Source organism: Trachemys scripta, chromosome 1, assembly GCF_013100865.1.
Source record: "Trachemys scripta elegans isolate TJP31775 chromosome 1, CAS_Tse_1.0, whole genome shotgun sequence".
NCBI lineage: Eukaryota > Metazoa > Chordata > Testudines > Emydidae > Trachemys > Trachemys scripta.
The window spans coordinates 229,964,514-230,036,602 of NC_048298.1; the positions used below are offsets into that span (position 1 = coordinate 229,964,514).

At 43.4% G+C, this 72,089-nt stretch overlaps 1 protein-coding gene across 1 annotated transcript; it reads right to left on the reverse strand.

Annotated features, from left to right (window-relative positions):
• Window positions 1-14,752: 14,752 nt before the first annotated feature.
• On the reverse strand, window positions 14,753-52,719 carry CRACDL (CRACD like). The gene is made up of 10 exons (XM_034757956.1): window positions 52,643-52,719; window positions 51,365-51,533; window positions 48,915-49,050; window positions 48,083-48,247; window positions 47,362-47,430; window positions 43,513-43,743; window positions 39,423-41,040; window positions 18,914-19,116; window positions 16,809-16,956; window positions 14,753-16,274 (listed from the first exon to the last, which is right to left on the reverse strand). The coding sequence occupies exons 1-10, from the start codon at window positions 52,707-52,709 to the stop codon at window positions 16,132-16,134; spliced, it is 2,949 nt and encodes a 982-aa protein (XP_034613847.1). The 5' UTR covers window positions 52,710-52,719; the 3' UTR covers window positions 14,753-16,131.
• Between the last annotated feature and the right edge of the window lie 19,370 nt (window positions 52,720-72,089).

Sequence of the window (72,089 nt, forward strand, 5' to 3'; positions counted from 1 at the left end):
CATCTGACATCGGTTTGTGTCAGCTATGTAGAAGACCCTGAGGTACCGACAGTATGTATTAAGTTACGTTGATGACATCCTTGTGGCTACCCCTACTCGTCAGAAAAACCTGGAGGTCTTGGATGAAGTCTTAGGGAAGATCTAAGAGACAGGTTTTGTGGTAAACACAGCCAAGGCTCAGATGGCTTTAGACAATGTCACCTACCCGGGAATCCACCTGGGCCCAGAAGGATAGAGACCTAGGAGACCAGATCACTAATGGGTAGAATTGGTCTGCAAACTCCCTGCTCTTATTGTAGGCAGAGTGTGATTCTTTGTAGCCTTACCATCTCCAGAATATATTAAATGCCCCAAAACTTCATTAATGCAGTTTTAAGGTTGCCCACTGTTGCCTCATGCCCTTCCACAAAGTGGAGAGTGGCTGAACTTAAACCTGTGAAAACCAGGAATTGAAACTTAAAATTTCTGAAAACCAGGAAATAGAGAGTTAAGGTACGTCCCACCTGCTGGCTCCTTGGCAACGATTACTCTCGCCACAGAAGACACTGGCTATATGTTAGTCCCATCACTGCTCCAGCGTCATCTTTTCATCCGCTATCTTTCTGCTTGTCCAGCACAGCCCAGTTCTCTCACCTCAGGCCTTCTCCCCACAAAGAGGCAGGCATCAGGATGGAACCATAGGTTGAAGAGCCAGGGGGAGGATGAAGAAACAGTGCAGGGACTAGCATGGAGTCAGTGGGTATGTTTTTATGAAGAGGGGAACAGACATGGGGGGCATGGATGTGGCAGATGTTGGGAACAATGCTGATCCCCCCACTCCCACTATCCCCTACTGCAAATAGGGTGACCAGATGTCCCGATTTTATAGGGACAGTCCTGATTTTGGGGTCTTTTTCTTATATAGGCTCCTATTACCCCCAACCCCCGTCCCGATTTTTCACACTTGCTGTCTGGTCACCCTAACTGCAAAGCTGTGATCCCCTCCTTTCCTCAACACTTTTCCCTGCACTGCTCCAACACCCCCATATTCCCTTTCAGTGCTCAGACCTCCCTATACTCCCAACTGCTCCCACATTTCCTCCATCATGGACATTGCTCTGAAAAGAGCCGCACTGCTCCGATTACATGCACCCACACTGCTTCAAGCCCCCAGCTCCACCCTCTTCCTTGCCCTTCTATTTTGCTAGTAAGCTTGGAGGGGTCATGGGGACAGTGCTTAAAGTGATCTGGGATCATCACTCCTTTATCTGACAGTCCCCTGGCCCAGCAATTATTTCTGCCCTCCAACTCCCAAATCACTCCACTCACATCATTTCTGCTCCTCCTCGAGGGGGAAGGAGCAGAAGGGATGGGGAGCTGCTGGGTTCTTTATGCTCCCTCCTCCTCCCTCCCTGTCCCACATGGGAATGGTGTGGGGTTGCTGCTGAGGAGAGAAGGATGGAGCTCTGCCTGTTGCCTGCAGCACCATGATTGGCTTCTCTTCCCCAGGAAACAGGGCAGTAAAGAAAGCAGCCAATCAGAGTGGGGTTTTCCCCCTCAGGCAGTACTAAAAATGTAGGCCCTGGACTAGCCCCGCTTGCTTCTTAACAATTTTATTTCTCAGGTCTGAAATCTGTTGCAACCTGGCACACTTTAAGCCCTGCATGCGGAGGTGGGAATGTGGTGAGGATGCAAGTAGTACATGTGCCAGCTGGAGGCAGGGAGTGGCAAGGAAAGTGGAGATGCTACATCCTTGCCTCAAATCCAAGTGTATGGGAAGAGGCTCTACATATCCATCTGCATCAGGAGGCTCAAAGAGTCATGAAGTGGCCGACTGATCTCAGTGAGATGTTCTCAACTGAATGAGAGCCAGGGCCGGCTCTGGCTTTTTGGCCGCCCCAAGCAAAAAAAAAAAAAAAAAAAAAGGGCAGGGGGGTTGGGGGGGGGGGGGGGGGGGGGGGGGGGGGTGGGGGGGGGAGGGTGGGGGAGGGGGAGGGCGGGAGAGAGAGAGAGAGAGAGAAGGGGGTAGCCAGGGCTACAGCAGAGGGGCTGCCACGCGCCCCCTCCCGCTGCGCCGCCTCCTGCCGCCTGCTGCGAGGGCTCTACTCCGGTCGGTGGGGGGGGGGGGGGAAGGAAGAGGACTGCCCTGCAGGGCGCTCTGGTTCTCCACGCCACCGCCCCCTACAGCCGGAGCGGAACAAGAACAACAACAACAAAAAAGCGGCCGTGCCGCCCTAGGATTGGGCAGAATGCCGCCTCCAACAATCTGCCGCCCCAAGCACCAGCTTGCTTGGCTGGTTCCTGGAGCCGGCCCTGATGAGAACGTCCCATGGAGATTAATGCAACCTGAAACAATAGCTCAGACTTGGGAACTGCTCCATTCATCTCAGTGAGAGTCCCCTCCCCCCAAGTTTCAGCACTTGTGGGCCTGCGTTACATACCAGCCATGCCTCTTCTCAGCTCCTCACGCTAGTCTTTGCATTGCATGCCTGTGCCATGCACCAAGCATTTCTGTTCCCAGCTCCTCACCCCATCTCAGCACTTGTGCCTGTTCCATCCACTGAAGATGCTCACTTGCATCTCCCCATCCCAGTCTCATCACTGTGGCTGCTTGTTTTGAAGAAAGGACAGAAATGGGGGGCATGAATGGGGGGGGGCAGAGTGGAATCCCTTCCTACATCCCTCACTTCATAGCTCTGACGCCCCTTCTTTCCTCTCCACTCACTGATGACACTTTCTCTTTCTAGCTAGAAGCAGCAGCATTGGCATACAGGTGAGCCTAGTGTTCCTTCCCCACTGCTGGAGGCAGCATGGAGAAGGTGGGGAGTTCTAGGTTCCTTCCCCTGATCGAGAAGCAGTCTGGGGGAGCAGGGGAATACTAGGTACATTTTAGGAAATTTTAGACCAAGATTTTAGGCAAAAGGCAGACAAACCCCAAATAAATAGGAAGCCTACGGACTAATTATTAGTAAATCGAGAATAGTTTGTAGCTGTCAGACACCAACAAACATGCACCAAAAATCATAAACCTCAAACACCTGTGTAGCTTCTATCAGACACACACACAAAATTAGTGTTAACAAAAACCAACAACCCCAAAACCTGTCAGCACTGAAGTATATAGATTAAAATTAAGTAGGCTATTCCCTTTTCCACAGATCCAGTAGGAGCATTAGATGCCCGTATCCTGATGCCAGCCAGAGGCCCAAATCTGACCCTACCGTATACACATAACTTCCATTATAGTCGATGGTAGAACAGCAGTTTAAGTGAGACATGTCAACATTGTATCTAAAAGAAATACTGTTTGATATTAAAGCCCCTCCAGTGATACTAAAACCCAAATCCTCAAAGATATTTAGGCACCTAACTCTCTCTGAAGTCATCAGGAGTTCAGAGTGGTGTTAGTCTGTATCAGCAAAAAGAACGATGAGTACTTGTGGCACCTTAGAGACTAAAAAATTTATTTGAGCATAAGCTTTTTGTGGGCTAACACCCACTTCATCGGATGCATGTAGTGGAAAATACAGTAGGAAGATATATATCCACAGAGAACATGAAAAAATGGGTGTTGCCATTACCAACTCTAACGAGAGTAATTAATTAAGGTGAGCTATTATCAGCAGGATAAAAAAAACTTTTGTAGTTATAATCAGGATGGCCCATTTCCAACAGTTGACAAGAAGGTGTGAGTAACAGTAGGGGGGAAAATTAGCATGGGAAACAGTTTTACTTTGTGTAATGACCCATCCATTCCCAGTCTTTATTCAAGCCTAATTTAATGGTGTCTAGTTTGCAAATTAATTCCAATTCTGCAGTTTCTCGTTGGAGTCTGTTTTTGAAGTTTTTTTGTTGGAGTATTGCGACTTTGAGGTCTATAATTGAGTGACCAGGGAGGTTGAAGTGTTCTCTGACTGTTTTTTGAATGTTATAATTCTTGACGTCTGATTTGTGTCCATTTATTCTTTTGTGTAGAGACTGTCCGGTTTGGCCAATGTACATGGCAGAGGGGCATTGCTGGCACATGATGGCATATATCACATTGGTAGATGTGCAGGTGAACGAGCCTCTGATAGTGTGGCTGATGTGATTAAGTCCTATGATGGTGTCCCTTAAATAGATATGTGGACAAAGTTGGCAACGGGCTTTGTTGCAAGGATAGGTTCCTGGGTTAGTGTTTTTGTTGTGTGGTGTGTGGTTGCTGGTGAGTATTTGCTTCAGGTTGTGGGGCTTTCAGGAGTTAGACGCCTAAATAACTTGAAGGATCTGGGTCTAAGTACTGTGCGACCATGGAGGTGAATGCTGCTCCCACCCACCAACTACACAGGTGATTAGAATGAATGGGGACAGGACCAGGAATAAACACAAATCAAAGTCAGAAGTATTACTGGCAGCCAGAGTACACCAAGCAATTAAAAAACTGCTTCTGAGGCTGATAAACTGCCAGAGATCACAAGTTTGATAACTTCAAAAGCTGTATTGCTAGCATATGCATCTCATGAATAGTATTCTTGTGTTTCTATTATTCCTATCTCGAGAGAAACAAATCTACAACAAATTATAACATTTGACATGTTTTTAATAACGCAATGACACTCTTGCTGCAATAGACAGATGTGTAGAGTGTTTTCACTAATGTGCTAACCAATCATCAGACCTCAAGGTGCCTCATACTACACCATAATTTAACCATGTATATACATAACTAAACCTTAAAGCTATCCAGGGACAGATTGTGCCCCTAAAATACAGCATTGAGTAAGGGACTGCGGAGTCACACTACCTTAGGGGCGAGCTCCTGTGGCGAATGGTCACTGCACCTTTGGCTATGAGGCTGTCATGTGCACACACTTCCATATCTGGGCATGACCCTGCGTCTTCCCCATTCTTTTTGGAGAGGTTAGTGCCTCTAGGAATATTCCTGAGCTGCCCTGCCCTCAAGGGAGTATGTGGACTGTGATGTGATCAGCTCTTAAAGAGGAGATGCAAGGAAAGGGAGGGGGGAGCTCCTCTTTCCATCCCTATTATCTAGAGGCTAGCTACAATCTGGCCTTAAACCTATAACGTTATTCCTTCCATTTTGCCTAAGCCTGTGTTTAGATTAGGATAAAACTAATATCTGACGCTAACTACAGACCAGCATAAACAAATTCAGTGTACACACAGGGGTATCATCCAAGCATTGTTTCCTATATGTAACCCGAACACTGGGATTGTTGGCATTTGCATAATGTTTAATTATTTAGTCAGAACATAAAACGAGTCTCTCTTTTAAAAAACATTTTTATAAAATGTCTCAATAATTAAACACCACCACAGTTATTAGCAGTAGGGAAGTCTTTCAAAATATATTAGTCAAAGCAAATAAGTAACTACATCTAATTCCACTCATCAAAATATACCACTTGGAGAGAAATCCCCAAGCGGGGGCAGGGGAATCAATACAGACTACTGCATGTGAGTGAGCAAAAAACAACCCAAAATATAGCAGTTTAGCTACTATATCTGGCAATTTCAAGAAGACAGAATTCAGAGGCTTAACTTACTCATTAATCTGTATATCTGTTCCTTAAAAGACCAAATCTATAGTATAGATCTTGCTGAGAAGTTCATCTGTACTTACTGAGGTTAAATTCAGGGACAGCAGAAGGCCTGTATGAGCCTATTGCATTATCTGGAATGGGCGGACGTAGGCCCACCCAAAACTAAAGGCCCAACTTCTCAATCAACAGAGACAAAGAATGAAAAAACAAGAACAAGAGTGATGGTCATAGGGATAAAATGAGGGATCCAGTGGAGGACACCAAGCAGAGACTCCCGAGCAGCACTTGCTGCTCCTCAAAGGAGTCCAAGGAGCCAGTGGATGCTGCCCAGAGGAACTCTGACCAGAGACATGAGGCAACGAGGTGTCAGAAACATGCCCCACAGCTGTAGACCTCCCCCCCATGCCAATGAGTTGAGCTTTGTCCTCCTAGTCTGGGGACTGGCCATCTTGGTCAGTGACAGGTGGAGGTTGACAAAGAGATCTTGCAACTTTGTGGGGCCATGAATGGTGTGCACAAATACCAGAAGTGTGGGGAAACATGCTCAGCAGGAGGTTCTGGAGGAGCCGGAAAAGGGACTGCAGCCTGATGCATCTATTCTATATAGATGCTCCATGGTCTCCCTCTCGCTGCAAAAGGGGCAAGTTTTGGGAGACTCCATGAGCCATGCCAATTGCACAACTGTGCTCAGCGCTGCATGGAGGAGCCACCAAATGAGATTCCCAGTGGACCATGGGACTAAAGTGGAATACAGGCTGGCCTCCTGGGCCTCTGCAGATAGCAGCAGGTCCTACAACTTTGTGTCAGGACAGGACATGAGGGCCAGGAAGTAAATAGTATGGAGCATGAGCATGTATAGAGATTTGTGAGGCATGGTTCTGAGATGTGTTCAGCCTGCTTAGGTGATACGTCAGAGGCGGACAGGGGGGCCCATGGAGTGGGGACCTGATGGTAAGCTCTGGAGGGCCAAGCATGAGCAGATGTGGCCTCCCACGGGACTTGTTTAAAATAAGTGAGAGAAGCAGGGGGCAAGTCTGCCCTCACTTTCTGAAGCACACAGTGGGGTTGTGTGTGGGGTGGGATGTAGCCCAGGAGGTCCACGATTCTGGTGACTCCAGCCAGAACCAATCTCTGGTGCTCCAAATAGGACTCCACCACCTGCACACGAAGGTGTGGGTTGTGTACCAGTGGTTCAGCAAGGCAGTCTTCCTCCTCAGTGGCCACTACAGACCCGGTTGCTGAAAACAGATTCCAGGTCCTGAGGAAATCCTGGTTAAGACTGGCAGTTCAGAGAGATCTCTCAGATGGAGATAAAAGAACCACCGGGCATAGCGGAGCCCTCAGAGGAAGGTGTGCACCAGCACACTCAGTGCTGGATTATAAATAACAGAAAGGAGTCTCTGCAGGGCCTGAAGTCAGAATGCATAGACCTGGCTGTGAATGCAGACCTGGCCCAACCTGCTCTCTCCCAGGGCCTATGTGGGATATGATGGTCTGGGGTTTGAACCCAAGGTCTTTAGCTCTAAAAGCAAGAGCCTCTACTGCTTGAACTAAAAGAACCAATCCTGGCAGTTTAACATCTGTAAAACTCCTAAACCTCTACATGGACCAGCCACTACAGAAGGAAACTGGTGAATTTCACTGGATTAGAATCTGATTTCCAAACAAGACAAAATAAGGAAAATTAAATTAAAGAGTTAGCCAAGGACACAGAGTTTAAAAGCTACTGTGATTATCTGAGAAAGGTTTAATCCACAGAATTATTTACATAATTTGTCATTGATATAGATAATCAGATTCTAATCTAATTTATACCTGTGTAAATACTGAATAACTGTATTGAAATCAATCATCAGCATCTGGGCTGAAGCATAAAACTCAAAGGTTATCTTATTTATCAGCAATGGAGATTTTTTTTTTTTTTCTAAATTAGACTTCATGCTTTAGCAGCATTTCAGTACTCTTGCAAACAATCTCATGTCCTCCCACCTTCTTCTAAATTCACCTATTACCTTCAGCTCAGGGCTCTATCTTGTTAAAGGAGACTTATAAGACATCTTTATTTTTAGAGTAATTGCTGTTCTCATCAGGCTGCCCTGTATCCTTGGGGTAACTTCTAGGGGTCAATATGAGCGTTACTATTCCAGAGCACTCCAGCTGCAGTCATATCAAACAGGAACTGGGTGAGAGACTTATCTAGAAAGCCTGATCCAAGGAAATTATCCACCAGGCTAGAACAGGGAAAAACACCTGGAAAAACTAGGATAAATTTGCTTTTTCATATAACTGACCTTCTGATCTCCATTTTCTCATATAAAATCAAAATTTAACTCCACATAAATGAACTCAAACTGTGAATAGTACCATTCTGTAAAGAGAATAAAAGATTGAAGTGCCCCCCATAATGGTGCACAATCACCTCTCACGAGTGTCTCCTGTTGGGGGGTGCAAACGTGCACTCTCTCTGCTCATGGTGCCTCGTCAGCCATTAACCTCGTCAGTCGGCTCTTCAGTGGCTCAGCCTTCCAGCCCAGTTATGCACAGCCTAAACATGTGAAGGAACCCCTTCTGGGGAAAAGGTCCATCGTGGCCTGTCCCGGTGCCCTTGTTATCGGCTTTAGTCCTGTCTCTGGCCTCAGTCCTCAGTCCCTTCTGCACTAGCTTTAAGTCTGTGTCTGCCCTGGTATAGAGCAGTGGCCCCAGGGCTTTCTCCCTGGAGCCTCTAAGTCCTGCCCTTCACTTGGGCCCATAGATGATGACTCTGTGGGTGCTCCAGGGCTGGAGCACCCACAGAAAAAAAATAGTGGATGCTCAGCACCCACCGGCCACAGCTATTCCCAGCACCACTCATCAGTTGATGGGGGAGCCACCACTGCTGCCACCAACAGTTGATGGGTGTTACACCACTGCCTGACAGCTGATGCGTGGGGGCAGAAGCACTGCCCAAGAGCTGTTTGGCAGCTCAGGGAGGGACTTAGGGGAGGGCAGAAAGCAGAGGATGGAGGGCCTTGGGGAGGGGGCAGAATGGGGGTAGGGAGGGAGCAGAGCAAGGGCAGGGTCTTGGGGCAAAGTGGGGTTTGAGCACCCCTGGGAAAAAGGAAAAGTCAGTACCCATGCTTGGGTCTCTAAACAAGCCTTATCCCCTTCTCAGGGCTTAGGCTACCCTACTAGTGGCCTGTGGGGGGACCCAGGCCTGCCCACTACTCTGGATCCCAGGCCAGAGACCCTATAAATAGCAGCTATATGCTGCTTTCTGTAATAGTTGTTGCTACTATTCCCTGGGCCACTTCCCACATAGCCCCTTTGTTTTTACCCTTACTGCAGGGCTGAAAAAATCTCACCTCCTCTCTTTTCTCACCCTTCTGGTCCCAGCCAGCAACTGAGCTGCCCAGGCCCTGCAGCTCCTTTTAACTGGGCCTGCTGCGCTCTGATTGGCTGTTTCCCTGCAGCCTTTCGAGGCAGGCCTGGAGGACCCACCTTCACTACTCCTTTTCTGGGGTGTGGTAGGACCGAGAGGCCTCCAGGATACACTCCATCACACCCTGCTTTACTTCTTCTTCTTCTTCAGTAAAATAGATCAAAGCAAGGTCTATCTGCCCTGATCTGCTATCAGTGATCTCAAGATAACTTAAATTATATACCCCACTGTAATCAAATAGTCTACAGGGAAAATGTGGGGTCAAAAGTAAACTCAAAAACCAGGAATCTCTCTGGAGGTACTATTCACCACCAAGGGTGTTTTGAAACCAGTTGCCTCAGATAGTTATTGTCCTGTTTTCTTTCTTCCCTAATGGAACATGCTCAATGTCTGAATCAGACTTTAAAGAACTAAAGTTACTATTCAGCAACAGGCAACCTACTGCGGGACTGTGGCATCACATCAGGAAAATGGAAAAAGCAACACAGGACAATCTAGGGAGGAGCTCCTTGTAAACATCAGCAAATCCACTTCACCTCCCTCCTTAAAACTCTCCGTTGTTGTGATGCCTACAAAAACCTGGACAACGTTTAGGCTGCTGGTGTGCTTAGGCCACTGCCCATCATGCTGCCCAGTATTGTCTGATTGTGTCCTTGTTCTCCCCCTCTTGGTCTGTCTGTAACCATCTGTTGTCTCTGTCTACTTATACTGTAAGCTGTTTGGGGGACTGTCTTTTTGTTCAGTGTTTGCACAGTGCCTACCGCAGTGGGGCCTTGGTTCATGACTGGGGCTCCGAGGTGTTATAATAATACAAATAATAAATAAGTAATAACAACATAGGAAGGGAAAGAAGCCTGCAAGGAAGCTTTGCTGCACTGAGACGATGCTCTGTTAAGCCAGAAGCAATTGGCCATATCATCTCACGTTCTTTTCTTCTTTCTTTTTAAACTTATAGTGTTGTTTTTTCCCTCACTTCTGGGTATTGGAAAGAGGATGATGATGTTGCTTTGGATTTTCCATTGGTATTTTATTGGCTGGGAGGAATAAACTGTAGAAGACTGTGTATTCTCCTTTGCATCCATCTCATTAGCTTGTTTACACGTTGCCCTCCTGAACTATTACAGCTATCTACCTACTGCTTTCTTTGTGTTAGCCATTCTTACTTAAAAGTCAGAATGAACCACTGTAAATAAAGGCATGTTCCAAAGAAAGGGCCTAATCCTGCAAACATTTATGCACGTGAGTAACTTTACAAACTCAGGAAGACTGTAGTCGCATGTATAGAGTTACCCGTGTGTTTTTGCAGGGAAGGCTGAAGTGTGTCCTTCCAGTGCTATTCCAGTGCTATATGCAAAATGCTACAGGTGAATAAAAAAGAGTGAATAACTGTTCAAAGGAGGGGCCAAATTGGACATACTTGGGGCCCTATTCTTTACTCCTTTGTCTGTGCAGGCAACACGCCCACAGCAGTTCACTCCTGCACAGGGAGCATTGAATAAGGTCCAATGAGTTAATAAGGACCTCAAAGTTATTTTAGCTGAGAAAAGAATCATAGAATATCAGGGTTGGACGGGACCTCAGGAGGTCAACTAGTCCACCCCCCTGCTCAAAGCAGGACCAATCCCCAGACAGATTTTTGCCCCAGATCCCTAAATGGCCCCCTCAAGGATTGAACACACAACCCTGGGTTTAGCAGGCCAACTGAGCTATCCCTCCCCCAAAAGTGCAGAAGCCACCTCTCCATCCAGCACACCGAGTGGCCAGCATGTGTTTTTTTCTGAGCTGTGATTGGCTGAAATCCTTTTGTTATCACCATGGATGCTTTCCATTGCTCCTTTCAATACACGATACAAATTCCGGTTGGTTTATTGACATATGCTCATTTAGCTACTTTGGCCAAAGTTTTTGACATGCTTATTGATAGTGACTCTTGTTTAATGGGACTATCTATTTGGGTGGAAACAAAAGAAGTTGGAGGTGGCATTAGTCCAGGAGAGACACCTGCCAGAGCTTGGGTTGGGATGAACTTGGGTCTCCAATTCATTCACTTCTAAGGTGTGAAGAAATGCAAGTTTATTTGATGATTCTGAAACCCTTACTCACATTGGGCACTTACTCATGCAGATAGTCAATTGATTTAAAGGGGACCAATCACATGAGTAAACAATGTTGCTATATCTCAGTGTAGGCAAGTATCAATCATCTAGGACAGTGTTTCCCTAACTTGGGTCGCCGCTTGTTTAGGGAATGCCCCAGGAGGGCCGGGCCGGTTTGTTTACCTGCCATGTCTGCAGGTTCAGCCGATCGCGGCTCCCAGTGGCCACAGTTTGCTGCTCGAGGCCAATGGGAGCTGCTGGAAGCAGTGGCCAGTACGTCCCTATTTTGAGGACTTAAATAGTACACAGACCTTATTCTGGCTCACTAAATGGGTGAATTTCACCCTAGGATTCTATGGAAGGTACTGCACTGCCAAATCTTCTCAGAGTTGCTTGTTTTTTTCACAGTACAAACCTGTAAAGTTACAACCATAAAAACAGAGTCCTGTAATTAAACCCTTGTCTCCCACAATAGAGTGCTCATCATGTATATGAAGCAAACATGGTGGCAATTTTATTATACTCTTTGAGAATAACAGGCTATTAATGGTATCACAAAATAACAAGCTGTTTGCTCAACTACTGTTGAACATTTTTACTGATAAGACTTTAAATATCTATTTGTCTCTAAAAAAAAAAGAACAGATTTTGTAAAGGTTTTTTCTGTTAAACACAACAGACGGCACAACCCCATTTTGAAGTAAAGTCCAGAGAGATGTTTTAGCCTTAAAAATGTATTTATTACATTTTGCTATACAACATTAAAAGTTGTTTAGTTGTGATTTTTTACTTAAAATTCCTGAGCTAAAAGTTAAGATATATTATAGTATTACAATAAGCAAAATAGTAAACACTGTTTAAGTCACAAAAATCTACAGTTTTCTGCATTCAGAAACATACAGTACACAATTTCATTTACACTATATGCAGTACTTTCGCATTGGGGGTGATAGCACCTCCAAAACTTGAACTTGATCATTAAACAGTAAGCAGAGGAATTGGTTTTAAACAACATATGGTCCATCACTTTGGGGAGAGGAAAAAAGCTCTTAAGGATTTCTGGTCTTCACCTCCATATTTTTTTTCCTTTTGTTTGTTTGTTTTAAAGTAATACAGTTTTAGTTAAATTATGTGAAAAGGCCATGAATTAACCTTGGTTTTTCCAATATTATTTCAGTAGATTTGCTACTGTATTGTACTTGTTGCAGTTGAGCAAAATGGATCATGTTGAGTCAGTCATATTGCTTCTGGGCTGGAAAAGTACAATGGCATCTACAGAAAAATTGATCACAGTTCTTTCCACACAGTCAAGAATATAAACCATACATCAGTTTGCCTAAATACATTTGTATTACATCCTGGGATTGCCAAGTACAATCCATTTGTCTGAGAGAAAATATGCAAGATCTGAAATAGTTTTGCACTATTTCCCATGTTGGTGGACAATAGTGACTGTTCAGCAATTGGCTATTGCAGAGTCACATGACCTTTTGAGCTAAAATAAAGGAACTCCAGCACAGGATAATATTGATACAATAACCTATTTGAAGCAAAATCAGGCCCTACATTTGAGATACTTAAATTTATGCCATTCTGATGGACTAATCCTTTAAGGTCTGAGCACGTATCATATAGTACTGACCACCCTGTAAAACCAGAGCTCGCTCCCATGGAAATCACTGGAAGTTTTAGCTTGATTTCAGTGGATCCACAAGCAGGCCCATAGCAGCCAATTGTCACTGTTCCTGGCAAAGTCAAATTAGTGAGAGTGTTGAACATAAAGGATGCTATCAGGGCCACACTGAGGTCAATGGCAAAATTCACACAGACTTCAATGGGGCTAGGATTTCATCCTGGAGGTGGCAAGATCAGGCCCACATTAGAGTTAGGGCTGCACTTTGTGGGAAGGTATAAGACAGCTGCATTTGCTCATCTCTCAAAACTATGTATGGGGTCCATTCTTTGTATGTTTGTGAGGCCCAGAATATTGTGTAGGAAACCCTAGATCACTCTATTAATAATCTCCTTTATCTTGAACCTTTGTCTGTCAAACAGAGAATTTCCTTAAAGATATTTGGAATTGTCCCATGTAGTTGCATTGCTCACTCCCCAGAAATTCAGTTGAGATCAGATACATCTTAAATAATTTATAACAGCGAGAAAACGTTAAAGCAATATAACATACCATTAACTCTAACCATTAAGTTCAAGTTAATTACCAGAAAACATTCTACTCGTCAGTGAGGCTCTGAACAGGCAATAATCAAAGGATAAGATAGATTTTTTTAAATTTAATTTTATGTTTTGCATTTTCCCTTTAACGTGGAAGGGTTTATTTAAAGAATTATACAGATTGTAACGCAGTACCTTAAATAAACTTTGCATTGTGATTTCATGAGTTATTTCTTAGTTAGTTTTTGGGGCTTTTTAAGATTGTATTACGGTACCTAAAAAGTGTATCTGTTTATATTAGAGAGTGTTTTACAATACGTTTAAGAAATAACTGTAGAATAAACTGTGATTTTATATTCAATGATTTGAGAAATGAGTGATTATTATTCGTGATTAAAGACTATATTGTAAATGCACAAGCACAAAGGGCAGAGTGAAGGTTGCTCATGCAAACAATTTTGGGGCAGTTTGGATTTGAATCCGAATTTTGTGCTTGAATACATATCCACTTTTAACATGACCGATATACAGTTGATGAGGATGATTTTCACATTTTTTAAGATTACCCCCAAATCCACAGGCATCTGCCTTTAAGACTGAATAGCTAAACTTCTCCTTCTACTCCTGGTTTCTGAACATTTACAAAAACGATTGTCTTGAATTTTGTGATTCCAATGAGATTGGTGGGACTTTTGCCAGAATAAGAACTGCAAGACTAGGCACATTAACAGCAGATTCATATTTATGTTTTCAAAAGACTGACAAATATTTTAAATTCTGTGATACAAATGATGACATTTACCTTTTTAACAAAAGCTCTATTCTGTTTTTATTCTTTAAATACATGAGTTGTACTGTACTTACTAGAATCTCTAAAGAGCAACTAACGCCAAATTGAAAATCTTCAAAAACATACTTTTTACCCATATATGCTGTTTTATTTCCCTCATTTTCTAGTACTAAAGAGATATGATGAAAACAGCTTATTTATCTCACGTGTTTATATATGCCAGTGCCTTATTCTTTATCTAAATTGACTTACAAATGCTTCATTAAAGTTGATTAAAACACATATTGCCTTCTGCTCCCCAGACCCTTACGAAACATGAGATTTCAAAATCTCAGACTCATGGATTAGAAAACAAGGACATTCTAAGTTACGGTTTCCCTACATATCCCTTAAAAGAATATTAGTCTGGCAGGAAAAAACAAACCACAAATTTATAAAAACTAGGAAGTGAACATCAAGGTGCCGCTAAACACATACAGCACAACCACCCAGCCTTGCTCTATTGCAGGGGTTCTCAAACTTCATTGCACCACGACCCCCTTCTGAGAACAAAAATTACTACATGATCCCAAGAGGGAGGACTGAAGCCTGAGCCTACCTGAGTCCCACTGCCCCAGGTGTGTGTGTGTGTGTGGGGGGGGGGGGGCAGAGCCCAAACCCCACTGTCCTGGGTGTGGAGGGCCCAAGCCCAAGGGCTTCAGCCCCAGGCAGGGGGCCTGTAACCTGAGCCCACCACCCAGGGCTGAAGCTTCAGCTCTGGTGACCTCATTAAAATGGGGTCACCATTCACTTTGGGGTCCCAATCCACAGTCTGAGAACCGCTGCTCTAGTGTTTTTATGGGAGGAGAGACTGTTTCCCTTAACAGCAGGATACTAATTTTAGGAAATTTCCTAATGGATTGTTGTTAGGTTCTTTGTGATTGTACAGCAGGAAGAGAGGAAGTACAATAAGGTCAGCGTGATCTCTACCAACCAGCAGCAACCACTTCCCCGTGTCAATGTTGCTACACAACCAGCAGAGGTGCCCATGAAACTGCATAAACAGGGATCCTGATTTGAAGTAGCAGTGGGCACAATGAAAATAGTATTTTTACAGCTTGTAAACATACTGTGCTATTCCCACTCCCTTTTGCCATTCAGATGAGGGCAGAGTTAAGGCTGTGAGGTTGTATTGTATTTGAAGAAGCACCTTAACTGTTCTGTTCCTGGTTTTGTAACATTTGAGTTTGGGCTCAACAAGTCCCATACCCTGACTCGTTAATCTTTATCTGAATTCATAATCTTCATCTTTGATATCATAAACAGATCCATTGCCACTAAATATGGTGCCACAAACCAACATGATGAATTCCCATAAAAAACAGAACACCCGCATCTGGGTGAATTCTAGACACGAGCATTCATGAATACATACATGGGATTCCAATTCAATCCGAACACATTTGTTTCCTCTGCTTTTCTGTGCCCGTTTGTGCAGCCAGTTTTGTTCAGGCAAGTATTTCAGGAGGAATTTTTATTAATTTTCATGCACAAACAAGTTTATTTATGCCTCAGGAATTAAATCAGAAGACAGAAACCATACCATGTGACTCAGCTAACCAATCACACAGTTCAAACAGCAAATTCTGAATATCTGATAGAGTACTCAATAAAAACAAGTCATGAATACCTCATTGGCCCAAACATCTTTAAAGAGTGTCTGTCAGATAACACCAGTAAAACAGATTTATATTATCATGATCTGATAGTGGACAATACACAAATAGATAATGAGCGGTGTAACAATGTTTGCAACAAAAAGTTCAACAAGATTTAACAAAAATACTCATTTTATGCAAATTTAATTGGGGGGAATACACAATGTATATAGGCAGAATGTTTTTCTAAGTTGGTGGGTATGTCCTTAAAGTAGATTATTCTTAAACCATTTCTAGTACCATCCTGATTGCTACAGACGGTTTACGGTAAACTTGTTGACGGCACTTATTGCACTCTTTTTTCAAAGCTTTATAACAAAACCCTTCTGACGTACCATAGATTCTTCATTGTGATTAACTAATCTACAGAAGTTCAATTACGTGGACTACTGAATTATCCAAAATAGCATATACTATTGGTCTGAGATGTATCACCCTATTTTATAATCTGTGGCATATCACTCCAAGCTTGGGATTTCTTTTTGGCAAGTTCCATCCATGATGGCTGATCTGGAGCAGAGTGACTGACTTTCTTAAACTGGTTCATTTCTTCTTTCTCTGTCAGCACTGAGGATTGAGCTATTGTGAAAAAAATATATATACGTTATGTTAGCTTGATGCTCATCTATAGACCTCACCTATTTCTTTAAAACAGTACATTGTCCTACAAAATTAAAGCTTTACATTCCACACGGAAACTTATTCTACAGTGCATTAGCAAAGAATTAACATTGTACTATAGATCAAATGCATCATTTGAATGCACTTGACTTCCTCTAATGGGGGCAATGCATCTAGGTCCCAATCCTGTGAAGTGTCCAATGCCCTCAATTCGCATTGCTTTCAATGAGAATTGAGGTTGCTACAGAATTAGCCCATCATAAGCAGCATTCCTTGAAATAAAACTGTGGACACTAGTGTTAAAGAAACAACTACAATTCTTGCTCTCACTGCAGCCAGTGAGAAGTGGGAAAGAGACAAGTTACTGTGGCATGGATCCTGCAAACTCTTAAGCACATGGGTAATTTTGCTCATATGAGCAAAGTCATCCACATGCTTCAGAGCCTGCAGGATTGGAATCTACATCAGTATTTCAAGCATTTGTTTTCATACCAGGGACATGATGCGACAGCGAGTTGGCTCTTGGCAGTGGCTCGTTCACGTCAGACTTTGTCTCATTCCTCTGTTCTTCAGAAGAAGTTTTAGGTGCTAAATGTGAAGGTTTGCTCCTGATGAAGTCTGCTTGTTGCTTCATTGACCCCTAATTACATGGGGGGGGGGGAAAGCGGGTAGAAATGTTTTAAACAATTCAGCGAGAAAGAACAATAGTGGGAATTTAAAAGAACATGAACAACACAGGAGTGAACAAGATGCTCCTGCATAACAATGGAAAAGTCTTGTCACACACTTGTTCCATTTATTTCACTTAAGTTATTACCAGTTCATAAAGCTCTAACGTTTTGAGTTTTGTTTCCAGGACTCTAATTTTGCAATTTAAAAAAGTGCCTCTGTATTTTGTCTTATTTACAACAGTGATTGCAGAAGATTGTTATTTTCACTGCAAATTTATTCTCAGCCATATGCATCCCTCTGCTAATGTGAATAGAGAGGAGCCATGCCTGTCAGAAAATGGTTTGTGGCGCACACTGCGGGAGTTGTGGCTTCACAATATGTTTCCCTTTCTTCTCCCCAAATCTGAGAGTTCAGAGCTCTGTGGTGGTGGAGGAGGCTAGGGTTGGGGTTAGATGTTCTTTGAGGCACCATTTCTTTCAGATCCTCATCGATTTCCTTAAGGAAGGCAATGCTGACCATGTCAGCATACTCTTCCTTGGGTTCCCCTACTGTCCGGTGAAACTCCCCCATGGTGGGAATCCATGGTAAAGTAGTATGTTTCTGGAAGGAGCCCTGTTACCATGTGGGACAGAGATAATGGGAGCAGTGCAGTGGCACTGAGCCTCATGCCCTATGGTCACTAGAATCTTGGAGTACCTATGGGCTAGAAGGGTCACATCCCTTAGCTGTTGTATGGAACCAATCTACATGGCACAATCTGCAGGATACACTGCAACTTGAAATCAGGAGATTCCTGGCCCTTAGGAAGGAATTTCTCAAATAGGGGATGATTTGACCCTCTGTGTTTTAAGTGTCGTGAACGTGTACAAACTTTATTATGGTTTATAATCTCATCTGGACACATCATTAGGGAACATTTCTTGTTAATCTCACTGCCGTTATTTATCGTTTGTCATCCTGTAGAGAGGCCTCTTTTAAAACTTTAGAATACAATACACTAACCTCACTTTCTATCAGGAGAGCTTCATGTAAGGAATTATTTAGCATGAGTTTTCTAAGAGGCAATGCTAGCTAATATCCAGAGTCACCATCACATATAAATCTGATTTATCACAGTACAAAGAGCCAAAATCTAGATCATAAGAACATATATAAGAACATAAGAACGGCTATACTGGGTCAGACCAATGGTCCATCTAACCCAGTATCCTGTCTTCTGACAGCGGCCAATGCCAGGAGCCCAATAGGGAATGAGCAGAACAGGTACTCATCAAGTGATTCATCCCCTGTCGCCCATTCCCAGCTTCTGGTAAACAAAGGCTAGGGACACCATCCTGGCTAACAGCCATTGATGGACCTATCTTCCATGAACTTATCTACTTCTGTTTTGAACCCTGTTATAGATATGGTCTTCACAAGATTTTGGTATTGTCACTGAGTGTCAAACAGAAAAGTTATTTTTACCTTATTTCATTTCTCCAGACCCTGAAAATTGTTGGCGAGGCAGTTTTGAAACCAAGCTGTTCTGTCAGGCTTAAATCACTGAGATTTTGGATTACTATGAAATGTGTGTGGGGTTTTTAAATACACACAAAAAGAACAGATTCCCTCAGTAGGGATTGCACAAGTTACCACATCAGTCAATGTGTATATATACACAAAGCTAGGCCTGATCCTGCCAGCATTTAAGCAGATGAGTAATTTTACACTCAAGGAGCAATCCCACAATCACTCACGTGTAAAATTATTCATGAGAGTAGTCATGGGACTATGCACATGTACAAGTGTTTGCAGGATCAGAGCCTTTGTAATTAAGTATCAATAATAATTAGATTTTTACAGAATTATTTAATAGCAACTGATCCAAACCAAGAATGCAACAGCAATTTTACACAAAAGCATTAAACAAGTTTGCCTGTAAGCACCTCCATTCTTTTCTTCTCCTTATTTTGTTTTTCTGTGTCTGACTTAACATCCTGAGCCACAAGTTTCTCTTCTTTAGTAGGCTCTGGCTCCTGTTGAATGTCCCTGTGCTTCTGTCTTGCTATAGTAATCCAGGCTGGCTTTGACTGGCTGTCAGTTCCTCCTGCAGAGTCTGCTGTAATCACTGGGGAAGGCACAGTCTTCTCTGTTGACAGATTCATTTGGAAACAAGGTTATTGGAAAGAAAACTTTAATTCCTTTTAGCTCCTCCACTTTCTCATTTTACTGATTTGTTATTACAGGAAATGTGATTACAGAACATTTTATTTTGACCCCTTGAGGAGTTTTGATATTACTGTTCATTATTCACTTTGCTAAATTACAATTTTATTTGTAAGTAATGCTTCTGTATCTTTGTCCAGAGAGTGTCACCGTGTCACTCCTGTCATATGAGCGATATAAAGCAGCACCAGTCAAATTACATCAACACTGCAATTGTCAATTGCAAACTGTCAACAGCTGACCACTCTTGATCTTGCCCTCTCTCTCCTAAATACCAAGGCAATGCTTCCATAGCACTAAAAAAAGAGAGAAATGTTAAAATGGAAAGCCACAAAAATGAATGCAACAGGCCAGTTTCACTGCTGGGGTAAGTGGATGAGTGGAAATTCCATTGACTTAAATAGTTGCACCCACTTACACCAGTGGTGAATTTGATCCATCAAGCAGAAATAGCTCTTACTCCTAAGTAAACAACAAGTTAATCTCACAGTGCTTAAAAGGTACAAGAAAAATAACACTAACCCTAAAACACTAACTACCTGTGGGCCTGCTTCTCTATACTGGGAGTCTTGCCACTGATGTAGATGGCAGCAGGATCAAGTTTTAAAGTATCAGGCACTTGTGTATCACACGTAAGTGAAAAATCAACACTGCCAGAGAGTGTCATTTCAGACTGGTGAATGAAATACAAGAACAACATTTACAGAGGAAATCCTAACTTCTGAAGTGTCTGGTACTAACGTCTGGGATTCTTCGGAGCTGTCAGGAAGTCCTGTACAACTTGTCTTCACTAGAAAATTAGGTTGTGTTAGAACACAACCTTGCAGACATATTAACTAATGTGATGCTCAACATGCTGTTGCAGTGAGTGGAGACAGGGAGGACCATTGTGTTTTACATAGTTTTTTCTGGACATGAGTAAACTCTACTGGAACCAAAGCGTTAACCACAATCACTGGACAGGATGTTTACTATTACTTGTCCCTGTCTTCACTGCCTGCAAAGTCATGTTTAACACTGTATTAGTTAACCCAACGTCTCAGGGTCGTGTTCTAACACAACCCAGTTTTCAATTAAGACAAGCGTGACAAGAGAGAGGCAGTATGTGGGAAACAAAGCAATCAGACAGTAAAGTGTCAAGAAGAGTCACCCCTCTGATGTCAGCACTGTGGCCTGGTCTACATTAAAAAGTTAAGTCGACCCAGCTACATCGCTCAGGGGTGTGAAAAAGCCGCCCCTCAGAGTGATGTAGTTCAGCCGACCTCATCCCTGGTGTAGACAGCGCTAGGTCGATGGATGAATCCTTCTGTCGACCAAGCTACCGCCTCTCGGGGAGGAGGATTACTGATGCCAATGCGCCACTGTAGCATTGCAAGTGCAGGCAAGCCCTGTGTGGTGAAAACCTGCATCTGCCAATGCAAACATTTCAGCCCCGTAATGCCTGGTGGGAAAGTGCAGAAATGGTTAAAGAGAATTAGAAAGTCAAAGTTTGACTAAGGCTTCCATGCAGTGCTCATGGCCCAAATACCAGTCACTGTCTTTGAGATCATACCCAGGGCCTTCAGCCAACTACGACTCCAAAATACAAGCTCCATGAGCCGAGGCATAAGTAAACTTAGAGGCTTTTGTACTCCTCCTAGAACCCTACCATGAAAAATGCAATTGGTTGAAAGACTGAAAATCCTTGGTTCTTTTAGGATAAAATTTTGCAGGCTGACACCAAGTGTGTGCCAGAAGCACTCCTGGTTGTTAGAAAGGGAAGAACAAAGCCTGAGTAATATTACATCCTTCCAAAGACCTACCCAGCCCCTACTCATGGCCCTCAGCTGATTCTGCTGATGAACATGGCCTCCTGATTGCCTGAAGACTTCAGCAGGCACAGTTTTAAACTGTGCAACAGGCCTGGGTCCCCGGCTGCTCCATAACATTCCATGGTCGCAGCTGTGATTCTGGTCCTGTTCTCAGCTCCCCCTTGCTCCTAGCCCTTTCTCCAGACTCCTCCTGCTCCTAGTGCCCGATTCCTGCTCCCAGTTCCCATTCCTGGCTCCTGTTCCTGCTCCTGCTTGGGTTGATACTTCAGCTCCGACTTCTGACTCCTGAATTTTGGCTCTTGCTCGCTCCCTGGACTTGGCATTCAATTTCTGAACACGGCTCTGACCCTTGGCTCCTGGTTTCTGGCTCTCGGCTCCGGCTCGCTCCCCAGGTTTGATAACTTGGCTCCTGACTCAGGCCACTAGGCCTGGCTGTCCCTGTTCCAACCATTAGGCTTCCCTCCTGCCCTGACCACTAGGCAAGGCTGCCCATAGCTGGGCATCACACCTCCTGGAAGAGGTGAAAGTAGATGATTTGTCTTGGATAGGAATGAAGAAAAGGGCAATTCTTAAAAAAAATTGTCATCACTGTCTAAAATAAGAAGGAAAAGATGAAAACACAGAGCTACAGAACTGTTACTGTCTCTTCTCACGGGAACCACAGCAACAAAGAAAAATACTGTAAGAAGTTGTCATTTTCTGGTGTACAGAGTACAGGGACTCCAAGGGAGTGAAGGAATAATCCAGACAACGAGGATGAGGTGTCTAACCCGAGGGCTTGTTAAAAGACACTACCTGAAGGCAGCTGATCACTAAGGGACACGAGTCAACTGGATGCCCAGACACCCTTACTCAGATAGCTCTGAGGGATTCTGACAGAAAAGCAATCTTAAACTAAATCCAGAATCTCAGAATGCGAGCAGGAGGTAATGGTAATGGCTTTGGAGTGACACCAAGAAAAATATTTCCCATACTCTCCAACAAACAGTGGTGATACTTGAACTCTTAAGACAGAGTGTCAACTAATTGAGAGGGAAAAGCTCTCACGCACAAGGATTAATCTCTCCAACTCCAGGCCAGCAGTAGTAGTGTAGCAAGAAGCTCTGTGGAGAGAATTGCAATACAGCTCAGATCATCAATCAGGTGACTGGATTCCCCTACAAAATTAGACTCCTCCCACAAGAAAATACTGCAGGTGCCTGTTTTATTCAAATAATGCAGCACTGGTTGCTTATCTGCCCGGGATACCACTGGTTTCACTATGCAGGACTCCCTGAAAGCTAATAGTGCTTGCCTCTTGAACCCCATGTTCTAAAACATTGATACATTCTTTTCTCCCAAAATAACCATTTCCTCTGAATCATCCTGCATCCCACAGAGCCCCACAGCCCAGATGACTGGTATCTGTGACCACTACTGTGGTTTTGACAGAAAGATTCCTTTTAACAGGCAGTTTGCCACTAACCACCAAGTGAGGAAGATTTCACAGGGAAGTTCAGCAGAGCAAAATTTGTCTAATGCTTCTTAAGAATAAGTGCTAGAAAGGTTTGGAAACCGCTGGGTAACTTTGGACAGTGCTACTGCAACTGGAACCAGATGGTTCTCTCATTGATTCTCACTACTCTCTAGAGACGAAAGCCCAGATTCACAAACAGACTGCATAACTTTTAGGTACCTAGAAAAATCACTGGAATCAACAAAATCTGAGTTAGGCACCCAGGCTCCCTATACAACGAATAGGGAGAGAGAGGTGCCTAAGAAGGGGATCCACAAAAGCCAGCATGCTAGGTGGCTCCCCGCCAAAGCCAGCCAACAGCAGATGCCAATGAGAAGGTGTATTCTAAGCTCCACCCCTCTTTGGGACTTGAATGCCTAAATTCAGGCTGGAGGGAGGCACCTATCTCTGCTTGGAATCCATAGCTGTGAACCTTCTCCTGGAGTCAGGTGTCTAAGATGTGTTGTTTTTGTTTTGCAAGAAACACCAGACAACGAGGAGAAAGAGGTGATGATGGCACCTCCCTATTAACTTTTAGCCCAGTGGCTAGAGCACTTGCCCGGGATATGGGAGACCTGGGTTCAGTTCTGAAGTGTTTCTCTCAGTCTCTCTGGTTGAAGCTGTTCCACTTTGTATAAACACTTACATAGTCATTGAAGCAGCCAAAGCAGGGGCATTTGGGCATTCAGAGATCTTTCTACAGTTCTGACTGGACGTTCTCTGCCCTTCGCTGACTGGCTCCAACCCTCTCCCTCCCTCACAGTTGCTTCACCTCAGCTTCACTTCATACCTGCCCCTGTTACTCTCTTCTTCACTATCCTGCCCCCCTCATCTCCTTCAATGTCCCCTTTCTCTTTCGCTCATCCCTCCGAACTAAAAAAAAAAAAAAAAAAAAATCATGGCACCAACATGGTGTTTGCTGCCATTACATTGTTCACTATGCTTTCACGCCTTTCCCGACTCTGTGTCTGTCTTGTCTGTTTTGACTGTAAACTCTTTAGGGCAGGGATTGTGTGATTCTTTGTGTTGGTATGGTGCCTAGCACAATGGGCAGGGCTGGCCTTACCATGAGATGAACCGAGGCAGTCGCCTCAGGTGCTAGACTGGAGGGGAGGGAGAGGGAGGACGGCGCCACTAGGACCCAGAGTGTAGAATATTGTGTCTGCTGCTGGTGCATATGTATTCTCTCTGCTCTAGATGCACAGAATGGTGGGGTGCTGTGCTGGAGGAAGGACGGCACAAGAGACATAACAGGCAGGCAGGCGAAAAGGTGAGAGGGAATAACAGAAAGCAGCAGGAGCTGCAGGGAGAGAGAGGAGGAGCAGCCTCTTATGTACCTCTCTAGCACCCCCAGGAGCCTGGAATGATTAACACCAGCTTCTCAGGGAGCTTCCAGTTTCCTGCTGCTTCCCTGAACCCACTTGAGGAGAACAGGCAGTCAACTGAAGTAGTAGGAGCCAGTTAGGCCGTTAAGTCGCTGATATCTTCCCTCCATCAGGACCTGCTACCAGCCTGCTTATTTGTCCCCTTCAATTGAGTGTTGAGAGCCACTATAGCTGGCACAGAACAGCAGTCATGAGTGAAAGAAGAAAACGCCCCTCTGAGGCAGCATTCAGAAAAAGAAAGAAAGCAAAGGAAGCTTTTCTATCTAAGCAGGAAGGAGCTCTCCTGTGATACACAGACACAAATGTCAGGGTGAGCCTTCCGGCCCCAGTGAGGATTTGAGTGATGAGGAGATGCCTGATCTTAGAGTTAGTTAGAGTGCAGGTGATCTGGCAGCTACTGCAGCATCCGTATTTCCATCTCAAATGGATGTAACCATGCACATTCCTGAAGAAAAGTGTAGATCAGAGAAGTGTGTGGTGGAGGCACAAGAAACAGCTGCTGCTGAGTTTAGTTCCTTAAGTCTAGATGATCCAGGACTATGGACCCACTTGAGCAGTAGCCTGAAGAACTTCCTTGTACTGCATGGGCCACAGCAAGTGAATAACTTCATGTTCCCCAAAGACAAAGAAAATAGAAGTTTCCATCCAACACATTACTGGTGTGAAATCTCCAATGGTGACAAAGTGGAGAGGCCATGGCTTATTTACCCAAAAACCCAGAATGCTGCACACTGTTTTTGTTGCAAACTCTTCCAGTCTAATGTTCCAGCCACATTGGGTTCTACAGGAACAAAGGACTGGAAAAATCTGGCTAGAAATCTGGCATGCCATGAGAAGGCAGCAAATCACCAGAGAACATTCCAGGGGTGGAAAGAGCTTGAGATGAGACTAAGGTTAAAGGCCACCATAAATGATCAGCATCAAGAGAAGATTGCATCAGAGTCTCTTTACTGGAAAAATGTTCTGAAAAGGCTCATTGCCATTGTGAGAATGCTTGCTACCCAAAACCTAGCACTGCATGGCACTTCAGATCAGCTGTATGCGCTAAAGAATGGAAACTTCCTTAAAACTGTGAAGCTGACGGCCGAGTTTGATGCTGTATTCCAGGAGCATCTGAGAAGAGTCACCACCCAAGAAATGTACACACACCACTACCTTGGAAAAACAATTCAAAATGAGATCATACAGTTACTGGCAACAAAAGTCAAACAGAAGATTGTGGCAGATCTGAAGTCAGCAAGATATTACTCTGTTATTCTGGACTGCACACCTGACATCAGCCACACGGAACAAATGACTTGAATGGTGCGTTTTGTAACAACAGAACCTAGTGAAACTGTCTCTGCAATCAGAGGCGCCAACTTTCTCCAGCACCGGTGGGTGCCCGCGCCCCCCACCCCTTTCCCCGTCCCTGGCCCCACCCTGACCCCACCCATCCCCGCCCCATTCCATCCCCATCCCCAAAGTCCCCGCCCTAACTCCGCCCCCTCCCAGCCCCTATTGGATCCCTTCACCAAATCCCGGCCCTGGCCCTGTCTCTTGCCCCAGTACACGGCGTTCCCTCTCCTCTACCCTCTCCCCCCCATTAATCAGCTGTGTCATGGCGCAAGGGCTGGGAGGGAGGAGAAGCAGGACGTGGCGGCGCGCTCGCAGCGGAGGTGAGTTGGAGCAGCGGGGTGGGGCGGGGCCATGGGGAGCTGCCGGTGGGTGCTCAGCACCCACCAATTTTTTTCCATGGTTGCTCTGGCCCCATGGAGTCGGCGCCTATGCCTGCAATGGTGACTGTCAGAGAGCATTTTCTAGAATTTATTAACATTGATGATATTACAGGAGCTGGTATGACAAATGTGCTTCTTAAAAAGCTGGAAGATACAGGAATTGCGATAGCTGACATGAGAGGTCAGGGCTATGATAATGATGCCAACATGAGAGGAAAGAACAGAGGAGTGCAGACACGGATCCCAGAGTTAAACCCTCAAGCTTTTTTTGTCCTATGCAATTCTAATTCATTGAACTTGGTGGTCAGTGATGCAGCGTCAGCTTCTAGTGAGGCTGCTGAATTTTTTAATGTAATTCAAAGCATCTATGTATTTTTCTCTGCATCAACTCATCAATGGCAAATTTTGAAGCAACATCTGGGAACATCCTCTCTGACACTGAAACCACTGAGTGCCACATGATGGGAAATATTCGAGTGGAGGCGATAAAACTTATCAAACATCAAATTGGGAAGATGGATGATACCGTATTTGCCATTATGGAGGATAATGCTATGACAGGAACTGTTCATGGGAGAACAGTGGCAGAGGGAAATGGAATCACCAGAAACATACATAACTTCAAATTTCTGTGTGGCTTAGTGTTCTGGCATGACATATTGTTTGAAATAAATGTTGTAAGCAAGAGACTCCAGGTGTTGACCTTGACCTTGACCAATTGAACAACTGGACAAAGCAAAGTCATACCTACAGTCTTACCGGTCAGATGAGGGATTTCAAAACAGTCTGAAGAGTGCACAGAAGTTGGCAGAGGAACTTCACAATGAAGCTATTTTCCCACCCATTCAAGAATACAAGAGTCACCGAAGAAGACGACATTTTGATTACAAGACATGGGATAATCCCATAAGAGACCCCAAACAACAATTCAAAGTTGAATTCTTTAACCAGGTGCTAGATTGTGCAATATAGTCAGTTGAAGAACGTTTCATGCAGCTCAAGGAACACAGCAGTATATCTGGGATGTTGTATGATATTCCCAAACTCCTTGGTGAAGAAGACCTACACCAGCAATGCAGGGTACTAGAAACAGTGTTGACATATGACAGCATGTGCGATATTGATGCGAGTGATTTAGGTGATGAACTGAAAGCCCTTTCAAGATACATTTCAGCAGGATCAACTCCAAAGGCTGTTCTGGACTATATGTGCACAAATAAGATGACCACCCTCTTTCCAAATGCTTTTGCTGCTCTGCACATACTTCTAACACTTTCTGTAACAGTTGCCAGTGGAGAATGCAGCTTCTCCCAGCTGAAATTAATAAAAACACATCTATGCTCCACAATTACACAGGAGAGGCTAGTCAGCCTTGCAACCATCTCAATAGGGCATGAGCTGGCCCAGACTGTGGACCTTCAGGAAGCAGTTCAAATCTTTGCAACCAAGAAAGCACGGTAAGCACCACTTTGATTATTCAAACAGATAAAAATGCCAGTGTTTACTGTGCAGACAAGAAAAGTTACATTTGCTGTTCAGGGGTTTGAAAGTTAAGTGTTACTTAACATTTTTGAACAAGGCATTTTAAGTTGTTAGTTCTCCTTTACTGGGGTAGGTAGCAGAGCAGTACTATGAGAGGAGTAGAACAGGAAGAAGGTAGAATTGAGACCTTTCAAAGTTTTGGCCCAAGCGAGGGAGCATGGGGGCGTCATTTCAGCTCCCCGCCTCAGGTACCAAAATGCTGTGGGCTGGCCCTAACAATGGGGCCTGTTCTTGGCTGGCCCTTAGACACTAACATCAGAAACATGATTAATAATAAACAATTAACATCTGGGGTTGCCCAGATGAGAGAAATTTACCAGCACATGGAGGGGAACCATCCATTCCTGCCCTCTCCCACCCCCCCAGTAATAAATTGAGGGCACCCCCATGGTAATGGACAAGGTGGCAAGTTTAATCCTAAATCAAGTAGTCATATACCCTTACATCCCCTGTTTCTTCAGCATTTCCTGTTGGATGTCCATCCATCAACTTATGCTCAATATGGCCAAAACTGAGCTCTTAAGGTTTCCACCCGAGCCCTCTCCCTTCCCCTACTTCAGTAATCATGCACACTGCCACCATCCTCTCTCTCACTCAGGTGCATAAACTGGGCAGCTGTCTTTCTAGACACATATGACTAAGCCATGTCTCAATCCTACTGCTCCTTCCTGCCAAGCGCCTCTAAGATCAGCGCTCTTCCTCTCTGTCCACACAACTAAAACACTAATTTAGGTCCTCATCTCACTCCTCGCTACTGTTTCCTCCTCTTTTATGACCTTGAAAAATGCCATCTTAAATCCATTCAAAACTCTGATACAAAGATCATTCCTAGCTCATCGCTCTAACCATGTCACCCCCCGCCCTTTGTATCCCTCCACTGACTCTCACTGCATCAAACAAAAACTACTTGTCTTCCCTTTGAAGGTCCTCGTGACTTGTCTCTGATCTAACATCTCTTATAGGATATTGAGCATTTGACTTCTCCCTCAATGCTGCCAGTGATGCCAGAATTCCCTCAAACACCTTTGTACTTTCTCCTGGACTGTTCCTTATGGGTGCTAGAAACTCTCTGTAAAAACCACAACATTACCTTATTGTCCTTCTTCAACTGCCCTCAAAACTCACCTCTAAAGTGATGCCTACAAAACACTGTACAATGACTAGGCAGCTGACATGTTGTGACCACTGCTTACTGTGCTAAACATAATAGTCTCATTGTTACCTTGTTCTCCTGTTAGTTTGTCTGTAGGCATCTACTGTCTCTCATCATATATACTTGGACCATGTTTTTTGTTATTAGTGTAAACAGTGCCTAGCACAACAGTAATGCATTGGTGTCTTTGGGTGTGTAATGTGGTGGTACCCATCTCTTATGAGCACCCCCTTCTGGTCAGGTGTGTCTGCAATCGTTTAGTTTACAGTGACCCCTGTCAGTGGTTTCTCAGGTGGTTTTTCAGTGACTCAGTCCTCCAGCCAAGTCTCTCACACGGTCTGTTTTTTGAGCCAGAACAAACCCCTTCCGGGGTATATAGTCTTTACCTTGTCCTGGCCCTGGTATGGGGCCGTACTCCCAGGGCTTCCTCCCTAAAGTCACTGTCTTCTTGTGGCCCTCCCTGGACTCAGTCCTTACTCAGTCCCAGCAGCCAGCCAGGAGCTCCTTCACAGCTCCCCTGGTCCCTGCCAGCAGACTGTCTTAGGCTCCTCACTGGGACAGGGTTTCGCAGGACCCTGAGGCCTCTACCAGAGGGCCTCTGGGTCTATTCCACCCCATCACAGGGTGCTACCATAATAATAATGTTTATAAATAAATAGGAGAAGATGACATCAAGTAGTTATGTTCTTCTTATAATACTTCTTCAAGGTTGAAAAACTCAACGTCCCTGTCAGCCATGTTAGAGGGGCAGCTATCACCTCAAAAGATGGAAAGAGAGCACTCTTGTACTAATGGCAAGCAGCTTTTTGTAATTATTTTCAAAGAAATTATCTGAATCTGTATGGACCTGACCCTGGATGGCAAAGTTGTGACAGTTGCATTCTTAGGAGCAATAGCTGATCTGTTTATCCTTTGGGAAGGAGGCTGTTTTAACGAACCAGTCTGTACATTTGCTTTTATGATAGTCTTTGCTATGACAGAAACCAAGTCTGGCAGGAAAGAGAGAGGTAGAATAGTACTGTCATCTCAGAAATGAGACACAGCCGGGCAGGATTTACTACCTCTTCCACAAACAGGTTTGGCAGAACTACTGCAGGCAGCATAACACATGTATCTGATTATTTATTATTTCTGTTTCCCAAAGGCTTCCGTGAAGGATGGAGGCCCCATTGGAGGGAGGGATGGCTAGACAGGCTACACACATAATAAAAGAGTCTCTGTCCCAGACAGCTTACAGTCTATGCAAGTGATAAAAGACAATGGGTGGATACAACAAAGAATGGAAACTGGGAGAAGGAAGGACAAGGAAGCAGTCTAAAGAGTATTTGAGACTCTCCTTTAAAAGCGTGGGATTCTGAGGGGCAGTGGAGGCCCAGTAGCCATGGCATGGAGCGGCTATCCACAAAATAAATATTTCTCTCACCTTTTTCCTCAGTTCATTGGCCTTCTAATTCACCTTGAATAACTCTTTTCTTTCTTATCTCTTTCAGTCACTGGGCTGTCAATGTGCTTTTCTGACTTGTGATATGGCAAGTCAAAGGATTGGGGAATACAGATAGTCAGGGTGGAACCAAGAGTCCTTGTTAATAATTTTTTTAAAATTAAGGCCAAGTTACAGTAAAACTTGGTAGCAAGTCTTAAGCACAATTCAATTGTTGTTTCTGCTTATTACTCACAGGAAGAACACCAAGGAGTTCTAAGACTTGTGTATTCTGCTTTTTAGAGAGACGGGGTGTCCAGTGAGCAGGATACAGGATTGGAAGTCAGAAGATTTGTTTTTTTCCCTAGATCTTCCATGGGCTGTGTGCCATTGGGCATACCACGAAACCTCCCTGTGCCTTGGTTTCCCCATCTGTAAAATAGGGCTAAAGATACCCAACTTTGGACTACATTTTGAGATCTATGGATTAAAAACATTATATTAATGCTAAGTACTATTCTTTTGCTTTTTGCTTCACTGGGTAGAAAAAATAATTTAAGATATTTAAAAATAATTAGTTATTGAATAGCTTTGTCAAGTAATAAAGGGTACTGGGCAGTGATTCAGAATCATATTCAGTCATTCAGAATATGTTCACACTCATGGCTGCATCTTTTATTTGTTTCTTTAAAACTAATTTGATATAAGGTTTTTGAAAGAACTATGGTATTTCCTTCCTCCTCTTGAATGAAGTTTGCCCTCATTTTGGAAATGTGGCAATAAATGGAAAAGTACTGCCAGCCGCATGTATATTGAGGTGAGAATCCCTTAATTCTGCTAGTGCTTTACAAGAGCACACTTAGAAGGGGGCATTTTATCTGCCAAAATTGCAGGTCTTAGTCTGCTTTCAAACTTTTCTCAAACAGAATTTCTCTTCCTTCAAGACCAGGGGCTTGATCTGGCAATGGGAATTTTGCCTGCATAAAGACTGCAGGATCAGACTGCATACCATTGTGTGAAGGTTATTCTTTAATGTATTTCTCTCTAGTTGTTTGAACAATAAGATTAAACCTGTAGAACTAATCTTTAGATACAAAAGGAACTTTTGTTGTTGACATATTTGCGCTTCGGTGATTTTGCACATACGTAAGAGGTGGAAAAGGAAAATGATTAAATAATCATTGGCCACTGTTATCTATGTGCAGTCCTATATCACTTGCCATATATTTGAAAATTATTTTCTCTAACACTAAAAGTTAAAGTAACTGAAGCTGTAAGGCTTAATTTTTCAGAGATAGCCTCAGATATTACTCCCACATTTTTGTGTCCACAAATATTTGCAGGCACAAAAAAAATTACAGATGTATTTTATAGCACTGAGATGTCTAAGTATCTGAAAATGAGGTGCTTACTTATCTAAGGGCTGTAAAATATGTCTATAGTTATTCATCACCACAACAACATGCAGGTGCAAAGTCAGACTAAATTTGAGACCTTTTTGAAAGTCATGACCTTAATATGCAAGCAAAGTCATGTATTCCAAGCATATTTTTAAAAGCAAATATTTTCAGAACTAATGCAAATGGGTTTTTTTTGGGGGGGGGGAGCGGGAGAAGGGAAAACCACATATACCGTACTGTATCATTGTTTTATAACATACTATTTGTGGATGCGTATTTCATTCCACGTTACTTTCTCTTTGTTAATTCATAAATAAGCAAGTTATTTTAAGAAAGGCTTTATAACGTATATGACATTTAGGATATTTCAGCCTACATATTTTCCTTTGTTTTTTAACATACCATATGTTTCTCTCAGTGTACACACCCTATGCTTTCATATCAGACTAAGCATCTCTGAAAGGTTTTGCTAAGCAGCTCTGACATCTTTTTTCTCTAAGCTGCTGTGCAACATGAGCTGTAAGTTTTGGTTGGATCCATACTAGATCGCCAAGAGAGTTTATTACAGAGAAAACTGCTACCTTTACATCAAAAAGTCTACTGCTTTCTTGGAAAACAGCCCTACCAAAAAATTGTCTGAGACAACTAGAAAGACAACTTCTTTTGAAGAATAGTAAGCTTCCTACATATATTGCTTTAATGCAATCCTAGTTAGATATAAAAAAAATTGTCTTTTTTATGCAGAAAGACAGAAAGAAGTACTTTTCTTGTAATTTCAAAGCCTGGATTTTCTGGACAATATATTATTTTGCTCTCCTTCCTAGAATTCCTTTCTAGAATGTCACTCCTACTACAATTTCTCAATACAAAAGTCAATTACTTTTATTTTTATAACTTTTCAGTGGATCCAAAAGGCACACACAATGTTCTCCTACAGCGATGGGTTGTTTTTAAGGTTTGTGCACAGTGATTTACCCCAAAAGACAAAAGGGAATACATTGTATGTTTATATCATGCCAGCCATTCTGAAGGATCCCTCATCACTTTACAAATGATGGCCCAGACCTTGCAAATATTGAGGCATGTGCATAACTTCCCTCATGCAAGTTTAGATTTTAAAGACCTGGTGGGTTAATACTCATACATGTAAAGCGATATACATGCTTAAGTGTTTTTGCAAGCTTGTGTGAAGTCATAGGCCACTAACAAGGCTTGTGTGTGTGGAACTCCATTAATGGGAGTTATTTGAGCGATGTTCCTGCAGTATTGGGTCTCCTATAGATAAAATTAAAAAAAAAAAATCACTGAAATGAAGCTAGTTCAGGATTTGAGGTTGGCAACCGAGACACTGAACACTCCAGTGCCAAAGAAGGAAATAGCACATTTAAAACAAATCACATATTTGAGGTAACACATTTGCAAGCCTTTTCTCCTGAGGGAATTCTGCACCACTGAGCAATCCAGAATTTTGCAGAAATTAACATTGTGCGTGCAGAATTTCCTTTCTCCCACAGAAATGGGCTGCGATGCTGCTGGCCGCCACTAGGGGCCGCTGGACCTGGCAGAGCCCAGCTTGTACATAGAAGACACTGCTGGGAGGGAGGGGCTCCAGGCCAATGGGGGCTGCGAGAAGCTGCGGCCAGCACATCCCTCGGCCCGCGCCACTTCCTGCTGCCCCCATTGGCCTGGAGCGGCGAACCGCGGCCAGTGGGAGCCGCGATCGGCCGAACCTGTGGACGCGGCAGCTAAACAAACCAGCCCGGCCCGCCAGGGCGCTTACCCTGGTGAGCCGTGTGCCAAAGGTTGCCGATCCCTGAGTTAGACTTTGAGCATGTGAGCAAGAACCAGCCAACAAAGCACCTGAGAGATTATTTCCTACCGCAAAGAAAAGAAATGTCACAACAAACGCAAGTAATTTTTGGATCTAGACTCCCTTAAAATGAACATATAAACAAAAAGTTTATTTAGATTTGATTCAATTCATGTGAGATAGAGAAAAAATAAACTACAGTACTTCTTTTAAGTGTGCTTGGTGGGTGATAGAAAAGGTGTTAAGATGTTAAAAATGGTTGAAGATCCTAAATGAGAGTCTAATGGAAAACACATCCTGACTTAATAATGACAAGCCAATAGATTTGAAACCCAAACATTTCAAAATCTCTTTGCCCTGGCTGCCAAAATCAACTGAGGATTCTGTGTTCCCTTTGCAATAACTGATGTCATCACAGTAGAGAACTTGGATTCTTAACTCTGATTTGACTCTGGCAGAGGAAATCAGAACCTTGAACTCAGGTCTTGGAAGGTAAGTGAAGACGGGTGATGAATTTTCAACTATGTATTTTCAAAATGTATTGGTAATTTTTAAGTCAACATGTATGTTATGTTAGGGCCTGACAGAGGCATTCAGGTGCTGGGAGTGCAGAGCTGAACGGCAGCTCTGCGAAGGAGAGAGGAATTCTGTCTGTGGATGATACAGCCTGCTCCCAACCCTGTACACCTGCCCTGCTCTGTTGGCCAGTATGCATGAGAAGAGGATAACCCTGTCTATTCCTCTGCCTCTCTCTTTTGGAGTGCATAGTGCCTCTGTGGGTGCACCGAGAGTGCAGTGCCTAAACACAGGGACTTCCATTGTTTCTACTTCTGAGATGGGGAGCACAATGGGCAGCAGAAGTCTGCTTGTGCCATCCTCACATGTGCATTCACACAAGGGCTAATTAAGGTTTTGCTATTTGTAACCCACCGGTTAATGTGTGTCACTTGTCCCACTCTGTACCTGATCCACATAGGATGTGAATCTGTTACAGCCCCAACCTATGGAGCCCCAACCTATGGCTCTTTAGCTCAAGCTGCAAAGACTCACGCTTTTAGCCCTGGAGGTCCCCAGGGCCAGCTAAGACAACAGCAATCACACTATTTTAAAACGTTTCCTGTTCAATTTAAAGGCACGCAGCCACCTAGCCATCCCCAACTATCTCCATAGGCCTTTCTAGTCACCTGGACTGCTGGCTATGTTTGGGTGTGGAGTCAGCATGCCACCAACCTTAACAAACACTTTAATACCAGTTCTCTAGGTAACTGGAAAAATCTAGAGATTAAATGGAATGGAAGGGACTAAGTTGCTGTTGTAAACACTGACCATAGCAATCTTACTCTCTCCAAACTGCTGTACATGAAATGTGAACTGCGCCTCATCATAATGATTCAGCATAATTAGACCAGCACTCTCTTCCAGTCCAGCCGTGTCTCATCAGCAGCCACGGCTTTTTGAAAGGTCTAATGAACTTAAAGGATGGAAGTGGCTAGTTGCCAGCACTAGCAGAGGTTTGGATGCAATGCAGTGTCAAGTGGGAAACAGCAAAGCTGATGGCCCTGCATACCTGGGAATAGATTGTGTCCATCTAGCCCAGGGGTCGGCAACGTTTGCACGCGGCTCGCCAGGGTAAGCACCCTGGCGGGCCGGGCCAGTTTTATTTACCTGCTGATGCGGCAGGTTCAGCCGATCGCGGCCCCCACTGGCCGCGGTTTGCCGTCCCGGGCCAATGGGGGTGGCGAGAAGCGGCGCGGGCGAGCGATGTGCTGGCCGTGGCTTCTCGCCGCCCCCATTGGCCCGGGACGGCGAACCGCGGCCAGTGGGGGCCGCGATCGGCTGAACCTGCCGCATCAGCAGGTAAATAAAACTGGCCCGGCCCGCCAGGGTGCTTACCCTGGCGAGCCGCGTGCAAACGTTGCCGACCCCTGGGCTAGATGGACACAATCTATTCCCAGGTATGCAGGGCCATCAGCTTTGCTGTTTCCCACTTGACACTGCATTGCATCCAAACCTCTGCTAGTGCTGGCAACTAGCCACTTCCATCCTTTAAGTTCATTAGACCTTTCAAAAAGCCGTGGCTGCTGATGAGACACGGCTGGACTGCAAGAGAGTGCTGGTCTAATTATGCTGAATCATTATGATGAGGCGCAGTTCACATTTCATGTACAGCAGNCCCTGGCGAGCCGCGTGCCAACGTTGCCGACCCCTGATCTAGCCACACATTCCTTTGAAGAGCTACGTTCTGGAGGGGTTTGATAGCAGCTCTTTGAATTGTCTCTGCCAGTGGCTAAGCAGAATGATGAATTTGCATGTACTCCTATGTTAGTGAGAGTAGAGGGCAGGCCTTTTTTACAGTATAAAATAACTGAAGACTATGTCATCAGTTAGCAGTACTGGTCAGCACACTGCTCCACCAATTAATTTGTTCTCATTGGCTACCACGGGGGCCAGAGCTCAGCCATGCCTTTTAAGCTGTGAACAGCACTGTGGTTGGTGCAGTAGTGCACTGCCCCAGAAGCTTCTCGGAGCATTGGGGGAGCACACCTGCTGCTACACCCCTTCAGTGGGTGCTGCATAATGTCCTTTCCAAAGCCAGCCAGCTCTGGGTATTTAATGAGAATGGGCACAGCCTGCATATGGTACTGAAGAAGACATATCCACAAGCACATGTTGCCAACCCAGTGTCACATGATAAGCAATACCAGGACAAACAGTGCCATGATCAGATTTCTAAGCAGAAAGGTCCACAATGAGATACTATAGACCTCAGGTCAATATGGAGCAGTCTGTTCCATATTTAAACTAACCATGTCCCTAGTTAGCTCATGCTAAAATGACAGAATCAACATTCCCTTCCCCCACAGCTATTCAGTGAATACAGAGAAAATAGCATGACGGCTTCTTTTATATGCTTAGTAGGTTTCATACAGTTATGAAATGGTCCAGGGTTCTTGTATCAGTATTTCATATCTTATACTAAATACGCCTGTAACCCTAGGCCGACTATTCCAGTCTTGTTTACAGTGAGCAAGCAATGATAAAGCCTTTCAAAAGAGTTTATGGGAGACCATAAATAAATAATGTGCTGAGCATACTAGACAATTAGTAAACCTCCTTCAATATCCCTGTTAAAAAGAAGGACGAGTCTTCCAGAGGTCTGAGTCATCCATACCCCGAAAGGCTTGTTTGCACCTGCAGAATGTTACTTTTGGAATCACTATCCGGCAGGTCCAACAACAGCAGTTCATTCCTGTTAAATGAACGTGGTTAACTTGAATTTTTTTGTACTGGCGGATTTTTTAACTGGTGCTCGGACAGACGCTTTTCAACTATATGACTTTTTTTAAAGAAGCCAGTAAAAATATTCGATAAGGGTTTTTCTGTTTCCATGCTAATGTCCATCAAGGCCTTCTCAGCAAGGAAGAGAAGACAGATCTGAGAGCAGCATTGCTAAATGTGTCTGTCCCCACCCCCATCCCTAGCCACACACTCAAGCTTGCTTGCCAGCCTCCTAAGCAGCAATGAGGTAAGGTCTCCCAACTTCAGGAACTGCAGAACAACTCCAGGGAACCTCCCCACCTCCAGCTTCCCCACCAGGTTCCCATTGCTTCCTGGCACACTACCGGGGTCTGGGGAGTGAGGAATCTGGTAGGTATACCCTCCCCTATCCCGTAGCTTTCATCTCTCCCCAGCTTGGTGCAGGAGCCTGGAGAGGGAAGATGGGGACCACTATGGCAGTCCTCCCAGCTGCTCTTGCTTCCTGGCTCAGTGCCGGGGTCCTGGGAAAAGGAGACACCGTCCTGGCTCCAAATGGAGAAACAGCAGCAGCTCTTTACTGGGGAAGAGCGAGCACTTGAGCTCTCCCCCACATCCCCAGTGCTGCCTGAGAATGTGGTCAGTAGAATAGCACATGACATAGGAAGTACAAAGGCCATTCAACAAAGCCATGAAACGGGATGGTACACAAAGGGCTGTCAAATACACAAAGTAAACACACTGGGCCAGATTCTCAGCTGGTATAAATCAGCACAGCTCCCTGGAAGTCAACAGAACCACACTGATTTACAACAGTGGAAGATCTGAACCAATTCAAACAATTTTTCCTTTTAACTTCTTTCATTTACAGTCCTTTTAGTTGCAAACACCTATAGTAAGCATAACATTTTCAGAAAGAGGTGTGATTTTCAAAGTGTCAATGCCCCTATAACTAAAGAGCAGCCAGTAAAGTTTTCTGCAAGTTTTCCAGTAAGATTATTTATCATTTTACTGCAATGGCAATGAAATGTTACAAAATTGTCACTAGCAAACCCTGGGTTTCCGATAAAAAGAGGAGTGTTAAATATAACCAGATTGAATGTGGCTGTATGTCACGTCAGGCGACAATTTTTTATGTATTCTAAAATATGCTTACAAAAGAATGTTAAAAATGTCTGTTGGTTGTGGGGGTTTTGTTTGTTTTAATACAGAAACCTTATTCATTCTAAACCAGATGTGGGCAAACTATGGCCTGCGGACCACATCCGGCCTGCGGGACCCTCCTGCCTGGCCTCCGAGCTCCTGGCCCGGGAGGCTAGCCCCCGGGCTCTCCCCATCAGCCTCACCCCGCTGCCGGTGCAATGCTCTGGGTGTCTGGGCAGCGCATCTGCAGAGCCGGGGCCTGACCCGGTGCTCTGTACTATGCGGTGGCGTGTCTGGCTCCAGCCGAGAGGCGTGGCTGTAGCGCTGCCAGCCACCGGTGCTCCAGGCAGCGCAGTAATGGGGCAGGGAGCAGGTGGGGTTGGATAGAGGGCGGGGGAGTTCAGGGTGGTGGTTAGGGGGCAGGGATGTGGATAGGGGTTGGGGCGGTCAGGGGGCGGGGAATGGGGGGGTTGAATGGGTGCAGGGGTCCCGGCGGGCAGTCAGGAAGGAGGGGGGGTTGGATGGGGCAGGGGTCTCGTGGGGGTGGCAGTCAGGAATGAGAGGAGGGGTTGGATGGGGCAGTGGGGGGCAGTCAGGGGTGGGGATTCTGGGGGCAGTCGGGACAGGGAGCAGGGGTGTGTGGATGGGGCAGGAGGCCCGAGGGGGGGGGGGGCTGTCAGGGGGCGAGAAGCAGGGGGGGCGGGGGCTGGGCCATGCCTGGCTGTTTGGGGAGGCACAGCCTCCCATAACCGGCCCTCCATACAATATCTGAAACTCGATGTGGCCCTCAGGCCAAAAAGTTTGCCCACCCCTGTTCTAAACCTAGGAGAAATCAGCTCTTTAGTAGATTTGGACCACAGTACTACATCTGTTCTGGTCACATACACCTAAACTTTGGCCAGTAGGTGATTTGGGTCTCAGGTCTTTCTATACTCGGCCAAACACCACCACAAAGTCCAAATAGCACTGAACTGGGGAAGTTACATTCAGATATAGACTTGGACCTATCTCTGTACTTCAACAAATCTGGTCATGAAAATCTCTAGTTACTTTTTAAGAGTCAATATCAAAAATATTGCTAAACTTTAAAATACACAGATTCAAAACGTGCAACAATTCTATTAGACTTCCTGTTACCTTACCAGAGAAATCTCAGTGAGAAACCAGACTGTGGCAGGTAGGGTATTCATGGTCATATTTTCATCTTGCTCTGGTATAAGAAATGATTTTGAAAAATTCTCCCATATTGCACAGTGTCCTAACCCCTTTGGACTTTCTTTTAAATAGATTTGTGGATCAGAGCATGGCTCTTCCATGGGGTTGTCAATTTTGGTTGGACATATTCCTGGAGATTTAATCATGACATAATCTTTAATTAAAGATGAATCTTTAATTCCTGGAGACTCCAGGCCAATCCTGGAGGGTTGGCAACCCTACACTTCCAGTACCCTGGCCATTACAAAAAGCTTCACTATTTCTTATTAAGGCTCCATTCCTGCAGTTGCCTCTGTGTGGGTGGACTCCTGGGCTTATGGCGACCCAGTTGCAGGATCAGAGCCTAATGGTCAGATCCTCGAAGGTATTTCACTGGAGTTAGGCATCTAAAATACAGTTGAGGACCTGGGCCTAAGTCATTATCAATGACCACCAGGAAAGCGAGTGTTTGGAACTAGAAAAGAAAATACCACTTCACTGTGTAACTTTTCATTAGCACAGCTGGGACGCTGCTCCAGACTGAACTTGCAGAATATCTCGCATGGCTTCCATTAAGTCAAAAAGATATGATCAGCTCAAATGATTTTGAAACATTACTTTGCTGATATCATTCCCTGTTTCCCTCTGAGAAGTAGTAGAGGTTTAATTTCTCATTTTTTGTTGCAACATTTCATTTCTATTAAACTGCAGCTGCATGTATACAATGCTTCTGCTTTGACAAACAGATTAGTAAACTGTACAAAGGAACAAATGGAAGGAATGTGTTACTGCTAGAAGTCATCTTCATTGTTTCAAAGAGAAGTATACCTTTCAAGACCATAAAAACCCCCTCTCTGAATTCAAATGAGCTTAGACAACTATATAAAGTATCAGAAGTCTTACCAGGCACTTTTGAAGGACATGATTTTTTCTCCAAGTCTCTGTCTTTACTTCTGGATTCAGGAGATTTTGTGACTTTTTCCTGCTTTTCCATGTTACTGTTTGCATTAGTTACATTTTGCAAAACAGGCTTTCTAGGCAATGGAGGTTTTGTGCTAAGCTGTTCAGAGGACTTTGTTTTAGATTTTATGTTGTCATTCACAGAGCCATTGATATTTACATCAGCTGATTTTTTGATCTGTGCCTTTTCACCTTTTAGAAGTGATGCCAATCCCTCTTTTTCAAAATTAATTTCTGCACTGTATCTTTTAAACCCCTTTGATTCTGGTGAAGAGCTGTCTCTGTATTTCAAGGACAGTGAAGTGGACCTAAGCTTTACTTGAAAAGGACTTTTATCTTCACTGCCTGGTTGGCACTGGGATACCACTGGAATTGCATCAATGGCCTGAGAAACACAGCCAGACACCATTGTGTCTGCTGCTTTGCCCGTGACCTCAGAGTCAGAATCTGCCAGCGACACCTGCTTTTTAATGCTATTTTTTTCCTCCTGTAGATCCGAGCCCACCTGCACATCCTCTTTCAACTTCTCATTTCTTGAGGAGAGCTTGGTTTTTGACAGGGGGAATTTGGTATTTAATGGACTTTCACATTCTGAGTTTTCTTTCAGGTGGAGGCTGCCAGCCCCTGGTCTCTCCCGTGCTGATGACACTGAAAATTTTCGCAAGGTGCTGAGTTCATTGACAGCTTTCTCCGTTTTTTCCCCCAAAATTGCCTCCCTGTGTCCCAGGGACTGATTGTTTTCCTTGTCAGATGCAGCTAGTTCTTGAGTGGGCGTAGTTTGCTCCAGAGACCAGGAAGCAGATGACCCCAGCTGTGATGACAAAGCAGGCTGTGGGATATCAGAGGAAACACAGGGTGAGTCTGAGAGCTGAGAAGACCCTTCAGGTAACTGCTTGCTGGAAGCTGGCAATGCTGCAGACTCCTTTGTTTCCTTATTACAGGAAGTTGCCATGGGTATCTGACCATCCTTCTGTACATTTTTTTCTGGCCCTCCCACACAAGAAAAACTGCCAGTATTGGTTGAAGTATACTCTTCAGAGAGCAGGTTATTCACTGAAGATCCATTAACAAACTGTTTATTTTCTTGATTTAAAGTATTAACTGACACATCACATACGTTCCCGGTGGACACACTTAGTGTTCCAGGGGGCTCTTTTTCCCTTTGTGCTTCTCTATCTGGAGGGGGATACAGGGTGATTACGTTTTCTTTAGGCTCTAAAGAAGAAGGATAATCTGACTCAGAATGTGTTAATTCCAGTGTAGTTTGGCAGCTGTCAGGATTATTCTCATGTAACGAGACTTCCTGTACAATGGCAGACTCAGAAGTGAACTGCCGTGTGGGAGGCCTTTCGTCTCTGTGTCTCGAGCCATGGGGAAAGTCTTTAGGCATTTCAGGTCTCTGCCAGGAGGCCACGTCACTTGTCACAGCTGTGCTGTTTGTCAATTTCTGAAGGCTGGTGGTGAAGACTTCACATGTCAAGTCTGTCAGCATCTCTCTTCCATCGTGCTCCTCTTCTTCTGGGGTGCAGCTCAAGTCATTCAGAGACTCTGAGTGGGTCCGCTACAAACAGCAAACAATTATTAAGATTTTATTATTTCTTTATAACTTCACACACTTTCATTTATTGTTTAGACTGTGGCAGAGCCCACAGTCTGGCAACTGCTTTCCAAACAGAGAGGAAAACAGTCCCTGTCTTGAACACACATAGCTAATTAGTTTATATTTATGTACTATATGCTGATTTCATCGTATTATGCTTAGCAAGCTGTATTACATACATGTGTAATAATTTTCTAACCAAACGATCAAGAAATCAAATTAAGACGTCATTTCCTGCCCCTACATAATTAACCTCTTTGATGCCTTTGTATCTGTAGCCAATATCCAGCAAAGCTGGAGCTGTAGGACTCTGAAGACAAGTTTTCGGGGCTGGATTCACCAGTGCAATTTGGCTACATTGTGGTGCTCCAGTGGCAAAGAACAGCTCCATCATGCTATAACACATCACAAAAACCCTTCTTTGTAAGACCTGACCTTGGAATGGCAAGTCTATGCAAAGGGACTAATAAAAGTATTAAATATGATAATGTACAGCAGATGGTCTTCTTATCTTTAGTCAAATTGTGACACACCCTTCCAATCTTTTGTAGCTTCTGTTTTCTTTCAAGAGTTAAAAATATTTCACGAAAGCTTATAAAGCATTTATTTATTTGGGAGGTCTTTTGATAACACATAAGGTAAGCTTTTGTAAATATGTACTTAGAATTGGCTGAATATACAGGATTATTTCAAAGCATTTTATTAACCTGTGGAATATCCATTTTCATACAGTGCCGTTGTTATCTTACTGAATCACTGTAGTCTATTGTGTAAAGCCATATTTTAGATGTAGGTACTAATCTGAGGCCTGGTCTATACTACCCGCCTGAATCGGCGGGTAGAAATCGACCTCTCGGGGATCGATTTATCGCGTCCCGTTGGGACGCGACAATCGATCCCCGAATCGGCGCTCTAACTCCACCAGCGGAGGTGGTAGTAAGCGCCGCCGACAAAAAGCGGCAGAAGTCGATTTTGCCGCCGTCCTCACAACGGGGTAAGTCGGCTGTAATACGTCGAATTCAGCTACGCTATTCACGTAGCTGAATTTGCGTATCTTAAATCGACTCCCCGCTGTAGTGTAGATGTACCCTGAGGAATACAAAGCTTGCATTCTAAAGTGACTTATGTCTCATCCTACTCCCAGTTTTGCAAACAACAAAGTTACCATGCTAATTAAGTATAAGATGTAGTCTATGCCAAATAAAGGTCCAGGAATATAAAAACAGGATGTAGATCAGGACAGAAGTACTCCGGCAAAATTGTATGAGGAAAAAATTACTAGTGGAAAGATCTATTAAACAGTGCAAAAGCTTTCCAAGGGAAATCATGGAGGCTTTATCACTTTGGTTATTTAAGACAGGACTGGACAAAGCAATAGTGAATATACTGGCAACACTCCTGCACTGGCAGAAAGGAATGGATTAGATAGCCTTTTCCACTGCTGCTTTTCATGCTTCTCTGATACAGCCTGCATTGTCACTATGCATAGCTCAAGACTGCTTTCCCAAGCACAAAAGTTGCTCACTGGTTTTGAAAAAATAACAAATCCTCTTGACATCATAGTTGGGGGAAAATTATATTTATGTCTTTAAACAAGACAATTTTTTTAATAAGAGGTTCAAAATATCCAGACGCACTAATGCAAATAATGTATTAAGAGCCTGTACAATTTTAATTAAAAAAAATCAAGATTTGAGACAGAGTTAGAAAAATGTATTCTAAAATGGCTGTCTTTTTTACTCAGAAAAACTTCACTGAGATACAAAAAATGTTTTTTTGGGAGGGCATATTTTTTGCTCAATTTTCCACCTTTGCTGGTAAAGCCACATAAGGATAAAGTGATCGGATAGTTGTGTAAGGGGGATTAGAATGCACGATGTTCCCAGGAACCAGAACTTGGCTCCAACTCTTGGCCATGTGATCTCTTATTTATGTGACTTTAGAAAGTTAAAAATGTCCCTGTTGCCTTGGGGATTTTTTTAAAGCCCAATAACAAAATTCTTTCTAAGGGTCAGGTTTGACAGACCAAATTTCCATCCAGAAAAATATGTTACAATCAAGTTATGCTCTGGTTTTTAAAAAATGAGTAACAAATGCTAGTAGAGCCTCAACTTTATCATCACTGTTAAACACTGAAATAACACCTCATGGTAACTTTAAGAAGAAATGAAATGTAGCCATAAATCCTTATATCAAGAGAATTAACAAGTAATCCCCTCTCGCAGCGTGCAGCTTACACATTGCTCTTAGAGGTTCTATTCCAGATGCATACACAATGCTTAAACATTAGTGATTAGAAAGCAATGAAATATCCACTCACAGCTCTGGCACTACTTAATAAATGCTTATAGAGGCAGAAATAAGAATGGCAAGTCAAGTAAGAATGTGTAGTTTAAAGTCAGTGCTGAGTTCTCTGTTTATTTTTACAATTACCGAAGGACGTCTTCTCATTTTACTAGATCTCTGGTTCCGTGGTTTTATTAAAAGCTTGTGTTTAGCAGCAGAATTATCTAAGCAAGTGGAGAATTCAGGCGGAGTGTCAAAATCAGCTGCAGGCGAGATGCTGCTGTCAGATGTTCGGGGAGATATAGTTTTAGCACTTGCATGCCTAGGGAATAGTTGGCCTTCTGTAGAGCGGGGCCTAGAAGAAGGACCTGAAGTGACCTAAAAAAAAAAAATCCCAAAGATAACATCAAACAATGAAACCAAGCAATGAAAATAGCAATTTTACAGAGAAAAAACTTATTTACTGGGGTTTGGGGTTTTTTTTACTTTTATTTCAGTTGAACTGCAATTACTAGCTTTTGCGCATGAAATACTGTGATAGCAGTTTTGCATTTTAACAGCTAGAAGATTGCAATATCCAGTCTATTGGAAAAGAATGTGTCACCGTTAAATAGCAGACCTAAAACAAATGAAAAAAGTGTCAACACATCTGAGAAAGGAAATTAGGAAAAACTTCAAAGGCCAATCCTCCTGAGACAGCTCCCTTTCTGACTCCTACCCACAAACCTACAGGGCTAGAACCCTTCTGCTTTCCAGTCATACAGGGCCACATCTCTTTCCAATCCTACAACCTCTCTTTAAGAAAACAATGTCAAAGGTTGGTGTCCCCAATATTTAACCTACTTGCATGTTTATTTCCATTTGGAAAATCTGTGACGTTTTTAACCACAAACAGAATATTTCATTCCTCCCCACCCCACCCCAAAATAAAATATCATGGCTTGCTCAAGCCTGGAACTTCCAACCAGTACAACAATCCATCCAGAAATAATACTCTTGGTATCTTTAGGATATGGTACTTTCCTGCCAGAGGAGTTCAACTTTTCAGCCTTCCATAAATGTAATGTGTAAATCCCAAGGTTTATGCATAATTCTCAATTCCCACTCAGGTATGAAATTAAGATCATCTTACAAAATGAATTTTTAAAAGTGATTTTTCTCTTTCAATAATTAAATTCTTCAAAATAAGAAAAAAAAAAAGGATATTGCCAAGGTATCAGTCATAACTTTAAAATGATCTCTTATCACTGTTTATAGTAATCCTGTGACAGCTTGAAACTCAAATATATTCCCTTATTGCAGTTTTTCCCTTCATGTTGCTTTGTGCTGCTATCCAAGTACTGTGGGGCTGCTGACAGATATAGATATTTTCTCTCAAATAAGAGCCGTGAAATATTTATTTTGCTTATGGAGAAAAATCAACATTTGTATCCAATGTGCCAAAAAACTGCTTTATGCACTGCAGCCAAACATGTATTCTTTTGTATATAAAGGATCTGTTTCTGCTCCTATTGAAATCAATGGAAAAACTCCCACAGACTTCAGTGAAAGCTGGATCTCTAATCATTCTATATTTAAAAAAAAAAAAGGGCGGGGGGGAGGGCGTATAATTCAATCATGCCAGCTAAGGGATGTTTTAACTAATTTGGACTGAAGTTTTCTCTAAGATATCTGCAATTTGCTATTTAAACATGACTAATGTGTAACAATGATACATGGGTACATTACACATTAGTACCTTACAGTGAATACATTGACATTTCAGCTCCTTGATAAAGGCAAAGTATTGGGGGGAGGGATAGCTCAGTGATTTGAGCATTGGCCTGCTAAACCCAGGGTTGTGAGTTCAATCCTTGAGGGGGCCACTTAGGGATCTGGGGCAAAATCAGTACTTGGTCCTGCTAGTGAAGGCAGGGGGCTGGACTCAATGACCTTTCAAGGTCCCTTCCAGTTCTAGGAGATGGGATATCTCCATTAATTCTAATTCTATTCTATTTGCTCACCTGAAGGACTGACATGAATGCCCAATGTCCTTTCTCCTTGATCACTTGGAGCTCAAACTTCAGGTAATACTAACACTGATCATTAGATTAGAAAACTAAAGAATACAGTTTCTGTCACTTCACTTAAAATACAGCATTCAAATTGAGTGTCAGATGTATATTTGCTGCAGAGACTGTACGTCAGGTTATGGCTGGCCTTGTGCATGTGTACAAGAGGGGGAGAAGGTTGAGAAAGCCCTTCCCAAGCAGTGCACACTGGTAGGGGACAACCATCATTCAGCTGGCTGCACTGGTGAGAACAGGGCATGTGGCCATTGCAGGGGAGCCAGCCCCAGAGTGGGGGTATCCAGTGGAGGTAAGGCCACAACACCATCTTCCCTCTTCAAACCAACAAAGCTGTGCTGTTGTGGATGGGGAGAGGAGGACTCTGGCAACATCTTTTTCAAGGTGTAGCAGGTCATGCTGCCCAGCATGTGCCCTCCCATAGCCCAGGAGGGAGGTCTTGCACTGTCACTGGGGTGATGTGTCTCCTCCCCTCTCCTAAAGAAGCCCAATCTCTTAGAAGCTGTAGCTAAAGCCTGCCATGGCAGGAATGCATTCGCACCGTGCCGCTTTCTGGGTATATCCTGTATTGGCAAAAACACATTTACAAAGAATTTACACCTGTTTTCAGAAAAAAAAAAGTGTTATTTCCTTTTTTTCTAAAATGGGTTAAAATTTCACTTTGCCCAGTAACAAGGAGCATTTCAAATAGTTTTATGTGAAATATATAGTGAAGAGGAAAAGATGCCAGCAGCCTGTGTCATCTCAATGGGATTTAAAAGTATATTTTGCATGATTATCACATAACTGTCAATTTAGAACTGAAATAAACAAATAATAGAAATAAAACAATTTTATTTTTCCTTTGCAATTCCCTCCCCCACATCTCAAAAATGCTCCTCGCTTTACCCCCCGCATTGCAGCCACCATAATGCAGCTGAGGAGGACTAATTGAGACTCTTCAGAACCTGTCAAAACCACTTTTCAATCAACCAGAATGATTTAGTGCTGATTGAAGAAAGGCATCTATTCACTTCTCCTCAAGGACTGCAAATGTCGTTACAGAAGAATTCCCAGCTCATGCTGTGTCAGGTAGAGAGATACCGACTAAAGACTGAACCCAGGTCTCCCAAGTAGCAACGCTAATCACTATTACCAGGCCAAGTGTTACTGCACCAATGTAAGAGAATGGGGTGGTTCTGTAGTCAAAGCAGGGGACTGGGACTAAGAGGATCTGGGTTTTATTCATGGCTGTGCAACAGACTTCCTCTGTTTGGGCACCTCATTTAGCTCTCTTTGTCTCAGTTTCCTCATCTGTAAAATGAGGATAATGATACCAGTCTCACAGGCTAAGTTTATCTATGTGTTTGGTGGCTAAATTCATTCATGTTTGTAAAGTGCTTTGAGATTTTGAGATGGGCGATATACCAGAAGGGGTCTTTAATTATTAATTATCATCACCCTCACCACCACCACCATTACTATTATTATCCCTCAGTATTACAGCATGGGGAATTCTTTTAAAACAAATAGCCTTCACAACATACAAGATCTTTCAGCATAAAAAGGGGAAAGTCACTGTCTAAAATTCATGTCCAGAAGTCATTAATAAATCCTGATCATGAACTAACACCATAGATTAGGGCAGTCGGGAATTTTATTAAATCCTCTGCAGAATTCCTGCGTTTTAGGTGTTCAAATGCACTTGTATGTTCTCTTTTTGACTTTTTATCATCATCAAGAATTATTTGGCATTAGAGAATTCTGTTGATAAAGAATTGTAACATTTTATGTTAGCAGGACAAGCATTAAAAAAAGCAAACAGGCATAACATATACAAAAGGTTGTTCTTGCAGCAAACAGACAACAAAGTAACATATTTATGCCTTAAATTTCCTTAAAAGACTCATATATATGTTGCTTGCTTCTTAATATATTTGGTGGAAGTTACCTGTTCTTCTTCTTCACTGCCTGTTCCAGCTAAACTCAAAGAGCTAGGGTGCTTGTGAGAGTCAGAGAACTGTGGGATGGAATGAGGAAGAGATTCAGTAAAAGATGACAAATGAGATGGTTACTAACAGAAAACATCTACACATAGCACACACAGACACTGACGATCTAAGCTACAGTCCAGTACTGCTACCAAGTTCTAAGAATTAGAGAGGACCTTGCAAACATAAAACATAAGAGACACAGGAAAAGAATGAAGGCTTCATTAAATACTGCATAGCAAAATTACATTTTAAAAATAATTACAAATTCTTGAAAGTTTCTTCTTCCCAGGCTGGAGGACACAGTGTTAAGAGTGAGAGAGCTCTGCTTTTATTGACTGATTCTGAAGAGACTACTGATTTTTTAGCTCTCTTTCTCTGGATTGCTATAGTGGCTGGCTACAATAACCCAATACACATAACTGGTACATAACCACAATCAAAAGAGAAGAGGGACACAAACATTCCTCCAGGAGTTACTGCAGCTGACAATCTATCACCAATATGGTTTTATGCATAGATATTGGAAGAAGTCCAACCAGTTCTGATGAAGAGAGATAAAACTTGATGAAGGACAGCAAACTAAGTCATTTATCCTGCCCTTTCACACAAAAAAGGATGCTCAAATAGGAAAGTCTGGTCCAGTAAGTGTTGACATTGTCAATATCACAATCTACTCACCCTTGTTGCTGTGCTGGAACTTAGAATTTCATGTAGCAAAGATATTTCTGGAGGACTCCTGGGTAACCCATCATCTTCAGAGCTAGTCCCAGCATCATCTATCCGCTTTGCATGAATTCCAAATGGAGGAGGCGGCCCCAGTTTCATGCTATGTTGGAGTTTCAACTGCAATATGACATGGAAGTACATTTTGAATGTTTTTTCCCACATTATCTGACTCTGTCCACTCCAATGATTTATTTTGATTTTAACTCTACACAACAAGATACAACTTAATGAGCCAGAGCATAGAGCACCTCCATTTCAGGTTCTCCCTGGGTACCAAACAGCTCATATACCTTATCACTCTAATTTAGATTGAATCAAGATATAGTAATGTTGTTGGATTAACAAATTATGCACTAATGCAGGGTTTCTCAAAGTTCATTGCACCGTGACCCCCTTCTGACAACAAAATTTACCTCACGACCCCAGGAGGGGGGACCGAAGCATGAGACTGCCCAAGCTCCACTGTCCCGGGGGGATGGAGGACAAAGTCCAAGCCCCACCGCTCTGGGCCGGGGGGCCAAAGCTGAAGCTCAAGGACTTCAGCCCCTAGTCGGGGGTCCTGTAACCTGAGCCCTGCTCGGACTTCAGCCCCGGGTCCCAGCAAGTATAAGCCAGTCCTCGTGACCCCTTTCAAAGGGGGTCCCGACCCACAGTTTGAGAACCACCGCACTAATGTAATTATTGTTATTTAGCAGAAACCAAATGTTCAGTTATAGACAATTCTAAAAAGTAAAGTTTGAAAGAAACTAAATTTCTAATATTATAAAAGAACGTCTTGTGTTACCTGCAAAGCTCTAATCCGATCGGAAACGTTTTCCTGAGAAAACACTCGTACGGGCCTAGCAGGCTCTTGCACGGGCTCAGAAATGAAAATGCTGTCATGTGATAACGCTCTGCTTCCCATAATACCTGTGTGGGTCCTAGGATAATATAATAAGCTAGTGAACATGTATACGCTTGTTTTTTTAATCCTTTTACCGGATACTTAATTCTTAGATTAACTAAAGAGGATCTTGTAAATGGAGATATCAGATAAATGTTGCATATCATTCCCGTTATGCCTGAAATTCTAAATTGCTGATTGAAAACAACGGTCACAACATTCAGATAAACCTGTGTAGTAGCTTAAAAAGAAAACAACTTAAAAGCAGTGACATCTGTAATGCTGATAAAACAGACTACTAAAATCCTGGACGTGAAACCCTACAGAATTTAATAGATTATAATTTCTATAGTGGGTTTTTCTTTAAGAATCCTACATTTCATAAAGAATTATATCCCTCCTATAGAATTATATAGGATTCTGAACAAAAGCAAAAAAAAACACTAAGGAAAGGATATTGTCCTCTATTAAATTTTAAGTGTTTTTAGAATAGCCTCTACAGAACCCTCCTAGTTTCTTCTCTATTAAAACTATAAAGTAATAATTTTTACACACATCTGTGTGTACTACTTATTCCCTTTTATACTCCTGAGTCCCGATAAGGTTCTCCATGTACAGATTGCCCCTCCACCCGCCTGTACTAACATCTTCACTGATCTGTTTCCTTCTGGGGAAAGCCGTGGCATGGGGTGCAGGAGAGAAAAGAGGGGAATCCTGGTGACACAACTCCAGTAGAGTTGGGGAGGGGAAGGCTGCCACATTGGCTATCTAGGACAAGTTTCTAGACTCCCATGGATCCCCTAGGATCTGCTAGGATAGACTCACCTGTGCAGAACCAATTGCAATACTGGAACCTATGAATGCAATGCTGCTAGTCTCAGTGGAACTTGTGAACTACAGTTTTCATGGACGCTGCTTGTGGGCTTGTAGAGGAGATGTGAGAATTCTTCTCTCTTAATGTAGGGACCCTTAATATTCGCATTTTACTTCTGATTTTTGAGGGGAGTAGCAAGTAATTGCTTCTACAAATGTTGCACAGGGTGAATCAAATGCTTTGTTTCTTCCAGGGAACTGTAGGGCAGTTCCATGGGTCTCACAGGTAAGGTTCTGTCCTGGTAAGTTTCGTTGCATGGCAGGGTAGTAGCACTGGCTGACTGGTAACCCTGCCAATAACATCCAAAATACTGGAAATTGTGTACCTGCCTCTGTTTAACTGATGGGGTTATTATTTATTTGTACTACCACAGTGCCTAGAGATCTGAAATGTGTGCGCACAGATTTGCTTTTTCCCCCCTCTTTCTTTTTAAATAAAGCAAACAAAAGAATATAGCAAATATTCATGTGACATTTTGGGACACTCACAGCTATTAATTTCTCTATGGCATTGGAACCTTGAAGAGATTATAAAAAAAACAACACTACCACCAGTAAATAAAAAAATTGTGTAGCCCCGAAACTGAGATACAACCAGAGGGACATAAGGGAACACAAACATAAACGAAGAGTGAAATTTTCCTTGCAGTGGTAGCTATAAATATTTTTGATAAAACAATAGGTGGAAAGAGATTATCTGTATTCGAGCTGCAGAAGGAAGGAAAGCCTGCTGCATGTGCCCAATACATTAAAGACACTACAAGAACAGTTTATCTAAGTGAAAATGTGATCTCTGTAATGCAGCCAAGGTCCGAGAGAAATCTATACCAATTTGCTAAGTAAGTGCCAGTCAGGGGCGTTACAGCTCCTTTATGCATCTACATTTTACAAGACTAAAACAACAACTAGAGAAGCACGTTGTATGAGCACATGTATCCATGTTTTCTAATTGCTCCATCTTCTTTCTGGACATGTAAACCTTCTAGATGGGTGCTGGAGGTTTATAAATGTCCCAAAAAGAAGAACAGGAGTACTTGTGGCACCTTAGAGACTAACAAATTTATTAGAGCATTATTATTATTTATTATTATTTATTATATTTATTATTAAGGTGCCACAAGTACTCCTGTTCTTTTTACAAATACCTTTGAAAATCTGTTACAGAGGAGCTGAAATTCCATTGACTTTCATTGAGATTGAGGTACCTACATTCCTGACAGTCAGTTTTGAAAATGGGACCTAGGCACTTTTGAAAACTTTATAATGAAGTTTATTTCTCCTCAGATGAGATATTAGTAACTGTTGCACCTAGATCACATTTACTTACAATCAGTATTTTCCTAAAGAAAGTGAGGTGCCTGAGAATGTGTGGCTTTTTGAGTAACAGTTGGAGGTAAGCACTTGGATATTTAATCCATAAACATCATTCTGTCTTTTGGAAAAGCAATTCATTGTTTGTGAATAAAAGTAAGACTTACTCAAGTTCATCTTCAGAATCATAGTCAATGTGCATGGACTCTGGGACTGTGACATCACTAGCTGACTGGCATGGTTTCAGAGTGATGCTCCCCGAAGATGGTAAGGTCTCTTTCCTTTTCCTTTTCCCAAAGAACTTTTTGAAAGATTTGAACTTTGACTTTTTCTTTCCTAAATAAAGAAATATTAAGGAGAGTCTGTATGATAGTTTTAAAGTTCTAAGAAAAAAGTCATAATTCTCTATGAAATTCCATTGGATTTTTTCATAAGAAATTTTTCTTGGAAGAAGCAACCTGGCCCACTATGGGTTGTTGGTTTTTTGTTTTTTTTTTTTTGTATTAACAGGTCTCAAGTCTAAATTGATTGCAAGGTATTATTAATTATTAATTATTATTATTATTATCTGGCGAAATGCTTTGTGATGCCTATGGCATGTTAGAAATAACCTATAATACAGGAAATAGGATCTTTTCTAATACTGTTTCTACCTGCCTTTTCAGATAAGTTTTAATAGAATTAAACCATGAAGAAAAACCACTGTGTTAACTGACTGGGATGCAGAGATGAAATTACAGTTTGGAAACTCAATGTTGTAATTTAGCAAACTAAACAGTTAAGATCTGGACAGTCTTGTTTCCAAATGGCAAAACTAATTTAAATGCAAAAATGTCACATTTAGGTGGAAAATGCAGTGTCAGGAGGCTAATGCTTTTAATAATATCAGTTTTATAACAAATACAAAATATTTTAAATGGTAATTATGTAATTCATTGGTTCTCAGAATATTAAAATAGGAATCAAGGAAAAATGTGATGCTGTGCTGCTCAGAGGGGCAGGAGCTTAGATAGGGATAATTGCAATTTTCTCATGATAAAAATTAGCATTTTACCCAAAGCACTTTAACAACAACAAAAACCCAAACACTCGCAGCAGTGTCTTTCAGGGACATCCTGCAAACTAATACAGAATGGGCACACATTTTGAACAGCAGAGGTTATAACAAAGTCACCAGAGATAAAGGGCCAAAAATCAGACATGCTGCAAGTCCACTGAAGTGAAAAGAATTATGCCACTTACACCACATCTGAATTTCACTCTAAGAAAGTGTTTTAATTTAAGCATCTGAAAATGTCCCAAAATTATAACTCAGAGAGAGACCGTGAGCACATTCCCTAAATAAATAGAATCACTACTGTGAGAAGCCCAAATGGTATGAAACTCAAGAATTCTTAACAGTAAATGAATACTTTTCATATACACATGGAAAGTAGGCACTCTACCTGAATTGTCCTCACCACATCCTTCAGCATCTCGCAATTTATAATCCATTATCCTTGTGGAACTCATGTGATAGTCACTAATATAAGGGGGGAGGGAAAAGGTGTTTATTAATTTCAAAGAAAAGTTAGTTTACAATAATCAAATGACCATTTTAAACTGACACACCTAAATGTATACATCCAGAATGATAAAAATACATCATAGGGCAAAGTGCTTTAGGTAATATTGGAATGAATTCCACAGGATGTTGCAACTTCATAAGACAACCTCCAATCCTGGTCCCATTTCATTCTATGAGAGTTCTGTCACTGGCCTCAGTTGACAGAAAATGAGGTCCCAAATTTTCCACAGTGTGTGAACCATCTCTTCAGAGAGAATTTACTTCATGTACTATCTCCCTTCCTCTTTGCAATTGTGTCTCTGCTTTCCTCACCCAGTAGCGATCTCATAACCTCTCTGTAACTAGAGCATCTGTTTACATGGAAAAATACGATTAGAAAAGTATACTGAATGTAGTTTTATTTTATTTCAATTAAATTTAAATGAATGGATTGTGGCCCAGTGTTGTATAGTTTTTCTTTTTTGACAAATCCACAAAAGGGTGACAGCTTTTTTAAAATTAATTTACTCACCAGGACTATGTAGATATAGAAGTCAAAAATAAAATAATGAACATCTTATCACAGTTCATTATATGCGTAATGATTTCCTTTAAAAAATAGTAAGAACATTCCTAAATCATAGTTCTGTCCATAAAAAAAAAATCTAATTACTATACTAAACATTTCTAAAGAAATACATGTCCCAGGCTTGGTGACAAAACATAAATATTTACAATTTAAAATTTAATTTCAGAGCAGTTGTGCTCTTTTTTCCTCATCATCTGGAGGTTGGCTTCATTTGCCAAAACCATCAGTTCATGGTAGACATGGTATAAAATATCAGAGGGGTAGCCGTGTTAGTCTGTATCCACAAAAACAACGAGGAATCTGGTGGCACCGGACTCCTCGTTGTTTTTATGGTATAAAATAGTAGATACCATTGATTGTGACTCAAATACCATGAAAAATATTCAGATACCATGGGGGGAGGGGAGGGGAGCCATATCAGAACCTACATAGAAAAACTAACATCATGGCTGTCATGGACCACTAAAATAAGAGATAGCTTCAATACGAGGCCAATAATTCCAAGGACTTAGAGAAATGGAAATGTAAGATTGATGGCTCCAGCCTGAAACATGACGCATTGCCTGAAACATCAGTGGGCTTTTGAGCCAAACTATGACAAACCACTATACTGCCTGACACTACCACATCTCCAAAGTCACCGCCGTCACAGAATGCTTCTCCTGGCATATTCAGGATCTACATTCTACATCAACCAGGCCAGCAAAATTCATTGAAAAATAAACCCTTCCAGAATCAATCTCATATTTTTTTAAATTGTCATTATTTAGCATAATTAATAATCAATAAAGGTAAACACTGAGGAGATAGTGGGCTCAACACATGCAAATGAAGGAAGGGAGTGCCTCAGGTTAGTCAGCAAGTACAGTAACTTGCCTGATTAAGGAATGCAGTGAAGCAGCAAGGCCAGGGGTCTTGTCCAAAGATCCTATCTGCCCCTTCACATGGGGCAGGGGTAGAAAAAGAGGAAAGAGAGACAGAACTATGAGGAAGCAGAATGGCCAACCCTGAGCACATGGGACCGGAACCTCCCCTGGGAGTGGACTATGAAACTCCCCAAATCTCCTCAGCAGGCAGTCAGCAGCAGTAATGGAGCAGCTGGAGACAGGGGGAACCAGCCAGAGAAGTCCCTCCTGATGCCCAATTCCACAGAGGATTCCCACACCATGTCTATTCCCAACCAACTGAGGCAGTAGCTTTCCCACTCCCAGGAGCAGCCTATGCAAGGCCCAGCTCTCCCTAGGAGGCAGAGAACATTTTAACTGATGTCAAGCATGTTGGATACTGGGGCCTCCTCCCAGGGAGTGGTCTAGGAAAAACAGCAACATGGGGTGCCACCTTCAGTACCCGCGGAGCCCTGCTGACATCACCAGCTGTTGACTTTGGGTGGCATTTATTAGGTTTCTGGGTTTTGGCTTGAGTGTATGTGCGGGCGATGTCAGTGACTAAACCATACAGGAGAGGCTAGGCTATATATATGTTTGTGTGGGTGGTGCCAGTGATTGAACCATATATATATATACACATATACACACACACACACAAAAATACCCAATGGTTTGTGACGAATAATTGATTAGATACCATACACACTAATCTATGTTATAGCTCTCCAGCTCTGGGGTGCCAGAAAAACCTCAACCTCACCTTGTGATATTATAACGCTAAGGACAGGCATAGACCCAAATCAATGCCTCCATATCCTAACTCCAGACCCTATTTACACTCGGTAGTATCAATAGACAGTGTGAGCTCTTTGGATCCTGCAGTCCCTCAGATCCTCAGCTGGTGCAAACTGGCATAGCTCCATTCACTTTGATTTACACAAGCTGAAGATCAGGCACTTTATAGAGCCTAAACATCCTATAGAGTATAGATGACTCATTATCTGAATATTTGGAAGTCATTTTGTCAACTAAAATTTTGGACGATAAACCAATTTGGTAACAAATACTCACATACATAGAGATGTTTATGACGAAGCTGTTTAAAAGTTTCAGATTAGCAAATTTAAAGTAGCATTTTCCAGTCTACAAATGAGCTAATTATCAAAGCTCAAACATTAGGAATTTATCTCCTAGAGTGATCAGAAAAAAAAAATTAGACTCACCAAAAAATGTCAGAAAGGGTCACTTTGAAAGTTTATAAAAATGCATGAGGGAATTAACAGTACTACTTGTCAATTTTCAGAAAAAATCATTCTGTACTAAAAAGGGAGCATTGCAAATCTGGGGCAGATACAAAATATCATTCACACTCATCAAAGTATTAGCCCCTGCTTTAGAAGTAAATCTCACTATTTTAAACTACAGGAGTCCCTATGATGCCTGCATACTAACGAACCAAATCTGAACACTGCATGCCAACACCCTAAAATTTAGCAAGGCTTTGATTTGGATTTCAAATCACCAAGGCGTGGGAATGTTCAGATGATAATCATTTGCAGTTTGGATTCAGCGCTGGCATTTGATTTAGCTGTTACAGACCTATCACAACCATTTGCATTCATTTGTATGAAAGAACACCATGCCTCAGTGGAGCAGAAGGTCAGTAGTTTCTCATTAAAGTTATGTTATGAAAACATACTATGTGACTAGGACAACAAGGTGTGTCCGTAGCTTGATGATTACATGTCACAAAGAAATTTGTCCCATTCAGTCTCACTCCTACTGGGGAAGGAGTTTTAGGTTGGCATTACTAAATAAGGATTTGTTTGCCTGTTTATTTAGATAAATGAGCATTTGCATTTTCCTGCTGAACTGCAAAACAGGAATCACAAACAAATGGATGGATTGAAAATGAAAACTATGAATTACCTGTTGGGTGGCATGTAATTTTGTCTAGTAAGTACAGTCTAGCAGAGAGTCAGGACTCCTGGAATCTATTCTCTGTCAGTCACTGTCTGACTCTCTATGGCAGTGGTTTTCAAACTGCGGGTTGCGACCCAGTACTGGGTCATGAAATGTAAGGCACTGGGGTCACGGCGGCTCTGGTCAGCACCGCCGACCGGGTCGTTAAAAGTCCCGTCGGTGGCGCTGCCCGGCTAAGGCAGGCTAGTCCCTACCTGTTCTGACACAGCGTTGCACCCTGGAAGTGGCCAGCAGCAGGTCCAGCTCCTCGGCCGGCGGGGACACAGGGCTCCACACGCTGCCCCCGCCCCAAGCATCGGCTCCACAATCTCATTGGCCGGTTCCTGACCAAAGGGAGCTAGGGGGGGGGCGATGCCTACGGGCAAGAGCTGCACGGAGCCACTTGCGCACCTCCACCTTGGAGCCGGACCTGCTGCTGGCCACTTCCGAGGCGCAGTGCAGTCCGCAGTGCCAGGACAGGCAGGAAGCATGCCTTAGCACCCCCGCTGCACTGCTGACCGGGAGCTGCCTGAGGTAAGCCTGCACCTCAACCCCGCACCCCAATCCTCTGCCCCAGCGCCACTCCGACTCTGGGATGTCTGTGGTGCTGCGCTCAGCCAGGCGGGGTGGAGCTCCTGCCTCCTGAGGGCCAGCTCCAGAGTCCAGCTTAACCCAAGCTCCCCAGGCAGCCACACTCCCGAGCTGCCCTGCCTCCCCCGGCTGCAGTATGGGCCTCTCCCCTTCCCCTCCCAGTGCCTCATGGGGTGTGATCAGGGGGAAAGGACAGGACTGAGCCCTGGGGAGTGGGGAGGGCATGGTGGGGGCAGCAATGAGCCCTGGAGAGGGAGCAGTAAGGAGCCCTGGGGGATTAGGGCAGTAAGGAGCCCAGGGGGTGGGTTGGGGGTGGTAAATAGCCAAGGGAAGGGTGAGGGGGTAAGGAGCCCTGGGGGGCATCGAGGATTGGGCTTTGGGGGGTACAGTGAGGAGCCCCACGGCACAGCATATGGCTGGCTCTGGCAGTGGAGTGAGGGCAGAGCCTTGGGGGAAGAGGCCGAGTGGGGTGGGGGAATCAGGGAGACCAGGCCATGGTCTGGGCACCAGTAGCCCCCGCAATTCAAGGGAGCTTCTGGCGCTCCATAGCCTCCCCAAAGGAGGCTCACGTGCCGCCTATGTATCTTAGTTGTACGGTTAGGCCCTAATCCTGAGTTTTGTGCTGCACAAATGGACTGCTTAGTTTTCTAGTTTCCTGTTTCTCCAAGGATTTGGTTAAGTCTATCAGTAAGTGAAATCATACCATGGGTCGAAGACTCAGCCAGAATCCATACATATCCATCAGGAATACTAAGCACTACCTAAGTTGCTCTCTATAAGAACCTGGTTTAGTTAGGGAAAGATTGATCACACCACTGACAGATGTATTTCTTGAACATTTTAAAATATTTTATGTTGCACTTTTTCCATAATGGAATGCTCCAGCTATTCAGTTAATCAATTTATTATACAAAATTATGGGCCTAAAATATCACATGATAAATTGCAATATGTTACAATATTGACTTTTTCAGTATCAGACTTTTCCCAGAAGAGATGGTTTCTTATTCTCTTGGTCTGTCTTTCATCCTTCCCACATCCTTTTTTAAACATTAAATGAGCTAAGATGTAAGAATTAGACTTGGGGAGAAAAGGTGAAGGAAGAGAATACAAGAGATAATGTGGCAATGTGAGAGCTGTTAATTTTCCTCCCTTCCCTACAGTTGATATATTCAGATATTTTACAATTAGACAAAATAACATTTTATTGCTAGCGAAAAACTTCAATATAAATAATATTTTAAAAAGCATAGTTAAAAATAACATCAGTGGGCAGAGGATCTGGCCCTTAACCCTCAAAATACTGTGATATGTACTAAAACGTGTACCTTTAGATTACAGCCGTGTGTTAATGTGGGCTCAGGGTAGGCAAATGCAGGCACTCTTGGGGTATGGAGGAAGCCCAACAGCCAGGAGTCCCTAGCTGCAAGTAGCTATAGCCACAGAAGCCACATCAGATCCAGGGGATAAGGACCCAACTGGGGGCCTCTTTATTCTTCTCCATAGATCTAATCCTGACATGAGGGACACTTTGCATGGGCCATGCTCCTCACAGTCCCCACCCCCAGTCATATGACTCAGGGAAGGGAAAAGCAGGAACGTTAGGAATGAAGCAAGGTCACCAATCCATAAAACACTTCACCTGCAGCAGAGCAGAAGCAGCAGCACCCAGAGCAGGAGTTTCAGTATACAACTGAGGGGTTCCCTAGCCTTTTCCACAGACCTAGACCTGACATCAAGCCTTGCGCAGTCCCTTCCCCCTGTCATAGATGGGTAGAAAGGTAAAAGTGGGAACTCTTGGGAGGGAGCAAGCCCAGGAACCCAGTAGAGCTTCCCTAGCAGCAGTAGAGGAAGCAATAGAACCTTCACGGGCCCCTGGACAGTGGTGATGTTCCACGGCCCAGGTCTTCTGGCATGCCAGACTTACTGTGGTGTCATGACTCCAATCCCAGGAGATCAGGATCTGGAGCACATCAGGTTCAAAAGCATATAACTATTTTTCACTTCCAGAACAACCAGCTAAACCCGCAAGTTTATCTCTGAAAATGGAGGATCGTGATGGAGATATCACAGTGGGTGTTGGGAGGAGGCTGGAAGGTCACTTGAGGGGGAGGGGAAATCAGAAAAATGGAAGTATGTCAAGTGAATATCCTCTAGTGAAAAGCACACCCCAATTCAATATCCCCTCCTGCTGAAACCTTCTTCTAGTGACAAGTGCCTTCAAACTGACCCTCCCTTCCTAGCTGCCAAAGCCTTCTTCAACTTCCCCAGTGACAAGCAATTCCAAACCAACCCCTTCCTAGTGACAAACATCAGTGCCTCAGCCCTCCTGTTGATAAACCTCCCTGTACCTACTAAAGATAAAGCCCCCCTAACCCACACCTGCCAGCTATAAAACTCTTTTGCACACCCCTCACTATACTTTACAATATTAAGAAAAACGCCCCATTTTTAGGCTCCTGTGAAGTGAGTCAGAAGTTCCCCATCTTTTTCCCACCCCCAGTCTGGGACCTGGGCCTCCTGTTCAAGAAACCCAAGCAAGGATCCCTGCTGATCTTGTGGTAGTACCTAAGGACCTCAAAAATAATATAAGAAGGGCCCTGCAGAAAAGCAGATGAGGGAGGTGGAATACACCTGGCTTCATATGCATCTCTTACAAGGACTTGTGCTAACATTTTAATATTTGTCATGACCATTTGTCATGATTCAGTCAACACAGATCAGGACAGAAAAATAGCAACACCATGCACCTAGTGCCTCTTTCATTTTCTTAGGAGAGTTCTTAGTCAGATATGCTGGACATGGCTTCTTTGTTTAATTCTTTTATTTTGATTTGGCTGTGTACATTTTGCCTCAGTCACCAGACAACCTGAACTCTCAGCCCTAGTGCATTTGTAATTATTTATTTCCAAAGAATGTGCAGACTCTCTGTGTAGAATCCGCAGAAAACCTAATGCTACATCAGCAGTCAGCAGCTCACTGCATTCTCTATTACAAACACAACAAATTTCCACGGGGGGTGGAAGGGGAATCTGCTACTTCTCCCTCATATTTTCAAACCATGACAAGGACCATTCTTTTTGCTATGAGTTCAAAAGGAAAGGAGAGAAACTCTTTATAAACATTCCTCCAGAGCCGCCTATTAAAAAGTAAATTGGGAAAAAAAGAGCACACTGTAACAAACAATATATAGAGTCATACAGCTGAGGTCAGAAAGGTTTGATTGTGTAGTCTGACCTATAACACAGCCCATAGAATTGCACCCAGTGATTCCTGCAATGGAGGAAATTATTCTTTCCTACCATGTAACTGAAAGCTATTGAGCTCAATAATTTCTGGTTAAAACAGAACGTGTCTTGTAAAAGGTCATGCCTTGTTCGAGGGACAGGGTTAGCTTCCACCCCCTCCAAACAGGATGCATACAAAAGCATACCACTACCTAAAGGACCATGGGAGAAAACAGAGTTTAGGAGGCATAACAAAATAAACAGAAAATGCACTATACTCATGACATAACCCCTCCACCCACCACATTATAAATTTTTCTTTTTACAAAGTTGCTGACTTAATAAGTTTTTTCATTTTTATTTAGGGTTGCCAACCCTCCAGGATTGGCCTGGAGTCTCCCGGAACCGACATCCATCTCCAAGGTGACTGTTGAAAGCAATCCAGGTGATTTTAATAGGATATTTTAAAATAATGACAGTATGAGCCCGGGAGGGGAAGTGCCCGGCCGGCGGCTGAGGTCCGGAGGCAAGGGGGCTGGCCGAAGCCGGTAGCACTCGGGCAGCCTGACTCTTAAACAGAGCCAAAGAGTCGGGGAGGAGCAGAGCCGCCGCGCCGGGAGGGGAAGTGCCTCCGGACCCTGCGCCGCCGGAACCCGGGAGGGGAAGTGCCCGGCTGGGGGCGCAGGGTCCGGAGGCATAGGGGCTGCCCAAAGCCCGAGCGCTACCAGCTTCACGGTTTGCTGGGCAGCCTCCAGACCCTGCGCCCCTGGCTGGGCGCTTCCCCTCCCGGGCTCCAGATGCGCTGGGGAAGCGCCGGCTGGGGGCGCAGGGTCTGGGGGCTGCCCGGCAAACCCTGAAGCTGGTAGCACTGGGGCAGCTCTTTCCCCCTGGCTGGGAGTGGAAGGGAGGAGGGGGCGGAGTTAGGGTGGGGAAGGGGTGGGGTTGGAGTGGGGCTAGGGGTGGGGAAATGGGCGGGGCCAGGGCCCGTGGAGGGTCCTCTTTTTTTATTTTTGAGATATGGTAACCCTACTCTAAATTGATTTCAGCCACTCTCTGCAAAATAGGATCTAAATTGGAGAACCTTTTCAAAATGAAAGTAGAGGATTTATTTTGTGGACAGTGTGAAGGGCTACTTTCTGCCCACTTCCTATCAAGCTACATTGCTATGTTCCTCCTTCTGTGCTTAATCTTGCTCCTCAGTTTAATTAAAAAAGCACTATTAGCTTTTCACAAATCTAACAGCTTCTGTTGATCTGGTAGACTCCTCATTTTCTATATATACATACAAACCTTTCATTCTTAATATCTGTTTATGCTATTCACTATATTTGTATTTTATGTTTGAAATAAAGAGAATTTTTTTCAGGCAATCATTCTTTTCCCTATCCCTGCATTTGGAAAAATAAATACTGTCTCTGCTCCAGACCAAGGATATGAACTCAGAATTTAAATGGAAACTGTATCACGAACAGTGGAACTGGAGTCAGAGGGCCCAAGTTCCCTGGAGGGACTGTTATTGAGGGACAGAACAGCAGGAAAACAGGGAAAGGGGGAGGTGGGGTAGAAACAACTCAGCCACACAGACAGACCAGTGCACAGTGTGCATGGAGTTTAATAAACTTCCACTTGTTCACCTTAACCTACATTCAGCTTCACTCTTTGCTAATGGAACACAGTGGTAATGTCTAAGCTGTGAGTTTGCTGCAGTTCAGCAGCTGGCAGTGTGAGCCATGGAACTCTGTGTGAAAACCCCTGGAGCTCTGGATTTTGCAGACACAAACCTAGCCCAGCAATGGATCCAGTGGAAGGAGGAGTTCAAGCTGATCACAGACCTGAAACTCTGGAGCGCAACACAGGATTCTCAGTAGAGACCAATCTGAAAGGGAAGAGATAGACCCCTGTGTTACTGCCTTAAACACACTGTCTGCTGCATGCAATTTTGGGACTTGACAGACCTCCTGATTCAGGACTGGACAGTCTGTGGTACTTGGGATCACTACCTGTGGGAGCGGCTGCTCCAGGAAAATGATCCCACATTAGACAGATGTTTAGACATGGGGTGGAGAGTGGAAACCTCAAGAGAAAGGATGTAAGCTCGAGAAGGCATAACACCCCAGGAGGACATGCAGTGAGACAACAGCAAAGTAGAGCAGGTGGCCAGGGATCCATCCCCCATAGTGAGATGCATTTGTGACAGATAGCAATTTCCTGGGCAAACCTTATCAACTAAATTAAGCCTCATTAATCTAATGAGATTTGAAGTATTTTAGCAGTCCATTGTATTACAAGTGTTTATGTACCACTGTGGGACTGTATGGAACTTCTTTAGGAGGAAGAATGGAGTAATGCAATTCTGGGAAGTACTGCAAACTTCAAAAACTATGTTGAACAATGTAGCAGACAGGACTGATCTTTAGGGACAATATATGGGAAGTGGGATTCCTGGGCAGAGGGCAATTGCAAACCCCCATCTACAAATTCAGCCTTTGACACTTTTCCCTGACGGGGGGACCTTTTGTTACATCACCTGTTACATGAGGACAGTGCAGAGACCCAAATTGGGTTCTCAAGGGACCAACAGACAAAGAAAGGACATTTGAATTAACAGTCTGAGTTTAAGACAGCTCATAGCCTTCTTTTGATCCAGCAAATGGACAGGACCTCTGGTCCACAGAAGACCCCCATCATCAGGGACAGTTTGGAAGGACTTTGGCCTTCTGAGGCCCCATAAAACTGTGTTCTTGTCTAAGCAAAAGGAGTGATGGACTTGGAACCACAGGAAAACCCGTCGGTGGGGTTTTTGAAGAACTGCTCCTACTAGACACCATGTTAGTATTGGGTTGATTTCTAGTAAGCTTATTAGCATGCATGTAGGTTCTTTTATTGTTTTTATATGTTTTCTCTGTAATGCTTTCACCCAAGAATCAACTATGTTTGGTTAAAAAGAACTGTGTGGTAACTTATAACTGTGGGCAATTACACTGTTACTGGTCTCTGAAGAGAAGGCAAAAAGAAGCCCTCTTAGACAGCCTGTCTTTTGTTGGGAATAGCACAGTGAATGCAGGAAATTGGTCAGCCTGGAACTACCCCGGTCAGGAGGGAGAGAGGCAATGACCAGGGGAACCAGCAGCCTAGAGTGGGTGCTCTTGCTGGACTACTGAGGGGAAATACAGGTGTAGTTACCTGGAACTATGACAGCATTTACTATGGAAGACAGCATGAGCTGGTAATGGAGAAGTTCCCCCACATTACGATAGCATTGCCAGGACTGTGTCAAGTTGAACCACTTTAGCAGTGAGTGCAGAGGAAGATCTCAGAAAGACTCAGTCAGTTGTGTACAAGGGGAGGATTGGCACATCAGACAGTGGTGATGACCTCATGACTCTCTCCTTGAGTCTGAGAACTTATCAGGTTCAGACTGTCAGGACAGGAAAGCAACAAGAGACAATACTAACCTCCGTGCATGCAACAATGTTAATAGAGAAACATTCTGTGTGATTTCAGTTGGATAGCGGGGCCTCCTACAGTTGTGATTCCTCAGGATGAATTGCACTCAAACACCCATTACAAACACACAATCTAATAATGTACAATGGAGAGCATAATGCCGCCTGTGGGAAAATTGAACCTCATAGTCACTAACCCAAAAAATAACAGATGGTACCTGCTGAAGTTTGTGGTGGCAGATGGTAAGCACCACAAACCCCTCTTTGAGGACTATAGCCATACTTACAAGCCATGGATCTGATCAGGGTGTAGCGTCAGAATTTTATAGCTGCTGTGTGAGAAGCAAAAAGAGGAGTTCCATGGACAACACGGACAATTTTAAAAGCGGATGAGGATGTTTTCAAAGGCGGTGGTTGCTTTGAAGCAGTGGTTCCCAAACTGGGGTTTCACAAAATGTTACAGGGGGTTCTCACCGAAAAATTCCCTAATGGTGGACAGAGCTGTCCCTAGAGATCTCGGGCAGCAGCCCGGAGCCCCTGGACTTCCAAGAGCTAAGCAGATCAAAGCAAGCGTATCTATCACACTGAGGAGATTTAAACTTCAAGACTCCTTATAAGAAATGGAAAGGGCGGTGGCTATTTTTTGATGTTTTTAAAATTAAACAGGCAGTTAGTATTGTTTTTAAAATTATTATGAAGAACAAGTTTAAGCTTTGTTGTAACGTGCATTGTTTGCCTGGACTGTTCAAGACCTGAATGCTTGTGTAGGAGGAATTCTTTGAGTTGGCTTCTTAAATACCTTCATGCTGTTTCACATCTGATACTCCTTGATGAAACATAGGAGCCTTGTCTTATAACAGGCTTATTCAAAGTGATACAAGCTATGAAAGTGAGATCTCGGAGGAGTGTTGCCATTTTCATAATGTAATAAAAATACTGTAATGATAAATAATTAATAATAAATAGTGTGCAATAAGCATGCCATAAAAACAAACTTTATACTTCCAAGATAATGCTTTTATAATTTATACTCAGGTAAAGGAGAAACTCCCTGGAAATATTCATTTTTAGCAGGGGGTTCACGAGACACAACATTTTAGTGAAAGGGGTTCACAGGTTGTTAAAGTTTGGGAACCACCGCCTTGAAGGAAAGCCGTGACTGGAAGTAGACCCCACAATGGAACCTGTCCGCTTAGCACTATGGAAAATTCCAGTGACGCTATGTAACCCAGTAAGGACCTGCAGAGCAGGGGTATCATAGCATCTGTAGAGGCCAGTACAGCCTGGGTAAACAGCATGGTAGTGGTAAAGAAGCCATCAGGCAAATCACACATCTGCACGGACCCAAAGCCATTGAATCAGGCATTGAAAAGATGCCAATATCCAATGCCCATAATTCATTACATCTTTCCAGAACTTTCCAAAGCCAGAATCTTTACAGTCTTGTGTGATGTGAGGAATGTGTTTTGGCACATAAGCCTGGATAAAGAGGCTTCTATTCTGATGTACTACCAGCCAGGAGAGCTACTGACATGCCAGCGTGATGCACTTGAGAAAGGACAGGGTGTAGCTGTTTTGCAGGAGCAGCTAATTGCGTATGCCAGCACAGCCCTGTCAGAAATTGAATGGGGATATGCCCAAAAGGAAACAGAGCTTCTGGCTGTGGTATATGGAGTGGAGCAATTCTATCAGTACACCTATGGCCATCCAGTAATAGTCCAATCAGCCCACCAGGGCCATCTCTAGGGAGATGCGGGACCTGTGACAGAAGTGATGGATTCGTCTCTTCCGGGACCGACTGCGTTGGCCAGTCACACCAGCCCAAGGAGCCCCCCAAAGTGTTGGGCCTGGAGCGGTCACCCTGATTCGCCCTACCCAAAGGACGGCTCTGTAGCCCACAAACCCCTAGAGACAATCCATCCAATCCATCCTCTTTGTGCTCCCAATGGATTGCAGCAGATGTTGATGAGCCTCCTGTGCTACCAAGTAGAGATCAGACTGTCCAGGACGATCACTGGTGTTAGTGGACCCCCTGAGCAGGACATATATACCCAGCATCAGTGAGTGTGGGAAGGGGATCAGGACACTGAATCCATTAACACACAGCACTCTCTCCTGGTTTCAGCAGTGAGGGGGATGGAAATCAACAAGGCTATGGAAAAGGACAGGCAGTCAAGAGAGCAATCCTAGCCAGGGGGCCAGGTGATAAAAGCCAAGTACCAATAGGAGCAGAACCATATTTGCAAATTAAAAATGAGCTGCGCGTGCAGGATGGAATCATATTTCGAAAACAGAGAACTGTTGTCCCTGCTTGTTATGTACGGATGTCATGCAAAAAATACATGCCTCACACCTGGGCACTGAGAACTGTCTTAGATTGGCTCAAGAGGGTATTTATTGGCCAGGAATGAATACACAACTTCACTCCTTGATAGGAGGGTGTGATGCCACCAGCCGTGTGATTACTGCCAGCAGAAAGAGACTCTGTTTCCACATGAGCTGGCCACCTGACCATGGGAAAGAGTGGGAGCAGACTTATTTATCTTCAAGGAAAGGCAGTACTTCATTACAGTGGATTACTAGTCAAATTCTTGTGGGGGTCGATGCCCTTCCTTATATAAGAAGAAAGTCAGTAATTCGCAAAATGAAGGCCTACTTTGTGAGATATGGCATTCCAGAGCCTGTATTCACCAACAACAGACTCCAGTTTGCCTTGGAAGAATTCAAGGCAGGTCAGATCCCTTGTTAGCATTTTAGGCACACAGGAATACCCGTTCACAGGGTACCAAAACAGTCTAGTGCAGGCACTGATGGGACAAAGGATCAAAACCCTGCTACCAATGAGGGGACACCTGTTGCAGCCAGAAGGATGGAGACACCACTGAGTAAAGATGGCCATCAATCAGAGAAAGCAGGCACTAGAATATGACAGGTCAGCCAAAAGCCTATTGGTCCTGGAGACGGCACGACTTTGAGGATCTAGCCATTAAAGAGATATCAGAAGGAGTGGACTAAATGAGTCATGAAGCGTGCAGGGGCACCCAGGTTACACAAGGTGACTACACAAGAGGGAGAAGTGATCTGAAGGAAAAGGGGGAACTACAAAGCCAGAAGACAACACCAAGAGAGAGCCTACAGATATCATGACAGAACAGAGAGACAGAGCACCATCTGGAGGCCAGCTCCACCAGAGCCCTGCATGGGAGCATATGAAGATTCTTTTGTTACTAGCTTCCCTCACAGAATGTTGGTGATGCTGGTGAAGCACCTGTTACCACTTGTCACTTGCAGGTTAATGACACATCCCTTGTACAGGACGAGGGTTGGAAGATTCTGTCACTGGAGCAGCACAGCAGAAGTATTAAAGCACGCAGTCAGCTAGCTTTCCCCCCTCTCTCCTCTCGGTCACTCCAAACACAGACGCACATCGGTGTGAAGTTACATACTTGGGATGGGGTTGTTTGTTTGTTTGTTTGACAGTAAACAACGTTCTCACACACAGAAAAGTCATGGCAAAAGATAGACCCTGTGAAAGTATTTTTTTTAAAAAGACACAAAGTTATTTTATATGCCTTAGGAATTCATGCTTAAACTTTTCAGTATGTATTGTAGTGATAATGAAAGTTTTGGGACCCTGGAATCAGAATCTAGATATCCAGGTCAAAATTTTCAAAAGTGGCCACTATTCTGGGTGCTCCATTTGAGACCTCTTGGGCCTGCTTTCAGAACTGCTGAGCACCTAAAGTCCCTGCAAAAGCAAAGAGGAACTGTAGGTAACTTAGCGCATCTGAAAATCAGGTGGCACACGTCTCAAATTGGGCACTCAGATTAAGGAATCCCAAATTAGAGACCAAAATTTAAAAATTGGTTGCAAGTTAAAGATTTCCAGTCTTCAATATCCATTGCTCAGATTGTATGGAAATCATTATAAACTCACATGCAAAGGAACTGCAAATACATATTGAGGGCATATACGCCAAAGATATAGGGCCAGGTCCTCAGCTGGTGTAACTCGGCATACATCCACTGAAATCAATGGCGCTATGCCAATTTACAACAGCTGCGGATCAAGCTGTATAGGCTGCTAAAGAAAATTAACCTGCACAAAGTTAGAGGTATATGTTTCCAGATTTGTGAAAGTAGGATTTTCTGTGAGAAACAGTCCTTTAGAAAACTGACTAGTCACATAAGAATCAACAACGGACAAGGGTTCTGGTATGTATTTCATGGACTTTAGTGCATATTAATAATTTAAAAGAAAGGATGCTAGCACAAGAAGGGCAAAATAATTTAGTTCCTAGGTATTTTGAAAACAGTGCATCGTCCGTTTTCCTTTACTAATAAGTTTCCACTTGTACACGAGCAAGATAGACATAAAAAGCAGCAACATACTTTGAGCTTTTAAATACAACAGGCAATGCATGCCAGTGGCTGCAAACAACCCTTAGCTAGAAAAACTAGTAATTCTCATTCGGTAAACATGCTACTATATATAATAGCCAACTTCAGTGAGGACGTGGCAACAATAACTCTCAATCACTTAAGGATTTTTCATTAGTAAATTCGACAATAGATTAACTAGAGCAGCTTAAAGGTTGTTTTCTACACTTCATAAAACAGAAGCAGCAAGCAATGTGGGGAGCCAGCTCATGTTTCCACCTAACTATTTTTCCTTACCACCTGATGCAACTTTAATAAGTAAAAAAGGCAGTGCAATATTGCACAATTTAATGTTGTTCAGCTGAGTAACCAAGAAACACTTTACAACACAAGGAAATTAACCTTCAAGCAATCAAACATGAACTTTAACTGCTTACCTGTATATGTTCTTGTTTTGCCAGATTCAGTCTAACACAAAACGTTGCTGGTGTAACAAGAGAAATCCCTCACTTAGCCAAACATCTAAGCACTAACAAAAACAACACTTTTAAGTTTATACGAAAGGATTCTGAAGATGTCTTGATTCCATTTGACTTGGGCGACACACATATACCTCAGGAACAACCAGACACTATGCTATGCCAATGATCTTCTCCCAAAGTACGGGTTATTAACACTGCGCTGAGCCCTGCACCAAATGATCCCTATATCTGACGCTGAACAATTCAGTCAAAAGGAGAAAGCACCACTATCCCAGAGTTGCTAGGAAACAGGGAGGGAGTTCCTGACCTGAATTCTTAGCTGAGTTTGATGTTGCCCAGGAAGCTTAGGTTCTGATGACTTCCTTGAAAATACAGGAGATAAATATGCACACAGAGATCTTCAAGGGAAAAATGTTATCGTGAACTTTTAAAAGATAGCAGCAAAGACAAACATCCAGTGCAAACAACAGTAAAATCACTCTGTAACAGTAAGGAACCACTCATTAAAGCATTAAGCTCATTTGCAAAAATCTATGGTGAATTTGCTATTTTCTTTGCCAGAAAAAGTTGGGGAAATTTTAACCCTATAATCAGATTTTTCCGCTTCACTAACCTAAATGGTGGTCAAATTACTTTGTTATAGAAAATGCAAAAGCCCACACACCCCTCCATGTGAATGCAACATTAACGCAATGTTGCGCTAGTGAAGTTAAACACACACAAATCAGGAAATACAAAAGTAAAGGTTCCAATTGCTAAATAAATTGGCCCAAATAGCCCTCATTGTAAAATATGTTAAAAGGCATTCTAAAACTCTAAACGCTGTACTCTGGAATATGGCATATGTGCAATGCAGGCAAATTAATGTTGCCAGAAGAACATTTACTTTTGCATTTCATGCATTTAAATATTAAAAGCCATTATCTCACCACTGTATTATTATATTTTGCATTTCATTTTCTGTGTGTGTGTGTGTGTGTGTGTGTGTGTGTGTGTGTGTGTATTGAAAACAAATAAAAGGGGGGGGGGGAGAGATGAGAGGAAGATGAAGAAAAGAGGAAAAAAAACCCACAGTTACCTTTTTCCTAGATGTACCAGCAAGTTTCTTGTAAGGGCTACTAAAGGACTTCTATGAAGCACATATGCCTTGAAGTTCACAATTGCGCCCCAATCCTGAACCAGCCACCTAGCTGTGTACTGCACAAATATATAAAAAGGAAGAAGGTATCTTCCCAGTGAAAGATACTCCCACCCAATGGCTAGAGTAGCCTCATGGGCCCTCACACAGTAAATCCACAGTGAGGAGGATGGCCCTCACACAGCAATTTCTTCAGCCCTATTCAGACCTTTTCCCACCCGCCCTACATATTACCATACCCAGCTATTTCCCTCATTTCACAGGAGATCTGCACTAGTTCCATAGACTATGACCAAGCTTTTGCACCTGTGAAGGAGAATACTTGATTTGCTCCTTCATGCATGTGGACTTTAAGGAGTATGCCTTGGAGGAATGGTCTGGTATTTTTAAGAACCACACGGAGGCCTCTATCAAGGAAGCCCAGGAACAGACTGGGGACTCCATCCCTGGTCTGGACTTGGAAGCAAACCCTTTCTCTACCAGAGCAAGAAAGCCATTTCCTAGCTGGGTAGGAGAGAGGCAAGTATGAGAACCCATTCCCCAGCTAGAGCAGCAGAGCCAAATGTCTCTCTAGATGCATAAGCATATTCTGTGGCATAGAAGATTCGTAACTAGATGTGTGAGCTAATAATCACACAGTTAAAAAACTCTGATGAAGGGTATGAGAGGGCTAGCAGGGTGAGGGGAAGAGATGTGCAGATTATGTCTGAAAAACTCCAGCTATGCTCTCAACTTGTTTGGTTTTTTTAATGTGTTCATCTTATTTTGCATGCATTTGTATCTGAAAGTGCAAGTGAAAAGTTTGTGTGGTTCTCAAACACTGGTAACTTTGTTAATTTAAAACAATTTTCCTTTCCAAAATTAGCAAAGCATATGCTCACCACTTACATGCTAAAGATCCAGTTTCAAACTTTAGCCTTTAAGATATTTGACTTTGGGGAGGGGAAGGAGTAAAGTATAGTTTACAATGAAAAAAGGATAGGAATAGCCCAAAAGCAGAGGCCCCCTGAACGCCCCCAATGATGCTACACTAGCGCTATGACACCACCAGCAGATGGTCACAGTCTTGTTCATAAGTGTTTCTGTGTTTCACTAACAAAGTACCTACAAGCTGGTCAAAGCAACAAAATTGAATAAATGATCATTAGCCTAAGGAAAAAAATGAATATTTGTTCCTGCCTTATTGTGGAAATTTGAAAAATTGCTTGTGCACACTATAAAAGAACAACTGAAATTATTATTTTACAATGTATATTGTTTTAGAAATGCAAACATTTTAAAAAAATCTTTACTCAGCTGAATAATTATTTAAATGTAAGTTACAGCTAGTAAAATGGTATATGCCAGGGTGGCCAAACTTACTACCCTCCAAGCCACATACAACAATCTTCAGAAGTTCAAGAGCCGGGGTCAGCCACACTGGCTGCTGCAGCTGCAGAATTTCATGGAGGTTGCAGAAAGTCACAGAATCCGTGACTTCTGTGACCTCCATGACAAATTCACAGTCTTAACAATAACTAATCTTTATTTGTGTCCTACAAATTGAGATAGCAGGCTTTACCAAGACATACAAAGGCAGTTTAATCATTTGCTTACTGGAATTTAAGGCCCCAAATTTCACCACTGCTTCCTAGGAAAACTACATATAACGTAACATTGCAGCACCAATCATAGGAATACACATTACTGGTTCTCAAAGTGTTGCCTCAAAGCCTCCATGATTCAAATTGCCCCCCTCTGATAGCCCTGATATCTGGCTGCTCAAAATCAGCAGTCAGGTGGTCAGCACTCCACCTCTGAGCAAACCTTTCACTCTTAGCTTCACAAATATTATGCAATGTACAACATGCGGCTATGACCATGGGAATATTATCCTCACTGAGGTCTAACCTGCCATAAAGGCATCGCCAGCATGCCTTTAATCTGCCAAAGGCACATTCCACAGTCATCCTGCACCTACTCAGCCTGTTGTGGAACTGTTCCTTACTGCTATTCACGTTTCCCGTGTACGGTTTCATGAGCCATGGCTCTAAGGGGTACACTGGGTCTCTCAGGATCATTATGGGCATTTCAACATTCCCCCACTGTAATCTTCTGGTCCAGAAAGAAAGTCTCCATTTGCAGCTTTCTGTACAGACTGGTGTTCCTGAAGATACGTGCATCATGCACCTTCCTGGACCACCCCTCATTGATATCAGTGAAATGCCCATGGTGATCCACAAGCGCCTGCAACACCATGGAGAAATACTGTTTCCATTTGATGTACTCCATCGCAAGGCGGTCTGGTGCCAAAATTGGAATATGCGTACCATCTATCACCGATTCACAGTTAGGGAAACCAATTTCTGCAAAGCTATTCATGATTTCACGCATGTTTCCCAGAGTCATGGTCCTTCGTAGCAGGATGTGATTAATTGCCCTGCACACTTGTGTTAATGCAGCCCCAACAGTTGACTTCCTGAATCCAAACTGATTCACGACCAAATGGCAGCAGTCTGGAGTCACCAGCTTCCACACTGCAATTGCCATGTGCTTCTCTACCAATAGGGCAGCTCTGACTCTGGTGTCTTTGAGCTGCAGTGCTGGGGTGAGCACTGCACACAGTTCCAGGAAAGTGACTTTCCGCATCTGAAAGTTCTGTAGC

What these genes read in the sequence shown, in the direction of transcription:
- CRACDL (XM_034757956.1), bottom strand. Translation starts at nt 52,709, where the DNA reads ATGAGTTCCACAAGGATAATGGATTATAAATTGCGAGATGCTGAAGGA. An exon ending in GATTCTGAAGATGAACTTGA is followed by an intron (nt 49,051 to 51,364) that starts GTAAGTCTTACT and finishes ATATTATCCTAG; the next exon opens with GACCCACACAGGTATTATGG. An exon ending in ATCGGATTAGAGCTTTGCAG is followed by an intron (nt 48,248 to 48,914) that starts GTAACACAAGAC and finishes GTCATATTGCAG; the next exon opens with TTGAAACTCCAACATAGCAT.